The 57106-nt window shown below is 40.4% G+C and overlaps 4 protein-coding genes across 4 annotated transcripts in view; 3 read left to right on the forward strand and 1 right to left on the reverse strand.

Annotated features, from left to right (window-relative positions):
• Nucleotides 1-5608, forward strand: part of LOC310936561 (long-chain fatty acid transport protein 2) — a gene marked incomplete at both ends in the record, with an annotated part of 11597 nt that extends 5989 nt beyond the window's left edge. Inside the window, 6 exons of the mRNA XM_083900634.1 lie at nucleotides 1548-1742; nucleotides 3633-3723; nucleotides 3828-4026; nucleotides 4517-4614; nucleotides 4726-4856; nucleotides 5432-5608. Of these exons, the coding sequence (XP_083756760.1) occupies nucleotides 1548-1742; nucleotides 3633-3723; nucleotides 3828-4026; nucleotides 4517-4614; nucleotides 4726-4856; nucleotides 5432-5608 (891 nt within the window). The remainder of the gene's footprint in view (nucleotides 1-1547; nucleotides 1743-3632; nucleotides 3724-3827; nucleotides 4027-4516; nucleotides 4615-4725; nucleotides 4857-5431) is intronic.
• A 4491-nt stretch (nucleotides 5609-10099) lies between these two features.
• LOC310936562 (long-chain fatty acid transport protein 2-like) lies at nucleotides 10100-17140 on the forward strand (the record flags this gene model as incomplete). Its single annotated transcript, XM_083900635.1, has 10 exons — nucleotides 10100-10580; nucleotides 11576-11785; nucleotides 11874-12032; nucleotides 13511-13635; nucleotides 13732-13926; nucleotides 14760-14850; nucleotides 14950-15148; nucleotides 15585-15682; nucleotides 15782-15912; nucleotides 16967-17140. 10 exons carry the CDS (start codon nucleotides 10100-10102, stop codon nucleotides 17138-17140), a joined length of 1863 nt encoding a protein of 620 aa, XP_083756761.1.
• An 826-nt stretch (nucleotides 17141-17966) lies between these two features.
• hdc (histidine decarboxylase) lies at nucleotides 17967-24627 on the reverse strand (the record flags this gene model as incomplete). Its single annotated transcript, XM_083900797.1, has 13 exons — nucleotides 17967-18076; nucleotides 18245-18785; nucleotides 20157-20258; nucleotides 20372-20470; nucleotides 20569-20659; nucleotides 21650-21812; nucleotides 21893-21959; nucleotides 22737-22880; nucleotides 22981-23118; nucleotides 23438-23560; nucleotides 24099-24212; nucleotides 24322-24494; nucleotides 24600-24627. The coding sequence occupies 13 exons, from the start codon at nucleotides 24625-24627 to the stop codon at nucleotides 17982-17984; spliced, it is 1878 nt and encodes a 625-aa protein (XP_083756923.1). The 3' UTR covers nucleotides 17967-17981.
• A 4966-nt stretch (nucleotides 24628-29593) lies between these two features.
• usp8 (ubiquitin specific peptidase 8) lies at nucleotides 29594-42038 on the forward strand. Its single transcript, XM_083900962.1, has 19 exons — nucleotides 29594-29657; nucleotides 30785-30965; nucleotides 32288-32432; nucleotides 32562-32647; nucleotides 32751-32892; nucleotides 33153-33195; nucleotides 33292-33463; nucleotides 33596-33758; nucleotides 34148-34289; nucleotides 34638-34924; nucleotides 35022-35513; nucleotides 35910-35984; nucleotides 36107-36405; nucleotides 36691-36912; nucleotides 37960-38170; nucleotides 39138-39374; nucleotides 40029-40171; nucleotides 40727-40859; nucleotides 40997-42038. The coding sequence occupies exons 2-19, from the start codon at nucleotides 30862-30864 to the stop codon at nucleotides 41153-41155; spliced, it is 3255 nt and encodes a 1084-aa protein (XP_083757088.1). The 5' UTR covers nucleotides 29594-29657; nucleotides 30785-30861; the 3' UTR covers nucleotides 41156-42038.
• The last annotated feature ends 15068 nt before the right edge of the window (nucleotides 42039-57106 follow it).

Consider the following 57106-nt stretch of genomic DNA (forward strand, 5'->3'; position numbering starts at 1 on the left):
TTAAAATGTCCCTGTTAATTTAATCATAAACAGTGGTAGAGATTTCCATCGTTTCATTGCTCAGTGCATCTAAACAAGGTGGTGTTTGCCTCAGGTATTTCTTTTACCTGTCTGTTGGCAGGTATGTGATACTACAACACATCAGCTGTATTGTTATAATGAGATAAGGTGACTCTAATTATTATTATTTAATGTATTATTATGTTGATTTTTTTTTTTTTTACACATACCCTGGTATATGCAGTAGAACAGTATTTCTGATTTTTTTCCTCCAAGTACCACCAGAGGAAGGTATTTGACAACCGCGTTTACAGAGAACCAACAACGTTGTAAAAGTCAGACCCTGCTTCGTTGCAGCTGAGAGGCTAGTGTTGGAAAGCCAATGTTCGGTTTGTTTTAATGATATAGAGACATTGAGATATTGGAATTGAACCGGCCTATGGGGTCACACAGGGTGGCATGAGCACAGCGGTGAGATAACTGTGCCACTCCCCTGCTTATCAGGAAAGTCGTAAAACCAGCTGCACAGGAATCGAGAAACCGGCTGCAGCAAGCTCCCGTTCAGTCAGATCCAGTCAGAGATTCACTTCATGTGCATTCCCGTACAGATGCACAGCTGGCTTACCAAAAATAGAAGAAAATCTCCATGATCATATTCCAGCCCTCTCTGTGTTATTATAGGCTGTAAAGAGCGTGAAACGTTACGGATAATGCAGCACGTGTGAATCATCAATGTGAGCGGATCCATGTTTGTACTGACTGATTCTCTCCTTTGTGTTGTGTCTTCAAACTGTATCTCCTGAAGTTTGGAGTACTCCAAAGGTTTTGTGTACATGTATGGCCATTCAGAGTATCTGATGGCATCACATGAAGTGCTGTCTCAGTTTACAGTGGAGGCGGTTTGTCTGTATCTGGACACCTCTAGGAATAGATGCTGGCCTTTACTGAGGAAGACCATATCAAGTAACTTGGCAAGCAAATCATCCTGTACTAGTATGTGACTTTATGGACACATTCACAACAGTCAATGACATCATACACTACCGTTCAAAGTCTGGGCTCACCTTTTTGTTTGTGTTTTTCACAAGGACACACTTATCACCAAAAGAGTTGCAAAATGAATAGAAAATAATAGACAAGACATTGACAAGATTAGAAATAATGATTTTTATTCAAAATAATAATTTTGCACCAGCAAAACTGTTTTCAGCTGTACTAACATCATTGCACAAGGGTTTTCTTATCATCCAATAGTCTTCTAACATGATTAGCAAACACAATGTACCATTAGAACACTGGAAATAGGCCTCTATACACCTATGTACATATTACATTAAAAACCAGACCCACATGAACAATGTATAGAGTGTATTTCTGATTCATTTAATGTTATATTCATTGAAAAAAAAGTCCTAAGGACATTTCTAAGTGACCCCAAACTTTTGAACGGTAGTGTATATTATCTACGAGCATTTTGTATTTTGTAATGTGAAAGTGTGCAACAGTTATGTCATATTCTGTCCTTTTTTTTTTATGTGAAAATGCAGAGAGACAATGACAAGGACCACAAAGTGAGAGTGGCCATCGGTAACGGAATCCGAGCCGACATATGGAGAGAGTTTCTCACTCGCTTTGGGAACATCAAAGTCCAAGAGTTCTACGCCTCCACCGAGGGAAACGTGGGATTCCTCAACTATGCGGGAAAAATCGGGGCCATCGGGCGAGTCAACTTTTTTCACCGGGTAAGCAAAGCTACCGCCCACCGCTCAGCTCACACCTCCAGTTCTTTTCTTTGTCCTGTTCCTATCCTTTTTTGAGTCTGAGCTTTTAATGGCGTCTCGTGATGGAGCATGGAACAGCTGCTGAGTCCACCACAGAACCATAAAAAGTGACCGAAGGCTTTAAAAGGCAGAGAGTTTAGATCGTTACCGCACATTTGAGCCAACAATGAACTTCCATATATTTATTTGTGGCTTAAATAGCAGCTCAAAAAAGACATTTATATTTTTTATGCACAGTTATATTTCAGTCATTTCTCATTACAGTAAATCCTAGACCATTGGTGATATCTAGAATATTCAAAAAAACTATGGACTGGCGATCTGTCCATGGTGTGACTGCTGAGATTGGCACAGCATGTGGAGGATAAAGTGGTAGAACATGGATAGATGCAGAGAAATAGAGCTTTGTGATTACAGTAGCCCTCAGGACTTCAGCATGTGATTGAACGACCGTCCAATCACAGCGGACATTCACCAGCGTCTCACGTTTGAGACGTCATCTCCTCAGTACTCTGATTTCTAAACGGTTGAATAACTGCCAGATATTGAAAGTGAAAGTTAGAACGTTCTAATTTTAAAGTTATTCACTCATTGAATTAGTTTTTTGTTTTTTTTTACAATTCTACAGCCATAAAATAAATATAAATCTAGACAGCCTCATTATTATAATGGTCATAAGAGGGTTAATGGCTTCTGACACCAACTTATCTGTCAATAAAGTCCACGTCGAGTCGACAAGTGGTTTGATGACGTCGTCACACTGACACAGCGGAGGAAAACAGAAAAAACAAAACAAAACATAGGCTAACACCTTGAAATTTCTGGTAAATTTAAATGCACAAAGTGGGAAAAGTGTAAGACAAGGCGCACAGAAGCATTCCCAATTCCCAGAGCAGAAAACAAACAAATAACTAAGCAGCAGATAACTAGTTATCTTCAAGAGAGCTGTGACGTTACCACACAGAGGTCTGTAACAATCTGGAGACGAGAGACTCGAGGACCAGGACTTAAGTAGAGGCTTGATGATTAGATCAAGAGCAGGTGAGCTGCTGCTGCAGGTGAACTGATTGCAATGCTGAGGTGAATGCAGGACATGAAGAAGGCGTCAAAACAGAAGATAATGAATCAAGTGCATTTGTCCATGCGTGTCTGAACAGAACGTACATGTCACATTGAAGCAGAAGATTAATATGCAAATGCAGAATAAACTTACAAAAGTTTGGGGTCACTTAGAAATGTCCTTATTTTTTGAAGGAAAATTACTTTTTTTCAATGACTATAACATGAAATTTATCAGAAATACACTCTATACATTGTTAATGTGGTAAACGACTATTCGTCTGGTTTTTAATGTAATATGTACATAGGTGTATAGAGGCCCATTTCAGTGTTCTAATGGTACATTGTGTTTGATAATCGCGTTAGAAGGCTATTGGATGATTAGAAAACCCTTGTGCAATGATGTTAGCACAGCTGAAAACAGTTTTGCTGCTTCTTTGACGAAAGGGCAAAATGATTATTTTGAATAGAAATCATTATTTCTAATCTTATCAATGTCTAGACTATATTTTCTATTCATTTTGTAACTCTTTTGATGAGTTAAAGTGTGACTTTTAATGAAAAACACAAAAAAATTATATGGGTAACCCCACACTTTTGAGCGGTAGTGTAGTTCCCTGATCCATTTTTTCTGACGTTTGTTACATCTGCATTCTCACCATTCTTACACTCTGGACCCTGAAATAATCATTAGAATAAAATGTTTATTTTGTTGGACACAAATGAGTAAAATCACTATGCATGGGATAAACTTTTATTTTAAGACACTGATGTTTGTACCTCTTCCTGTAGATGCTGTTTCCTTACACTCTTATTAAGTACGACACAGAACGAGACGAACCGGTTCGAGACGCTAACGGCCTCTGTGTGGAATCGCCCAAAGGTACTGAAAGAGCTGTCAATATAAATCACTTTATTATCACGTACAGATTTCTAGGCTTTATCGTGGAGGACAAATCAGGACATGATGCTGTTTGTGTATTGGAGGTGAGACAGGGCTGCTGGTGTCGAGGATCACCAAAGTCGCTCCTTTCGTCGGCTACGCCCACAATCGAGAACAGACGGAGAGGAAGAAACTCCGCGACGTTCTCAAGAAAGGAGATCTCTACTTCAACAGTGGAGATCTGATGAGGATCGACGAGGACAACTTCATTTACTTTCAGGACCGCGTGGGCGACACGTTCAGGTACGAGCTTCCGCGCACCGTTATATTTCAGTTAGAATTAATCAAAATTAGAGCAGAATGAGGCGTCACAATTGTTTTTACTTTTAAAGTGAAAGTGAAAGCACAAATTAACAAAAATACTGTATTTAACCTTATAGAAAGTTCTCTTAGGTCAGTTTGGTACATATTCTTTTGCGTTTCCATTAGGAATAGTATCAAAATAACCAGCCCCTACTCTCTCGCTGTGGCTGTTTGGAGATTGTTTAGTTTCTTTGCTTTGTGATTTGATTTTCTTTCCTTATTTGCCCTGATTTGGCTCCTTCTGTCTCTGTCTTTGTGATTTTGATGCTCAACATCTCCTTCTCTGTTTTTGATGCAGTGTTACAGTGCCATACACAGGCCTGGCATGTGTACTACAGTCTTTTGGGCCATTTCATGAAATGATGCCGTGTTTATGGACTCATTTGTCATTTGCTGATGTTTAAACGGTAGTTTTTCTTTGAGTCCACAGGTGGAAAGGTGAGAATGTGGCTACGACCGAGGTGTCTGACATCCTGACGATCAGCGGCTGCGTCAAAGAAGCTAACGTCTACGGAGTCCAAGTGCCAGGTGATGTCAAATCCTCTGTGTGTTCATGACAGGGACACGTTGATGTATAAATAATGATTTAGTTATGACACAGAAATGTGCGTCTGTATCTGTGTTGGTCGACGGTTTCAGGGCACGAGGGGCGAGTAGGAATGGCAGCTGTTACTCTTATGGAAGACGCCCACTTTGACGGAAGCAAACTGTATCACCATGTGGTCAGTTACCTGCCTCCATATGCCCGCCCTCGCTTCATCAGGATACAGGTAATTAATACTCGATTCATGTCATACTCACCTGACTGCGTTTCACAAATACCTCTCACATTAAAGCTTCAGTGCTTCACGGTAACAGATTTATTTTTAAGCTAGTTGTTGATATTATTTTGTCTTTGTTTGGTCTTTCAATTCAATTCGGTCGTCTTTCAAGTGGAAGAGTGCAGGTTTGTGGAATTAGATTTGAACAAACAAACAAAAATTAAAATCACAAAATCAAAATACACAAATTGCAAATAAAACATTGATTTAATCATTCAAAAATATTGTATTTTATTTGTTTGAAAATACAATTTTTGTTTGCAATGATCGGAATTTTTCTGATTTTGTTCATTGCGCCGTTGTTGTTGTTTTTTTGTGTGACGATGGGCGGGCCTTAGGACGCTGCCTGCTGATTGGTTACTGAGTTTTGGAGTTTGCCAGATTATAAACCTTAGATTTATACAATTATTTGTATTTTTTTGTATTCCCAAACCCAAACTATTGACACAAATCTAATTCCATTAGATTGCGTGGTCAGAAATCCGATGACGATATTCACTTATCCTTTGCTTCTGTCCGTGCAGAACGCCGTGGAGGTGACGGCAACGTTCAAGCAGATGAAGGTGAGGTTGGTGGACGAGGGTTTCGACCCGGCTCGTGTCCGGGACACTCTTCAATTCCTGGATGACAAAGAGAAGTGCTACACACCACTGACCGCTCAGACGCACTCAGCCATCTTATCTGGGAACATTAAGCTATGAGGGAAAGGTCTTTCTCAGTGTTTTCAGACACGGTGGACTTTTCCAGCTCAGGGAACAAATCTCACCTTTTATTAAAAGCGGTGATGTCAGAGGCCGGGGGAAGAGAAAGTTTAATGTTAATTATACACAGTATTTAGTGGCAAATGACTATATATAATCAGCACGCTTGTAATGTATCTAATACTGTTGTTCTGCTTGAAATTCTGCTGGATGTTGCAAAGACGCCGCAGAAAAACAACACAGTTCAATGATATGATTATAGTTTGTCTTCATGGGGAACAAACCTGTAAGACACGGGAGAGAAAGTGGCTCTGGTGATTTTCCCTTGTGTATTTTTTTTTATGTATAATTATTCAAAGGTCCATGCATCCATTTTCAACCACAACTCCAAGGTTGGGGTTGAAGCTCAATCAGGGAGACCCAGACTTTGTCCTACTCTGATCCCCAGGCGCTCCAAGGCTAGTGAGGAGATGTAATCCTTGACCTGCCCTGAGGTCTCCTCTCGTCCACCCATTTCAAAGACAAGTCCATACGGAACCATACTTTCCAGTGTGGTTGGTGGTGCAGTCAAGGAACACAAGGATTATACAGAAGAGGGTGAACTCGTAGTGACTGATTCTTAAGTAAATGTCGTATGTGACACACTGGGGACCTTGAACAGAATACATGCAGACAGTATTCAGGGCTGGAGAACACTTTATTATATTTTTCCCTTTTTTTGTATTTTAACTTTTAAGGCATCACATGTACTAAGCTATAGAAGATACAGTATAAATACCATACTATCCTCTCTAATGTGGTGGCTAGGACCTCCTCCCTTTTGGCAAAGAGTCTGATGTCAGAAGGTAGTGACGACGCTACTCACTTGTGTTTCAGGCCAGATAGAAAAAAATCGATCTTTCTCATGAGTGATTTTTCAGTATCTGCTTGTGCAATATCCACCTACTACTACTTTGAATCAGTATTTCAGGACCAAATGTCAGGATTAATCCGACTCAGATTGTGAATGAGTGGCTCAGAGAAAGTGACTTTTTCACACACGAGTCGTCCGACTCCATTATTATTAAAGAAGGTTAAAGGCTTTTTTAAAAACTTATTTTAGACTATCTTGTTGGTTTACATCAGTGATTTTTATACCATTGTGTCTTGACTCGTACATTCTTTGACTAAACCTTTGAGTTTTTTTGCCTGAAACCTCTGTGTCTTGTGTCCTGCTTCGATTGTTTTCCTTTATATGTATATATAGATATATAGATATATATATTTGTGACACATTCTTCCTCAAATTCTTCTTCTGAATGAAGTCAAAGCTTTGTTGTTACCTCTGTTTGTCTGGTGAAATATTCAGGAAATATAGAATCAAACTGTTTTCTTAACGGCAAATACATGCAGGATACATAGAGGTCCCTTTGTGTAGTATCGTGTTTTAAGATTTGTAGAAAGGGATCAAGCAAAATCTGCATATGAGTGATCATGTCTTTATAACAATAATTTGTTATTCGCCATAAACAAAAAAAACAGAGATCTAGTACAAATTTTGAGTGCATTTACGTAGGGTGCAAATTGCCAAAATGGACGTCAAAATTAAAAATGGCCAACTTCCTGTTGAGTTGAGGCCATGGTTACGTTTGACTTTTTTGTTCGTCTTGGTCTGTAACCTCTTCCCACCAAGTTTCGTGAAATTTGGCGTTAATCAATTTTGCCTCTGTTTTCATCTTATGGGGTCACAGGGTCTGGGAACTACACCAATATTGCATTTTCGCCCCCAGGCCTGACCTCCATGCCAAGTTAGGGCGCTAACCACGAATGGCAGGGGCCGAAACAATTGTTGTCCACCAGGTGGAGACACATGCTATGAGAATCTCTCTGACCAGTGTGAAGTGAGCTGCCTGAGGTGAGATAAGAACGGTTTTACAGTCGTCTTATTGTTGTACACCAAACTGGAAAAAACTATTCTTCTGTTTCTAAACTAAAATAACAATGAAAAACAGCAGTGGGAGCAAAAATAATGGATGTATTAATTTTATTTTTTGAATAGAAGGCATAACCTTTAATGATTGTGTAAAAACGGGTGCAGACAGAGTTCACTCAGAGTAACAAAGTCCACACAAACGCATGCAGATCAAAGCAGGTACGTTCCAGTCAATGTGGGTCAGTTCTTATCAGTTATACCAAACCTGTTCAAATGTCACTTCAGTCAGATAATAAAATGAGTATATTATGTGGAGGAAGCATGTGTTATATACACTAACAATGGTGAATATTGTCCCACTGTAGATTCAGGGAAAGTAAATGAATAAAGAACAGCATTTTCAGAGCTGCAGTTTATCAAAAGTGTGTATATAAGTGTAAGTATAGCATGCAGAGTCATATATTTCGGCGATTAAACAATTGAATAATCGAATACTTGTGCCCCATCCCTAATTACGACTTAATTCATGTAATATTAGGACTTATTATTTTCCTCTTCAGTATTCATCCCTCATATGCTGGATCCATGGTTCTCAAAGTGTGGTACATATACCACCAGGGGGGTCATGGCGGTACTGCAGGTGGGCCATGGAGCTATGGCGTTTAAATTATTATTATTATGATTATTCATTAAATTTCTAGAGCGCTTTTCTAGACACCCAAATCACTTTACATATGACCCATTATTAATGAACACTGGTGGTGGTAAGCTACGTGTAGCCACAGCTGCTCTGGAGCAGACTGACGTAAGCGTGGCTGCCAGTGTGAGCCAAGCGGCCGCTCCCACCACCGCCGTCATTCATACACATTCGTCCATTGCATGTTTTTTCCGAACTGTGGGAGGAAGCTGGAGGAGCCGGAGAAAACCCACGCACAATATGCAAACTTCTTGCAGAAAGGTACTTGCTCCAAACGGGGCTCGAAGTTGTTCCAACCGGGGGTTTGAACCCTGGAACTCTGGTGTTCTCGCTGCATAGGTGAGAGTGCTGACCACTACACCAACCCCAAAAATAATGATGATAGATAGATAGATAGATAGATAGATAGATAGATAGATAGATAGATAGATAGATAGATAGATAGATAGCAATGTTTTCTCTTAGCTAGCAATGCCTTCTTTTTAGCTTACATATAGATAGATAGCAATGTCTTCTCTTAGCTAACTTTAAGCTAATAGATAGATAGATAGCAATGTTTTCTCTTAGCTAGCAACACCTTTTTTTTTAGCTAACATATAGATAGATAGCAATGTCTTCTCTAAGCTAACTTTAAGCTAATAGATAGATAGCAATGTTTTCTCTTAGCTAGCAATGCCTTCTTTTTAGCTAACTTTAAGCTAGCATATAGATAGCAATGTCTTCTCTTAGCTAACTTTAAGCTAATAGATAGATAGATAGATAGATAGATAGATAGATAGATAGATAGATAGATAGATAGATAGATAGATAGATAGATAGATAGATAGATAGATAGATAGCAATGTTTTCTCTTAGCTAGCAATGCCTTCTTTTTAGCTAGATAGATAGAAACAGATACCACCAAAAAAGTTACATGACTGCAGCTTTAAAAGTTGTGTATGTATGTATGAATATATTATAATACAGAACACACACACACACACATTCTTGTACTTGCTGCATACTGAGGACCAGCATTTCCACTTTATAAATCAACACAATTACAAATATCTACTTCATGAATGACATCTACAAAGAGCTACTGGTTGCAGTACAATAACATGTCTGCAGGTGGAGCCCAAGAGCAAAAAGGGCTGGAAAACTTTTATTTTTTTTATTAATATTATTTTTGGTCCAAAATTTGACAAAAACGGCATACTATACTATGTCGTCCAAAATTTGAAAAAAAAAATGTACCCAAAATTTGACAAAAACGTTGTACGATACTGTCATACAAAATTTGAATTTAAAAAAAAAAAAAATGTACCCAACATTTTTGGTCCAAAATTTGAAAAAAATGTTGGACAAAAAAAAAAAAAAAACAAATGGTCCAAAATTTGAAAACAAATGTTTGACAAAAAATTTGAAAAAAATGTTTGACAAAAAAATTGAAAAAAATGTTTGAAAAAAAAATGTGAAAACATTTTGAAAAAAATGTTTGAAAAAAAATGTGAAAACATTTTTTAAAAAATGTTTGACAAAAAAATGTTGGTCCAACATTTGACAAATCGTCCAAAATTTGATTTTTTTTTTACAAATTAAGTATAGCATGTTATAGCAACCTAAGGAAGTGATTTCAATGAAAACAAAGTGAGGACCGGTCAAAATGTCCTCACTCCGTAAAAATGACCTCACTTTGTTGGTTAAAAACCCTCACTGGTCCTCGGTATGCTGCAAGTACAAGAACACACACACACACACGTTGCTCCCACTGGGTAATAAAGTGGCTCAAAGGTCATGGGGCGGTTTTTTTTTTTTCTGATCACAGCCAGATGTTTGTAGTAAAACTCTCAGACTGAACCTCTGCAGACTCTCTCCACCACCTTCAACCTTCACCATCACCATGATCACGTTTGTCCTGTGTGCCTTTTTCACGCTGCTGGCGATTTTGCCCTTAGTGCTTTACGCCAGAAACCGCTACTTTGTCGACGACGTGAGACAAGCGATCACGATGCTCCGTATCGCCAAGAGCCTCATCACTTACAAGAGGCGGCGGCCCCTGTACACCGTCCTGGACCGTTTCCTGGACAGAGTCCAGCAGCATCCGCACAAGACGTTCATCGTGTTCGAGGGCCGCCGCTTCACGTACAGTGAGGCCGACAGAGAGAGCAACAGAGTGGCCCGGGCTCTGCAGACACACGGCGGCCTGAAGGAGGGAGACACCGTGGCCTTGTTCTTTGGGAACGAGCCGGACTTTGTGTGGACCTGGCTCGCGCTCTTCAAAGTGGGCTGCGTGGTGTCTCTGCTCAACAACAACATCAGAACCAAATCACTGCTGCACTGTTTCTCCTGCTGTGCGGCCAAAGTGCTGGTGGCTGCTGCAGGTAATTACATACATGTTTACCTCTCGCCTGTTGTTGTTGTTTTCTTCCTGTTTACAAGACAGGAGAACAGGCCTGAACAACAACAACAACAACTACTACTATTACAAAAAAGTACAATTTCAGTGCAAAAGAAAAACATGTTTGCAGCTACTTTCAAACATTAAAAACTACTAAGTAGTAGGAAGACAGACACATGTTCTTTCAAAATAAAGCTCGATAGATTGAGAATAATAATAATAATCATAACCCTATGTCACTTTCTACCGAGAAAAGGAAAAATAAGTTTGATGTTACTAAAATATTATAAAGGAGAAAATTCAGTAAAACCACAAGTTTTTCCTCTTAGTAGGAAGACAAACATGTGTTCTTTCAAAATAAAGGTCAATAGATTGAGAATAATAATAATCATAATCCTATGTCGCTGTCTACCAAGGACAAGAAAAAACACAGTTGTTGTTACTTTAAAATATTAAAAAGGTGAAAATTCAGTAAAACCACTATTTTTTCCTCTTAGTAGGAAGACAAACATGTGATCTTTCAAAATAAAGGTTGATAGATTGAGAATAATAATAATCATAATCCTATGTCACTGTCTACCAAGGACAAGAAAAAACATGTTTGTTGTTACTTTAAAATATTAAAAAGGTGAAAATTCAGTAAAACCACAAGTTTTTCCTCTTAGTAGGAAGACAAACACGTGTTCTTTCAAAATAAAGGTCGATAGATTGAGAATAATAATAATCATAATCCTATGTCACTGTCTACCAAGGACAAGAAAAAACATGTTTGTTGTTACATTAAAATATTAAAAACACTGTGTTTAAAAGACGGTGAGGTCGTGGGCCATGTTTTCATTATCACATGATATTAAGTGGGGGACCGCATGTGGCCCCCGGGCCGCCAGTTTGACACCCCTGCTTTAAAGCAACTGTCAAACCAAAAGAAGGTCAAACTGTTGACTAGTCACACTCTTTTTTTCCCCTTGTCTATCTCAGACTTACGAGCAGCCATAGAGGAGGTGTTGCCCACTCTGCAGGAACAGGGCGTCCGCGTCTTCATCTTCAGCGAGGACTGCGACGTGAAGGGCATCGAAAGTCTCTCTGATAAAATTCGTCAGGCCTCAGATCAGCCTCTGTCCCCTCAGCTGAGGGCCAACGCTACCATGAAGAGTCCTGCACTATACATTTATACCTCAGGAACCACAGGTTAATCTCGTCGTGACTCTCAATCTCCCATTTTTTAAAAATTTATTTTCAACTGACAATAAAAAACCTGCTTAACGTTGTCTTTTAGGGCTTCCCAAGGCAGCAACAATCAACCACGAGAGACTATGGCAAGCGAGTTTCATGCACGCCGTTTCTGGTGTACGCTCAGATGATATCATCTATCTATACCTGCCTCTTTACCACAGCTCGGGCATGTTAATGGGACTTTGTGGATCCATAAATGAAGGTAATATATGCGTCTTTCCTATAACTTAGGAGAAAACTATACAAAAGCATAGTATATGTAAATTATGCACAACATTTTAAGCATTGCATTGGTTCTCAAAGTAATGAATTACAGTAGATAGTTTTAATCCAGGAGCGACTAAGCTTGTTAAATGTTAGTTGGACATTACTGGATACAGACCAATAAGTTTAAACTGTAGAAACTGCAATTTGGTCATTAAAATTATTACAAATGGGATTTCTTTCTGGGTTTTTTTTTTCCTTTGGCGGCCCTCAGTCCAATGTTGGGTTCCTAAATTGACCCTCAGGTATCAAAACTTTGAGAACCCCTGATTTAAAGTATTTACTGCAATCCTACCTAAATGTCATCAACAGAGGCTCACACCAGTTCGTCTTTCTGTTAGCATGTTCCTCACACAGGTTAATTGGACGTTCTAAGTTTACTGTAGATGTGTCCTCATGTGGAGGATAAACCAGTTAGACCAGGGTTTCTCAAGTGCACCCATTGTCCGGCATGTAACCTAAACCCTAACCCTTTTAGAGGTTTACCTGCTCCAACACAGCTGATTCAAACGCAGAAGCCTGATAACAGGCCATTTATTTCAATCAGGTGTGTTGGGGGCAAGGAAACCTTGGCTAGGGCTAAGTTGTTAGCTTGTAGTTTTGTTTTCCTCCTCTTTTTGAGATGTTTTCGTGAAGAGTAGTGTGGCTTTTAAAGGGTTTGGTAATGTTCTGCATGGCACAACAGACCAAAACACCAGACCTAAACATAGTGTGCGGCCTGCAAATGCAAATTGAATTGTCCCTAAACAAAGGGAACAGTAGCAGGATGTTTAAGAATGAAGAATGTCACAGACACACATCCTCCTGCTTTCACTTGTGTGTATTGAGTGAGGAGGAAGAGCGCCACCTACCGGAGCCTTGAGGCATCACCGACAGCAGGTCAACAAACGTAGCTCAGACCCACGCGCATCAGCAACAGATACACAGTAATAATTCGAAACACAACAATTATGTGAGGTGTTATCAGTGAAGCCTGTATTTCATTCTCGTCATAATATTCCATCCACAATATATGAGCCTACATTTAGCCCCTTTAAATCTTGACTTTTCAAGCTAGATTTCGATGATGATGAAATTGAGTTTATTTGAAGTTCACTGGAAAGGTCGACGACTTTAGTGACAGAAAGTTTGGCTCTGATTTTTATTGTGTCTCAAAGTCCTGATGTTCATAGCTTTATAACATATATCCTAAACCACAGTTTCTCAATCCAGGTCCTGAAGTTTTTCTTACTCCAACACACCTGAGAGTTCACTAATGAGCTGACAATTTGAGCCAGGTGTGTTGGACCAGGGAAACTTGTCAAACATGCAGGACTGTGGATCCTCAGGATCAGTATTTGAGACACTCTGTCCTTTTAAGTTAACAGTAGTGAGATGTTGTGAAATGTAAAGTTCTGTGCCTCTCTGTTTTTCCAGGCCTCACTGTTATTTTAAGACGTAAATTCTCTGCCTCTAACTTCTGGAATGACTGCAGACAACACAACGTGACAGTCATTCAGTACATAGGAGAAATTATGCGCTACCTCTGTAACTCACCACAGGTAAACCCTGGTATAGTATGATATATTATCTGATTTTTTGTTGACAGGGTTATAAATAAACTAAAAGTACTCTCTTATCACTTTCTTCCCATCAAGCAAGACAATGACAAGGATCATAAAGTACGACTGGCTATCGGGAACGGGGTCAGAGCCGACACCTGGGCCGAGTTCCTGCATCGATTCGGGGAAATTAAAATCTGCGAATGCTACGGAGCGACTGAGGGAAACATCGGTTTTGTCAACTACATTGGGAAAATTGGAGCCATTGGGAAAGAGAATTTTCTGCATAAAGTAAGATGGGAAAAATGTGTTGAATAACATCAAAGGTCCACAAAGCCACATTCCTTTTTTTGTAAGAATATTTACTCAAATTAGGTCAATGGTTCATCACTAGTTACACTAAACCTCAACTAAAAAAACACTAAACTCAATACTGGCTCCTACAGCATGATAAAGACATCAGTCTTAATCACAGTGTAAAGATAACGTCTGTTACAGAGTCCTTTAAGTCACAGATTGTTTCTTTTATCTCTTGCACAAGATATTTTATGGAAACAAGGTGAACATGCCGCCATAGTAAAGCTCTTGTATGCCGTAGCTTGTCGGCTAAGGGCAAAGTTGTGTTTATAACATCATAAACAGTTGATTCCTGAGTTTATCGCTTTATTTCTCAGTTGTTTTTGTTTGAAACCCAAGGTGCAGATGAGGACACTGGCTATTTATTTCACACACATCAATACAAGAGGAAATAATAAAAAAAATTGCGTAAAAGTAGTAAAAAATAGCCCTGTGGTGGCTGATATGGAAGCCACACAGTGTACAAGTTAAAAACAGATGTTTAAAAATCATTCAGACATTAAGGAAATGAAAATAATGATAATATTAATGCACAAAGGACTAATTAGGGGATTAAGCAGTGTCATGTCTTAGTGTGTTGATTCCACAGGTATTTAGTCATGAAATGTCACATATATATTTATTTATATTTATAATTTATGTGGTAGGAAGCTACGTTATGCTGGAGAAAGATGTTCCCTCTCATATGATGAAACATTGTGTCTGTTTGGGAGGAAAAGTGATTAGAATCATTCATTTATTAAATTCTCCTGCTTCCCGTTTCACAGATGGGATTTTCGTACGCTCTCGTAAAGTACGACACGGAGAAAGAGGAGCCGGTCAGAGACTCCAGAGGATTTTGTATTAAAGTCCCCAGTGGTGAGCCCATCATTCCATCTCTTCCAAAAAGAAATGTGTCAGTGTCCTGACCTTGGACACTCACTCACTCACTCACTCACTGTTGTGTTTCCCCCGCAGGAGAGACGGGGTTACTCGTGGGGAAGATCGGAGAAAGAACACCTTTCACGGGTTACGCCAAGAACAAGCAGCAGACAGAGAAGAAGAAGCTGAGGGACGTGTTTGTGAAGGGAGATCTCTACTTTAACAGCGGTGACCTCCTCAAGATCGACAACGAAGGGTTTGTCTTCTTCCAGGATCGCATCGGTGACACTTTCAGGTGTGTTCATGCAAAATTAACAAATAATAATGGGCGCCGTCGTCCCATGATTCACCCTCTCCTTCTCCTGTGTGGACTCTGTTTGTGTTTCTTTCTCGACCTGGAATTGTTTTGTTGCACCAGTTTTGATAGGAGTTGTGTGTTTTACCCAGAATACCTGACTGTTTCCATAAGTCTCTTTAAAGACATAACTGAATACGATCCTCCCACATATCTATCATTTCCTCTGAGTCTCATTTTCTTTGTAAAATAACAAAAACACAAACCTCTTACACCAAACATTTGATCATGTTCTGAAAAGAGCAACCGTGGTAAAGCTGCTATTTAACTCTTAAATGATACAGTATATGTGTAAGAACTAAATGAAATATGTCATATAATGTTTGATAGCATAACCCACTTGTGTTATATGCTGGTTTGTATTGATGTCTCACAGGTGGAAAGGAGAAAACGTGGCAACCACAGAGGTGGCAGATCTTTTGCTCATGGTGGACTGTATTGAGGAGGCAAATGTCTATGGTGTGAAAGTGCCAGGTAAGAACTCCATTATTCTGTATTTTAAAACCACAGTATTGAGACACACAGCTGTTTATACGTCGGTGCTCATTTCTTCTGTGACCCTGACCCATCTAGGACACGAGGGGAAAATTGGAATGGCGTCAGTGACGCTGAAGGAAAACATGGACTTTGACGGCAAAGCCATATTACAACATGTCAAAAACTACCTGCCCAGCTACGCGAGACCACGCTTCATTCGCTTACAGGTAAACAAAAATGCTGCCAAGTATTGAATTCAGGTGTTTCAGTTAGGCTTTGGGCTCTAGGTCCCTTATCTCAAATGAAGGACGATCTTAAAGTGGACCTAGACCGGAAGTTCCAATTAACGCTGTTTTTTAGTGTGTATCTGCGTCATTACCTTGTTTATGAAGCCCTGAAGGTTCTAAACAAACAGTTCAGCCACTGCTGAGAACGCTGTGTTTTATTGTAATCTCGGGCTCAGTGAGATCTCTGAAAAAACCCGGTCCGGTTACATAAACAGCGGTTCTACTGAACAGCAGATCCTCCTGCTCCGGGCACTAGTCCGGGCACATCCGGTTGCGTACATTGAACCGCAGAAGAAGAATAACGTCCGTTGTGGAGGTGTTTCACGAGCAACAGTGTCTTCTGACTCTGGGTCTGACTCTGGGTCAAAGGTCGTCAAAGGGACTGCGGCGGGGAGTCGTGAAGAAGCTATTTTTAAACACTGTTAAAACAATGTTTTGATAATGAGGAGCAGTGCATCCACCGTTCCAGAGGGGGGAGCTGCGCTTCTGAGAGTGAGTGTGCTGAATATGTCACTTCCGGGTATTGGCCAATCACAAGACAGTTGGGAAGCCTCTACGCTGGCTGGCCAATCACAACACACTCTGTCTTCTGAGGGTGAGAGTTCAGTCTGAAATATCGCGGCTGAGGAACAGCGTCAGAAAAGACAGATTTCTATCGGCTCGTTTACAGCAACTAGGAGGTTTTTGACCATAAAAACAGGTTAATGTATGTAAGTAGACCTCCATAACTAACATATATGTGAGCTTTAACACTTGGACACAAGGACTATGAAGTCTATGAAGACAACTTCTCATCTTGACCTGACACAAATACACTTGAGGAAAGTCTGCCAAGAAGTGTGGAAGCTGTTAAAGCTGCAACATTCATGAACTCCATGTACTCCCAAGTATATGTATCTGAATATGTCCTTACAGTCCCTGTTGGTGTCCATATGTAATGTATGACATTAACATTCACTAATGTGTCATTTATTATGCTTTCATTTTCCGGCAGCACGATCTGGAAGTGACTGGGACCTTTAAGCAGATGAAGGGGAAGCTGACAGAGGAGGGATTCAACCCCGGCGCCATTCAGGACCCTTTGTTCTTCTTGGACGACAAAGAAGGCTACGTGCCCATGACTCAGGAGCGTTACGACTCCATCGCAGATGGAATCTTGAGACTGTAACGACGCAGGAATCACTGCACAATCCTCAGGAGAAAATCAGGATCATCTGGACCTGCAACATATTTGTGAGGAAAACTTTTGCCGATTCATTCCGTTGTTGCTGAATCTATACGGCAACAAATGTGATGGTCGTCATCTTGACATCTCCCAAGGTGCAGTGTGGAAATATAGCCAGAGGGTGGCAGCACCTTCACAATGAACATGATGGCAGCACAAACATGTCCATCATCCTTGCTGTTAAGTGTTAATGAATCAGCTCTTGCACAGGATATGGTCATTATTCAGGAAAACTATTCAGGACCGTTCAAAAGTTTGGGGTCACCTATACAATTTTTGGGTGTTTTCCATTAAAACGTACAATTTTATTCATCAAAAGAGTTGCAAAATGAATAGTCAAATCATCCAATAGTCTTCTAACATGATTAGAAAACACAATGTACCATTAGAACAGTGTAAATGTGCCTCTATACACCTATGTACATATTACATTAAAAACCAGACGTTTGCAGCTAGAATAGTCGTTTACCACATTAACAATGTATAGAGTGTATTTATGATTCATTTCATGTTATATTCATTGAAAAAATGTTTTCCTTGTGACCCCAAAATTTTGAATGGTGGAGTATGACGTGTAGGCTCAAACACATATTATTCCAGAGGATCTAAGCTTCATTTCTTAAATAAAAATAAAAAATACACATGAAAAAATACTCAATGTCAATGTTGTTTGAAAGAAATTTTAATAAAGTTTTTAAAAACACGATTCCAAACGAGTCATCTCATTAACTGCTCTTCCACTGGCTGCTTTAGCACCAACACAGGCAACGCGGCAGCAAACTGCTTAATAATGACCGACTGTACTGCTTTCATGTTCACTGCACAGGAGCTTGGGTGTAGAGGCACTTTCCGGCGGAGTAGAGGAGGGAGCTGCAGGGTCTATGGGAGGAGAAGACATACAGTTAATTCTTTTACAACTGGAGTGTTTCTGAGCTGCTTGTGAACCGTTCAGCGGGCAGCACAGCTGGGGCCAACCACACTGCACCATGTGGTTGCAGAAACTGGGCACGCTGTAAAACTTTGTCAACTTTTTCAGGACCCGTTTACCCGGAAGATCTGAAGACATTTCTGTAATCTGTAATTCAGCACTGGATTCAGTCGACGGCGGTGTGAGGGGAGCACCTTCAGCATCGAGATCAGGCCTCGTGTCAAAGTCATAGTCAGAGCCCGGCCCAGCGCGAGTGTAAGGCAGCGGCTCACAGCTGCAGCTAAGAGAGCGCGTGGTTTTCCTGGGTCGATTCCAAGCTTTGTCAATCCACAGATCCATCAGAACTTTGTCCAGCCTGGACGGAGTGTCCTCCTTCTCGTCTGAGCCAGAGTCCAAGTCTTGGTCTGCTCCGGCTCCTTTCGCCTCCTCCACCCCTGAGTTCAGTTGCTCTGCGTTCGTCAAACCCTGCGTCTCGGTCAGGAGAGCGTCGGCCATCTCGGAGATGATGCCCCAGTCCCTGAGGACGTCGTCTGCGGTCGTGAACTGCGACGTCACCACGAATCGGATGACGCGCTTGGTGTGAATGTCTGTGGGGATGAGGTACATGGTGCCCGACCTGGTCAGTCTCTTCAACAGCTCCTGGGTCAAAGCATTCCCTCCCTAGGGTGTGAACACGGTGTACAATGATTATTAAAGGCCCAGAAACTTAAAACAACAACAAAAACTAGATCATTTTCAGTGGCATCTGCAAAGGTTTCTGAAACTCTAGTCTTTTAGTTTTGGATTTATAACGGGTTATTTAGCCCATTTTACACCGAGCGTATCGCAGACAACATGTTTTCACAAGCGCACTCTGCGTTACACCGTAATTACACAGTGGTTTGTGCTATCGGAGACATGCCAACGGTTTCTGAAAGCTAAGAAGTTGCACGTCAAAGCCAAAGTGTGCTTATTACGTTAATGTCACTCGCACTGTTGCAGGAAGCCGGCGAATCAGCGTCTTTATCACCAGAGAGGAGAGAGTTGGAAAAACGCCTGTAGATAAGTTTCAAAGACAAAGACTCAAACAAATGTCAATTTTCAAATTTAACACACAGAATCTGCTACAGTGTTTTTTTCTAAATAAAACCTTTTGTTTTTCTTCATTTTAAATTGTTAATGCACTATTTCAGCATGCACTAAATTGTAAATAACGGCCAAATATTAAAAGATATTCTGGAAAACTGAGCAAAAGCACTTAACAGGACATTTTCTGCCTCTTTTATGGTTCAAATAAGCAAAGAAAAAAACTGCACAATCGAAATCTCGTTATTGTCATTACACGAGTACAACAAAACGAAAACGGTCTGTTAAAGGTGCATTATGTAATAAATGATAAAATCCTCCTAATATGTCACAGAGACTCAGGAATAATGTTCATATAACAAACTGAACTCACCAACAACAACAGTACAGACAAAATATTTGCATAAAAAAAAAAGTTTTGTGGACCGCAAATCATGTTTATGTTTTGAAATCATGTTTTGGCATGTGGCGCCACCTACCGCCGTCTACCAATCATTGCAGTCAGTAGAGTCCGGGTTGCCAGTTACGTCTGAGCTACAATGTTGGAGAGAACGAAACCTAAAAGACCTCAGTATTTTGAATTTGAGTGTAGTAACTGTTTTTGGCCACATTCTTACATATGGCACCTTTAAGTAAAAGTGGTTATTAAAAGTTAAAAACCATAAAGTATAAATAATGTACCACGACTTGCATGACAGAGTGTTCCGTCGAAGAAGTCAGAGAAGTATATTGCAGTAAGGTCAGTTAATTAAAGTATTCAGTGTAATAACAACCCTTATAACACATTACTATGATTTAGCAGTATTTAGGGTTCGGTAATTTGGGATTAAATATTAGTAAAATACTGCATTTGACTGTGACTTCACAGTTATGGCAAACCTGGCTGTCTCCATGACAACAGCAGTGTTCCTATTTTTGTTTTCTCTTCTATTTAGCTCTGAGATAGTTTGACAATGTGCTACATACTCTTAAACAGAAGACCACCAGTCCAAGATGTCTCTCAGCAGGAACCTCAAAGTGTGGGTGACTCCTGATGTGAGACTCAAAGAGCTTTGCCATTTCAATCCCCTGAAGAAAAAAAACATTTGGCAGTTATTCAAATACCCAAATATACATACAGAACGCGTAGTTCCAGAGTAATGTTTTAACAGTTTGCACGAGGAGAATTGAATGTTCCCTACGTGTCTGATGTGATCCTGGAGCTTCTTCAGTCCAAAGGAGCGCATGACGAACCAGAGTTTGAGTGAACGGAAACGACGGCTGAGGGGGATTTGCCAGTGCTGGACAACACGGAGCATAAAGTACGTTAATGTGATCCCTCAAACTAAAACTATGTGCTGTAATAGTTGAAGATTTCATTTGATGTAGATGTTGATACCATAAAGTCTGTGGCTGCCTGTGAGTTTTCATGCCTGAGGTAAACGGGATCGACACTGAAGGTTTGCTGTAGCTTGTATTTATCCTTAACCCTGAGAAAACACAAAGATTTATAGTTGATGTTCGTCTCCATAGACCATTTTCACATAGACCATAGTCTCAGTTTTCACATTCATTACATTGCTGCTTTCTTTTCAGAGTCAATCACTGTGTGTACATTTACAGTGAATGACTGTGTATTACTGTTTATGATGTTACGTCACAGTAGTCAAATTAAGCAGAATATAACTGTGATTAGACAGCATTTGTTAGTGTACCAATGGAAGTATTTCATATAAAGTTATATATGTAATATATAACTATAATTAATGTAATAATTACACTGATATGACATATATTTACCTTATGTCACTGTGATTTACCAGTATTTACCGTAAATCATTGTAACTTCTTGGTAGTAGTATATAACTGTGATTAGGCAGCATTCTTTAATGTACAAATGCATTTTTATGACTGTAACGTCACAGTTATACCATATATTTTTAGGAGTTTGCATCATTATCTTGGATAAATACAGTTTTTAAATTGTAATTATGCCATATAATACTGTGAATTAGCAGTATTTAGGGTAAAATACTAGTAAAATACTGTATTTTTACTGTAACTTCCCAGTTACGCCATATGTCACTCTGATTTGGCAGCATTTACCTGTGTAAATACTGCATTATGTTGCAATTCATGTTTTTCTTGGTGCCGTATATACTGTAAAATATTAGAGTTAGAGTTATGCCATATAGTTAGAGTAGGGCAGATATTTAGAGTGGAGCAATATGCAACTAATATTTTAAAAAAAAAAACTAAAAAAAAAACTATTGTATTAATTTTGTTTTCACATATAAACATTGATTACTAGATTACACTTGAAAAATCCCTCCAAGACATTCTGTAAAAGCCAGATCTATACTGTAGTAATGACATGTTTATATGGAGAATTGTCACAGCTAAGGTCTGTGAATTCATGTAAATACTTGTCTGTGTACTTTTACACATCAGAAGCATTTACACAGTATTTCATACATTACCAGAGAGCCGTGCAGTCAAAATGGACCAGCATCCACTTGGAAGGGTTAAAGACAAAAGAGTGAGCGTAGTCGATGCCGTCCAGTGACCAACGCAGCTCAGGACACAAATAGGCTGAGCCGGCGTAAGCGGCGTCAACGTGAAGCCACAGTCCTTCTTCACTACCTGTGAAAACAAACAAACACGTTCAACATAAGAGTAACAACACAATGTTTGATTAAATTTAAATGGCGTTAAAGACGTACACACTGGTCCCAGTTCTGACAACTTGTCAAAGGCACAAACTCCTGTCGTTCCCAACGTTGCACACAGCTGAACAGGAGACAAACATGAGGACATTTAAAAAAAAAGCTCTTTCTAATAAACACTTTGTGGAGCTTTGTCTTGAAGACGATTGAAGAAAGTGTTGTTTACTGTTAGATATTCATGCAGAGGTACACAAATACAGCAATGACTGTAACTTCTCAGTAATGTTATACACTATATTACCATGATTTATTAGTGTTTGCCTAAATAAATAAATAAATGCTCTATTATACTGTAACTTCACCAGTTATGTCAGTTAGTCATTTCTTTTTTTTTTAAATGAATGCATACATAGTATAACTTCCTAGTATTGTCATACAATGCATATTACTGTGATTTATCAGTTTTTCTCCTTTATGTTTACTGTATAATTATTATTATTATGTAGTTTCCCAGTAGTTATGTCACACAGACAGTATCAGTATTACTTTGATTAATCAGTCATTTCTTGCATTCTTGCAACGTCTTGGTATTGTCATACAATATATATATATATATATATATATGTATACATACATATACACACATATATATAATTTTTATGTAACTTGACAGTAATATCACATTGTTTATTACTGTGAATTTCAGTATTTTCTTGCCTTATTTCTCCATTTGACTGTTATTTGCCATTAATGTCACATTAATGTCATTATGACTATGATTTATCTGTATTTTCCTTGCATAAGTCACTTTTAAAACAAAAATATATTATATCACGTCGTCATTCATTGTGAAATGTATATCTTGAGTGTGTGAAATCCAGTGTTCAGTGTTAAGACGCACCATGAACGGCACCAGTCCCATCCTCCTGTCCTCTTGTATGGCTCGTTTTAAAGTGTCTCCTCTCAGAGACAGGTGATCATCAGTGGGCAGGAACCTGATCTTCATCAGCGAGATCAGTCCGGCCTTCTCCACTGAAGAGTGAGCCTGGAGAAACGCAGCCATTTTCATCAAACTATACTCAAATCAGTTAGTTAGTCACATTTTTTTTTTTTTTTTTTTTTAAACCAGAAGTCGTATGACTGACCTGATCTGAGGCGTAGGCCACCAGCCTGGCATTGAAGATGGAGTCGTCCATGTCCTGGTCCAGCTCAGCTCGCAGCTGAGAGATTTTGTCTTTCCTGGCCGCCAGTAGAGCAACAAGTGTACTCTCACTGACTGTGGTCTGACAGGAGAGACGGCAAACACTGTTAAGATCATTAACTCACAAAAGGTATTGCGTGCTGAATATCCCTCACCTCACCCTGTCCTTCCAAGTGTGTTGGAGAATCTATAGCTTTGAGATGTTTAATTATGGCCTGTCATGGTCCAAAAATCAACTATTATTATCTATATATTTTTTTTGATCTGCCAGTTATTGGTGTGCATGCACCTGGGGGATATCAGTGCTTGATTCTGCATTGTAGAAACTGGACTGTAGTGAGATTACAAGCTCCATGAAAGGGATTATACTCTAAAGGTGTTGTGTTCTGTGCGTCACAAACCTGCAGTATGCCGCCACCTATGCTGTCCGGATGGTGATGCAGGTAAAAGTGGGGAAGCCCGAGCGCTTTACACAACCAGTCCATCACATGTATTTCCAATTCTGTGCAGGCAGGACTGGAAGCCTGTGCAAAAGCAACATTTCATTTCATTATTAAAGGTGCATCTAAAGCAACTGTTCATATAACATACTGAACTCACCAACTACAACAATACAACCAAAATATTTGCATTAAAAAAATCTTTTGCAGGCCGCAAAATCATCTTTATGTTGTGAAATCATGTTGTGGCAACCGCCGTCTACCAATCATTGCAGTCAGTAGAACAGTCAAATTTTTTGGAGGATATAAGGATTTGGTGCCTTACTCAGGGGCACCCTGTTCTTGGCCCGCCCCTGGGATTTGAACCAGCAACCCTCTTGTTACAAGCCCAAGTTCCTTTTCCTCTTGGCTTTAAAAATGTGAAACTTGCCTGTCAGATTTAGTTGAGGCTCCTGTTTTGTATTTTGTATATTTTGAGAAACTTGAAACTTCATTTAATTTTACTTCGTTTTTCAGGTTTTCATGTATAATTTCTTTGTTATTATATGCAGTGTTTGCAGGGCAAAGCTTGCACTGTCTTAAATAAATGATGATGATGTTGATGATGACGATGTGTCCTTACCCATGTGAATCCGACACAGTTGATGGCATTAGCCAGCATGTCACCGAGCATGGAGGGCCATGAAGTTAGACAGGGGAAGTAAGCGTGCATATACGGGCTCTGCCAGTGAACCACCTGGGGGGGAAAGATGAGTATATTATACATATATATAAGTACATAATATTTGCTTTTTCCTCACCTTGTTTTATTTATTTCAAATGGCTGATAATGAAGGTGAACTTACTCCTGGCATTATGATTTTCTCAATGTCACTGAAGATACTCTCCCAGTCCTCGGGCTCTGCAGGCGCAGCGTCGGGCAGAAGCTCCTTCATGTAGCCTGGCTTCACATCAGGGATCACTCTCCTCTCTCTGATGGAGCTCAGGTACTGTGTGATGTAGTCCAGCAGTTCTTTACCTGAGCAGAACATTCCAAATGCAACATATTCCCCACGTTAATGATTTGCAGTGAAATTCAACATTAACAAGGACAAATAGTGCCAATTGGAAAAATCATAATTACCTCTGCGATTGTATTCCTCGGCCTGCATTATTATTATTATTATTATTATTATTATTATTATATATATTTTTTTGACAGATGAGAGCTCTTCGAGGGCGCTTGCGGCTGCAGTAATGCTTTGTGTACTCAGTAGCAGAGATCACAGGCCTTTATAGACCCCATTGTGAATAACACGCCCCAGGAATGGATGACGCATTTCAGCAAATGAAGAAGTGCCCATAGCATGTTCATCACAAAAACCTGTTTTACAAAATGTGTATACAGTGGTAACAACCTTTTGAAATGATATGTGAGTGAAATTAAAGTGGGTTTTTGGTTGACTCACATGTTTTGTTATGAAGTAAGTCAGTAAGTAAAAGGTGTATGAAGTTGTAAAAGCTTAAAGGTGCATTATGTAATAAATCTAAAGCAACTGGCCATAAAATCTAATATAATATAATAATATATAATATAATATGTCACAGAGACTCAGGAATAATGTTCATATAACAAACTGAACTCACCAACAACAACAGTACAGACAAAATATTTGCATTAAAAAAAATATTTTGCAGACTGCAAATCATGTTTATGTTTTGAAATCGTGTTGTGGCATGTGGCGCCACCTACCGCCGTCTACCAATCATTGCAGTCAGGAGAGTCTCAGCTGCCGAGCAACCACGGGTTGCCAGTTACGTCTGAGCTACAATGGCGGAGAGAACAAAACCTAAAAGACCTCTGTATTTTGAATCTGAGTGTAGTCACCGTTTTTGGCCACATTCTTACATATGGCAGCTTTAACATTTTCAATTGTTTTATTAATAGTGCACTTTTGATACACAGAGGCAGAATCAAGGTATTTAACTTCATGATAACACGGATAAAGATTGACAAAAAGAGGCAGATTAGAAGAAGGATGGAGTGTGGAGTGAAATAGCCTTCAGTAGCTAAAATAGCATGTAGCTGCATGAGTTGGGAGCTACAAAAAGTGTTCAAACTGGTAAAAAGAGTAAAACAAAATAAGTAATTCAAGATTTGAGTCTGAAAAAGGTCAAAGAAGGTAAGTATCCTTACTTACCTTCTTTGACCTTTTTCAGACTCAAATTCAGAAACTTTTAACGTAGCACCCAGGATTTTGACTAAAAAAACAGTACTGTATGTTTAATAGTGTTTTACATGTTTGATTATGGCATATCAGTTACAATTTTACATGATTCACTTTCTACTATTTACTTTTGTTGCCCTAAGGGTACAATAACATTTCGTTTCGGTGAGAATTCTGCTGTTTTCACACATTAACACATGTGAGCTGATGCTGAATGCTGATTAAATTCAGATGAATTGTGTCTCGATGCAAATTTCCATTTGGTGGGAGCTCTGGGAGTTACTTACCAGAACTCCCACACATCAGGTGTGTTGTAATATCTGTTGATGCTGCTATATCTGTGTGATGGAAATGTTGTATTTGTGAAGAGGGATGGAAGTCTTACTCAGGAATGTTCAAATGTAATTGTTTAACATGACCGACTTGTGACCTGAGATCATGGAGACTCTTTATATTGTGTTTACGACACAAATGATGGTGTCGTAAAACACTTCCTTATTTCCTCCTTTACCTGAAACTGGTGTGTTCACCGTGTATTTCTGATATATTACGTTGTTGTGAATTTATTTGAGTAGCAAAGGATCTGTTTTCTGGTTTTAGCTATAGTTGAACAGAAACGATTGAGTATCATGTTCTGTAACTATTGAGTTAGGAGTTGATGTTATAAAACAATTTAAAAGACAACATTTAATGATTTGGGACAATGACCCAAACACACATCACAGTGATACAGAGTCATACAATTGAGTAATGAGAAAAGGAAAAAAACAACAACAACAACAACATACAAATAAGATGAAAATAAACACAGAGACAAGAATCAATGGGTTTGCTTTCAACCATTTCTTAAAGCCTAACTTAAAGGTGGTGGGTGTGGAGCTTTGTCTAACACTAACATGATGCTATTCCACAGCCCTGATGTCAAAGGTCCAGATGTAACTGTCATACAGAATAAATGGAACTAAATGGAACCAAATATAATTTAAAATGAAGGTAACTACTCCGTAACATATTGTTAAATATCTATTTACCTATTACTTATTCAATTTCACTCGTTGCATGATGCATATACAATGATACAATGTGATCTGCGGGTTACTCAATCGCCATGCATTGTGGGAAATGTAGTTAATGGTCAACGCACGCCTTTAAGCAGCATAGACCTATTTTAACACAGATTTTAAGACCAATTAATCACTTGCAGGCCACATAAAATGAGGTGGAGGGACACATCTGTTCTAAAACCTGTGAATATCTCAACCACCAGAGCTATTCTTCCATGTTAAGAAGGTCACTGAGTGGTTTAAACCTATATCTGCCATCCCTGAACTAAAATTAGTTTTAGATTCCAGCAGAATTAAATCGTGAAAAGGGTTGCTAAAGGTAAACATAGGTTAACTTTTAATTCTCATTGATATTTAATTTCACTTTTGGAACCCTCTGCTATCCCAAATTTTAAAAACAATTTAGAAATAAAATTTCATTAGCCATTGACATTTTGTCTTTATCGATTTGTGATTCGTAATTTTTCATAATTGATGTTAAAAAGCCACTTTTTACTCGAGACTTGTGCGTTCTCTCTGCCAATGAGGCGTGACTCAGATATCCTTCCTGGATATGAAACAGAAGATAACGCTTTAGGACAAACTGACACTGGTTATGAACAAATAGAAAGTCATCAGGATCGGAACAAACAGCAAAAGGTAATATGTTGATGAGGGCAAACACATTTTTATCACAGCCTTTTTAACATGGGACAAAAGCTGGAGCAGCACCTGGTCTGTTCACACCAGACCCTTCACTGTTCATTGTGTTTGACGTGTGTTTACATCTGGTTCTCTGGGGGAAGCCAATGAATGCACTGAGAAAGTCTTACCGTGATTCAAACACTTAAAAGCAAACATCAGTGGTATAGACCATGGAGACAGTGATGAGAGGCGAGCAATTCATTCTCTTGAGTCAGCAAGATGACTGATGAAGCACAACCGGATGTTTATCTGAGGCTTTTGAAACGCATATATTCATCAATATTAAAGCTGTAAATGTACATGTTATTTTACAGGAAGCTAAATGGTAGACAAGGTATTTGCATTATTTATCAACGCAGCACACAGAGGTCATTTGTCAAACTTTCAAATCCTGTTTTTTAATCATTCTTCCTGGTGCATTTTGTGCAGCGAAAAACCCATTTCGTACATTTATTCACCACATGCACTCACTACTTATTGACGTCAACGTCAAAGAAGATTTTCTGTTACGACAGACAATAACGTTTTTCTGACTCTCATTCTGAAAAGACACCCAGTCAACAGCAGGTCTGTGACAAAAATGTCCCAAAGATGTCCACGATTTACATCTTACTGGTTATTATTGAAGTGATCTCAAACAGGGATTATGACTCGTCAGCGTTAAAGGAAGATATCTCAAACATAATAAGCCAACTTTTATTATGTTTGAGATAGCTTCCTTTAACGCTGACGAGACATTTTAATGTTTTATTAAAATGTCATGTAAAATTGTAACTGCTATGTCAATGGAAGCAAGATAAAAAAAATGTAAATCAAGTATTTAACATGCAGTACTCGCTTTTATAGTTTGTTTTGTTTTAAACTACCAAATGTAGCTGACACCTGCTTCAACAAAATGTCCAGGTTTTTTAATTTCAAACACGTCAACTGATCATAATTCAGTTTACGGTTGAATTACAGAGTCTGCGTCTGTCGTGACAAACTCCACACAGTTTAAAGGAAACCGTGAAATCGTATATATTGTATGTCCTGTGAAGCGTTAAGCTGAGGGTCTTCACTATTCTATTCCTGCAAACATACTAGCACGGTTGCCACAGTAACCCTCAAACACATCAACGGAAAGTGAGGCCATCTGAACGGATGCATCCAGATGCTATAGTGGGAACACAAAATGTTATTTTATTTTGAATGTTTTACTATAATTCTTCAAAATTCATCATAATTCATCGGATCGTCCTTAAACTTGGTCAGATCCTCCTCCTCGGGGCCTCGCAAATGTGCTCAAAGAGTAAGTTAAAGAAACTATGAATAAATGATGAATAAAAAGTTCTTTATCACAGATCTCATCATAGCGCGTTCTTCAACTCAGCCCATAGTTCTCCACCCAACTCTCGTCTCTTGAGTTTCTTCGTCACAGTTAGATCTTCTCCATCATCCTCATCCTCTCACCTCCTCAATTCTCATCCTTTCCCTCAACGCAGCCCCTTGTCTATTGTGCTCCCTCTGAGCCTTTATGTCAGGAGGATGAAAGCAGGAGATTCAATCATAATTGTGCAGTTGATGCGTATAGACACTGCACTGTGACATCAAAGTCAAAGTGCCCCACTGTTCTGTTTGCTTTTATTTCAATACGCTGAAAAATATCGACGTTAGATCACAAAGAAAACCTTGGAAATAAAAAGAGCTTTTGGCCACTTTGATTGACGTAAATGGAAGCGAAAATGACGCACAAATGAGTCGGCTGTCTGTGAATCAAGGTGAAAAAGACAGGAACTAAGCTTGAGTTCAGAAATGGTGACGGTGTCGTTCTTGTCATCATCTCTCTTAAAATTCACATCACTTTCCACTGCCAATCTGGGTGTTGACAGGGTAAGAATAGTTAGTTACTCTCATTACCAAAACTGAGGTGCCCTTGAGCAAGGCCCTTTAGATTCTTACATGCACAAGCAGTTGAAAGGGTGTACCTAATAAAGTGGACAGTGAGTGCATGTTCCGGAACATGTTCACAGTTCAGTCTGAGGACCATCAGCACTGGTGTGTGCAGTTTAAAACAGGGAGACTAAAATGTAGTCCGGCAGGTGGCAGTGCTGACACAATAGAGATGCGAGCTGCAGTCAAAAGTCATAAAAGAAGAAAAAGGAGACGGGGGAGGCGGAGACAGAGAGAGAAACAAGGAACAAGCTGTCAAAAAAAAGTGGCTAAGTGTAAGCAACGGAGCTGTTAGAGGTATTTTGATTTAACTGACGTCGTCATATAACAACTTTATTCTTCGGTACACACACGAATCTAAATCATTTCTGGAGCATATCGCTCTTGATTAACGCGATTATAACCTTGTCTAACGGCTCTGCAGTGAAATAGCCTTCAGGAGCTAAAATGACATGTAACTGCGTGAGCTGAGAGCCTAGCATGCTAACTACCCTAGCTAGGTAGCTACGACGCTAAGTTAGTACACTTTGTACCATAATAACGCCGTCGTCTGGCTTTTTAGTCGCCCGTTATCTGACCAGAATATTTACACTCAGGACTCGTGCAAGCCAGATAATAATGTTAATGTGTTAAACGGAATTCTGGTTTAAATATCCAGCGCCGGCTAACTACAATCACAAGCTAACTATTTCTGGCTGTTGCACTGATAACATTGAGAGCATTTAATTTGACCTGTTTTCATCTCCGCGTGTAATAATTCTGCTTATTGTAATTGCTGCATGACTGGTAACGTTAAGTGTATACAGACACTCTATCATAATATCGAAAGTAAAAAGGGAAAGTCACGTTAAATGCTGTTTGTTATTTAGTGGTGGTGATAAATGGCTGTTGGCATCCAGAATGTTGCAATCATGCACGATGCTAATGTTTTGTAATAGGTTGACCGATGGATAAATAATCGATAAACAGTTGTAGCCCTGTCTGGCACCACTTTCAGGATGTCCAAACGTGTACTAACAAATTATAGCAATATTATATTTGGAAAATAAAATATAAATGTAGATCTGAGAATGCCATATAAATCTGGTAATATAAAATACACTCACTGGCCACTTTATTGGGTAAACAAAGCATACAAAAGGTGATACCTGGGGTTAGGGCTGCAGTTTAATATTATTTTTTCTAATCATTTAATCTGTTGATTCAATTAATCTTGTGAAACTTGTTTGGGCTGTAAAATATCAGAAAATGTTGTTGAAATTTTTTTTTGTCCACAAACCTTCTTAGATAGAGGTTAAGGAGTAAAATATTTGAATGAAACCGTATAATCCAACCAGGTAGTCCAATTGAAATTAGATAGGGATAAGGACAATTTGTTTGCGGTCTATAGCGCACATTTGTTTACATTATTTTGCTGTCAACAGATATTTTTCTCGAGATGTGCAAAGCTTGTGTGCACCACTGACTGGTTGTCTGCCTGTGACTGAACACACCTGCCAAGATGCCTGCAGTGTCCACCGGGGTCAAAGACCTCTATCTGTCCACATCTCTGGGAGAGCTGAACAAAAAGGCTGAAATCAAGCCAGAAAAGACGAGCACTAGAAGGTAACGTTCATGTTTATTGCTGAACCTTGAAATGTGTTAATGTTAAAACATCATGAAATATTGCCCCCACTATCTCTTTTGTACATTTTGACCTGACAACAGGTCAAAACCTAAAAGATCCTCAGTTTATTGCAGTTATTGCCACATTAGAGGAGCTGGAATCCAAAAAGTTTGGCAGTTTCACTATCAGTTGTTTTTCAAATAGTTACTTTTTATTACATTCACAATTGTGTTTTTGAGCAGCATAATTAAAGGCCCAAGTAAGACATTATTTGATTTTGGTGGTGATGTGGTGGTTCCTGTAACAATTGGCCATGTTAATGGGATTGAAGTTTGTGAGTGTGTTGACGCTGTAGAGTCTGAGCAGCCTTTGGCAGAGGAGCCGTCTCTAGTTTAGTCTGTAAACTGTCATTAAAGTTATTGTGCGTGACCTTTGGTTATGTTTTGTTTGGTCTATGTGAACAAAAAATGATATGACATTATTTGTATGCCGCATCCTCCATTTGAAAGCAGGCACTGTCAAGCACATACTGTGCACATACTGGCTGTTTTTCTCAAAAAGACGTCAAGCTTTGTTTGAGAATAGACTGCAGGCGCTGTAGAAACACCGGTCGCAAGGGACTGACGCTTTTGTGTTGCCCGTTCAGCTGACTATTGTAGGTCTAGCTCCACCTGTACCGTACTGTACCATTACTCTGGTACCCCAAGGGAAGGGCACATAAAAATGGAACAGTTGAGGCCAGTTATTTTGGTACTGTTCATAATGGAAACTAATGGAAAAATATGTTCCACTTGGTGGAAACACGCCAGTTTTACAGTCATACCTGTTTATGACTGTCTCACTCTGCTCTCACAGTGTTGCTGTTGCTTCCGAATCACTTTATGTGTGCGTTGTGGAAATGTCACAATACAGCACGAGAAACATAGACACTCATGTGGAGCTGGTAGACATAATCAGCATTGTGTGACCTAATTTGACAATGGTTTGAATGTTGGTGACATTTGTTTGTATTTAAAAGTGGGCTCTGCAGCTTTAAATATGCTTTTAGACAATTTTAAAATGACATTTTTTGAGTAAGCTGACGTGAGAACACATGTGAGTGTTCTGCCCTCTATATACTCAAAGCAGGTACCACAACTCGTCTGGATGCTCTGGACATTTTCCTGCTGTTGTGAACATGTCTTATCGCAGACATTCTCCTTTGCTGTTGTCATATGTGAATGCCAACACCTGTAGAATTGCTGGACCCATATTTTCATGCAACCCTGTCAAATTTGAGTCCAGAACGAAGGAATCCAATTAAGGTTTTTCTTTGTTGCAGTTATGTTCAGAGTGCCTGCAAAATCTACAAGGCGGCAGAGGAGTCCCGTCTGGACAGAGACGAGGAGAGAGCTTATGTGCTGTACATGAAGTTTTTAACAGTGTATAACATCATCAAGAAAAGACCAGACTTCAAGGACCAACTGGTAAAGCTTATAATTATAGCTTCTTTATGAGTAGTGTTATTGATACACTTCAGTGTTTCTCATGTAAACACTTGTTGATTAGTATAACTTATCTAACACTAATGAAATTGTTTATTCCAATGCACTAAGGATTATTACATGACAGTGCTTGGGCCATCCAGCGTCAAGAAATCTGTTGAAGAAGCCGAGAAGCTTTCTGAAAGTCTAAAACTCAGGTCAGTGGCTTTGGCTGGTTTTGATTTACAAAGCCTTTTAAATACATGCGTTGCAGAGATCAGAATTGGGCTTTACAAATCTAATCCTGATACGTCTATACAGATATGAGGAGGTTGAAGTTCGAAAAAGACTTGAAGAGAAAGAGAGACGAGAGGAAAAGAAAAGACGAGAGGAAACGAAGGAGAAAGATGGTGGTCGAGACTCTGCGAAAGCATCAGCAGCAAACAAAATGGAGAGCAAAAAGGTAGAAATCGTGCAATTTTTCCCAGAAAATAACTGACCCCTAATTGAAGATGGATTAGAAGTGCGTTCATTGATTTGTGTGCCTTTTGAAACAAAGAAAACAAACACTAAAATATATCTTCAAACTACACAATATGAGCATTTGTATTTGTTTATTTGTATCAAAAAGAAATAAATGAAAAATGAACTGAGGATATTAATATTGTCGTATTTAAAAGATTATTATTTCAGCATCTCTGTGTTTCTGTGTCTGCACGTCAGGTAAAAGGAGAACAGAATCAACAGAAGACTGTTGCCTCAAAGGGTAAGCTGAAAAACAAACAAACAAGTATAAGAGAACTTTCCTCATTCCCAAAAGTGGAGGTGAAAATTGTTGTTTGTTGATTTTATTTATTTATAGTTGCTGTACCAGCAGGCGGGATCACAGCTGAGAAACTTTTCCTCATGATGAAGGACCAGACGATAACAACGATTGTTATAGATGCTCGTAGCCATAGCGACTTTGAGGAGTCCCACATTCAGGTCCCAGCCCAGAGCTGCATCAGTGTGCCTGAAGAGGCCATTAGTCCAGGGTGAGTAAAGACTTCATGTCTGAATGTTTAATCCGATATTGAACTTGCCATTTCCAATCTGGTCTGATACAGTATAAATCAGTATATATGATCTCTTTTCCTTTCTTCTCGTTTTTCCTCATCACTTTTCAGAATCACTGTGAATCAGATAGAGACTAAGCTACCAGAGGTGTCCAAAGGGCACTGGAGGCAGCGGGGATACGTGGATTACATAGTCTTGCTGGACTGGTTCAGCTCTGTCTCTGACCTTAGACTTGGCACCACCTTGCAGAGCCTCAAAGATGCACTCTACAAGGTAACATCCTGTGGGTTGGTGTTGGTGCAGTCTCTTTTATGTGTGACTCTCAAGGCCCAGACTCTCCTTTACCTTTCCCTAGTGTATCAGTATCAGTTTGTCCTTTCAGGCTGCTGCAGTTTACATGTTATTGTTTATTTTAAGGTGTATGGTCATTCATTCATATGGTATATGATTTTTAGTCACCCCTTGTCGCTGTGTACACCTCTCCCTTGCAGCGCCACAATGCATCAGCAAGAAAATGCAGTTTTTACTTGACTTGACAGAGTTCTGTGTACGTCTGCATGTAATGCACGGCCTATGCACAAGGCCTCCATACATACAATATCACTGCAAAAAGTTCCATACTGTCTTTGTGAAGTAAAATTATTTGTTTGCACAATTCTCAGTGGGACAGCATGACCATTCTGCGTAGTGAGCCACTGGTGCTGGAGGGAGGCTACGAGAACTGGCTGTTGTTTTACCCCATGTACACAACCAACGCTAAAGTCCGGCCTCCAAGACAAAACATGATCAACACTCTCCCTCAGTGTGAGTGTCTCTAATCCCACCTGTGTGCCCATCTGTTGTTAGTAGTTCCTGCTCAGCAGCGGGAGCACAGCTTCATTTAAGAAATCTTTATTATAGAAATGTAATACGTTTGCCTGATAATTAAAGGTAATTAATTAACAGGCAAAGGGATTTACTGGGTTTTTAGATTAGATTGCACTCATGCTGTCTAGGTGAGCTCTGTTATCTGCATTTACTGGCATATTTCTGTAGGACATGGACTTTGACAGATACTTGTTTGCCTTAAATACCTTTTAGATTAAATATTCCTAATTTTTATTATTATTATATTTCCTTTGATTTATTTCTATTTTTTTTTTAATTAAACAGTGAACTTTAGTTACCCGTCCCTGGAGGAGCTAAAGCCTCCGCCTCCACCTCAACCAGACCCCGATGTCACATCTAAGCCTCAGGAAGCCTCGCTTCCTGTGCTGGTCAATGGGATGACACCAGCAGACCCTCCCACATCTAAGAGTTCCATGGTTACTGACAGTCTGTCAGACACTGTTGATTCGCCAGTAACATTGCCCACAAATTCTGGTGCAGACCTTGGTAAAAAGGATGCAGCAGCTGGCTCATCCAGCCAGTCACCTGCAACCACCAAGGCCCTTCCACAGGTATTGATATCTGTTAAATATGTTGTGTACTTATCATCTTCAAGTGTGGGTGAAAATCACTTATTTCATGTTTTACCCTCTTGTTCCTCTCTACAAGTTCGACCGTGCTAAGAAACCTGCTATGTGGGTGTCCGATGAGCCAAAGCCAAATCAGAACGGTTCAGCAAAGGACTTTATCCAGAATGGTCCAGCTGCCCCTGACCGCTCAGTCAAACCATCCCTGCCACCAAACGCCTCTTTGTCTAAAGAAGAACAAAGTAGGATACACTCTGAGGCAGCGGCAGTGATGGAGAAGGCAAAGCAAGAGCAAGAAAGACGCATGCAGGCGCGTCGTTTGGAGGAGGAGAGGGAACTGAAAGAAAAGCTTGAAAGGGAAGAAGTTGAGAAGAGAAAGAATGAAGAGGAGGATGTGAAACATCAAGACAAGAAGAGGCTGGAAAGGCAGAAGGCAGAAGATGAAGAAGAACACAAAGAGAACAGGGTGTGGGATGAGAAGGAGAGGAGGGGAAAAGATCAGAACTCTGACACACCCTCCAAGAGTATGTCTCTGGATTCACCTGCACCTAACCACATTGTTAGTGAAATTAAGGTGAGTCTTGGTTTCTGTCAAAACCTCTTCAACCCTCAAGCAACCCTTCAAGCTGCTTACAGATACAGATTATGCCATCACTCAACAAACATCATGTGAAATCCTTTGGTTCTTTAAATTTGTCTTGTGGTTAACCTCGCGAAATCCTTTTAAATCACCTCAAGACAAAGACCTGTTTAACCCGTGTCAGTGTGGGGAGTCATGTAAATAGATAATCTGCGACCAAACCTTGTCAAAGCCCTTCTTCATCCACATACCATATTTTTGAGCTATGTCATGCTTAGACATTGCTTTAGCTCTGTACACAATCATTCCCACAGCTTCACTCCACATATAGAATAACGAAGATGCTGTAAATGTAACTCCCCCCTAAAATGATATCCCCCATCTCCACAGCGGGAGCCCCTGACCAGAGCAAGGAGTGAGGAAATGGGTCGGAGTATACCGGGTCTTCCAGACGGTTGGATGAAGGTATCAGATGTTTACACCTTAGTTGAGTTATTCAAGAGTCCCTGAAGATGGAGATTCCTCTCTTATTTCTGACAGTACGTTTTTGCCCACTGATGCATTTCTTGCCTTACTTTTTTTAATAGTTCCTTGACACAGTGACGGGGACCTACCGATACTACCATTCTCCAACCAACCGCGTCCACCTGTACCCTCCCGAGGTCACTGTTCCACAGACGCCACCCTCTACTCCGCCAACGGTTAAACAGAAACCGTCCCGACCAGCTGAGCCAGATACCAAATGTGAACAAGAGCGGGAACAGTCTAAGCTGAAACGCTCCTACTCCTCCCCCGACATCAGCCAGGACCTGAGAGAGGAGGCCCAGAAGAAGGCCACCGCCCCAGCCGCTGCTGCTGTCATACCCACCATCAACAGAGAGACTAAGTAAGGAAAAAAAAAACTATTAAAATGGTATTCAAATCAGAGTTCTACTAATGCAAATCAGGCTTACACTCCTTTGCCTGTGTTGTTACCAAAGCATTCAACATACATAGGTTTTATAATGTGTGGAAATCAAATTGATCACTTGTAGTTAACAGTGTGGACAGTGAGGACAAGTAAGGATTTTCCTGCTGTCTGAACTCAACCTTAGACTCGTTGCATTTGCTTTTCTCTTTCCTCAGCATATACTAGTCTGGTTTAATATCATTGTGCTCCTGTGTCCTCTAGACCTGCCAATGCTAAAGTCCACTCCAAAGTGGAGATTGTGCGGCCGTCGGCTGCTAAACTCCGCAGCCTAAATCCTACCTTTGGAGGTCTGGGCACATCACTGACTGGCCTTCGTAACCTTGGAAACACGTGCTACATGAACTCCATCTTGCAGTGCCTGTGTAACACTCCAGCCATGGCTGATTACTTCAACAAAAACTTCTACATGGATGATATTAACAGGTCAGTGCTTTGCATGGATTTGGTAAATCTAGCACATGTACTCACCAGCCACTTTATTAGGTACATGTGACACCTAAATAAAGAGGCAGAAGTGGCGTCCGATGTGATCTTCTGTTGCTGTAGCCCATCTGTCTCCAGTTATGTGTGTTTAGAGATGTCCTCTTCATAATTAATTTGTAACCGGCAGTTGTTTGTGTTTGTGTTACTGTTTCCTCTCTATCATTCTCCTCTTACATCAAGGTATTTTCATGCATATACTGTCACTTGCTGGATACTTACTTAATACAATTTAGGAGTAAGTAAGTTCTGACGGATATTTCAATTGTGATTTCATTAGATACGTTGTTTTGAGTCAGCGTTCAGTTCAATATTCTCTGTATAATGTAATGGGGCATTACCACGTGCCACCATAAAAACATTAACTGTTCTGTTGCAAGAATGAGAACTTTAAGATATGAACAGGTTCTAAAATAAAAATAGAAAAATGGAAGTGTAGCCCTTGCCGTTTGCTAATTCTTAGGGATGAGCATTTCGAGTAAAAATTCAATTTCAATATTCAATGGTGGAATTCCTCAATTATTTGAATGTTCTAAAGTGTAAATGCAGGGTTCACAGCATGTTGAGGTAACAGAAGCAGCTAACAACATGCATTCATACAGTCATAGTGAACTAAAATCTAATTTCTTCCTTATTCTGACGCTCAGTTTGAACTTCAGCAGCTCCATCTCTTCAGCTTCACTATGTCTACATGCCAGAATGCATGTAGTCTTCTGCCATGTGATTGACTGATTAGATATTTACGTCACCAAGCGTGGTGGCAGGAATGTTTGGATGAGGTCAAAGGTTACCATAGGCAGAGCTCAGTTTGGATAAATGCAGATGATGAATGTGTTAAATGTGTTAAATGTTGAAATGTGTTTTTGTAGTAAGACATTCTTTTCCAGTAACTATTAGGTCTCGTGCAAATGGGTCAACAAGCGGTTTGAACAAGTGTACCTAATAAAGTTGGTGGTTGAGTATGCCTCTCTTTGTCGATGTCTCTGCCAGATACAACATCCTTGGTCACAAAGGGGAGGTGGCGGAGGAGTTTGGTGTGATCATGAAAGCTCTCTGGGCCGGTCTGTACAAGTGCATCAGTCCACGGGACTTCAAGATCACCATAGGCAAGATCAACGACCAGTTTTCTGGCTATGACCAGCAAGACTCTCAGGAGCTGCTGCTGTTCCTCATGGACGGGCTTCACGAGGATCTTAACAAGGTAAGTGTGCACACGCTTGTTTCATAAATGGTTGTGTTCAAGTATTCATAGCACATCCAGCTATGCTAACTCTGTATTAGATACTGAGTAGTGATGGAAGTAGTAAGTACTTTGGCTTCTAATTCCCCTGTATGTTATTGTATCTTTGCCTTGTAACAATAAATATAGTTTTTTTTTTTATCATTTTCCTTCTTTCTGTTTTGTTTTTCACTGGGTTACATTTTGATGGCAAATTAGAGAGTAAGTAAGTAGCTGTGTGTGTCCTTGGTCCTCCTGCAGCAGTGTGAGTGTGGTGTGTGTCTGCATCTGTGTGCTCTGATGCTCCGTCAGAACCTCTGTGCATGTGGACCACAAAACATGCCTCATTGCCTGTTCTGACTGATTCTTACTGGCTTCATGTGCTTTTGAATGAGGGGGGAAGGCGTTGTAATATGGTTAGGAAAAAAAAATGATGCCCTTGTTTTTTTAAACTTGCTCAAAAGTTTAATACGGTTCTCTGAAGAACAAGCAGCATGGACATACTTTGATCACTGTCGCCACCTGGGGTTGAGCTGAAGTTATACATCCATCCCATTTTTAATAAACAAGACTATTCAGTCTTTTAAAATATGATGACGTTTCATTCTTCATGACACACTTTCCATCTCATTCCGTTCCTTCTGTGTGGTGTTCAGACGCGTCTGCCATCAGACTGTTCCTGCTCTGTCCTCGTTCACTTTGTCCTCTATGAGTTCTAATTCCCTCAGACTAATTAACGAGGTATTTATTAGTAAGCGTATCTTCCTGTTCATTATGCTGAGAGTAAACTGGCTGGACTGCATGTTAATGTAGTCGAAAAACATAGGGATTTAAAATGCAAGGATCTAGTTTTTTTTCTCTGCAAAATTTCCAAATATGATAGATTTTATTTTTTTTAGTACAGTTGTTACAGATGTCTTTTTTTTTTTTTTGCCGTGTCTGGCATCAGGCGGACAACAGGAAGCGGTACAAGGAGGAGGAGAACGACCACCTGGACGATCCGATGGCAGCCGAGCTGGCCTGGAGCAAACACAAGCTGCTGAACGAGTCCATCATTGTCGCGCTGTTCCAGGGTCAGTTCAAGTCCACCGTGCAATGTCTGACCTGTCATCGCAAGTCACGCACATTTGAGACCTTCATGTACCTGTCGCTGCCTCTGGCCTCCACTAACAAGTGCTCCCTGCAGGTCAGTTGTCGGACGTTAAATCCTCGCATTTGCAAATGTATTCATGTGAGCATATGCATACAGTTGTCTTATTTTCTTACAGTATTACAGTTTAGTTTAAAGGCCCACTCTTCGCTCTTGCATTCCAATTGTGTTGGAGAACATATTATGTAGCCTTTGATTAACATAAAAACTCAAAAGATATTTAGTTTATGTGTTGTGCGCTTTTGTAAAAACTTGTTATTCCAAACCTGACCCAGCTTCTGATATCAACATTCTGGGGTAATAAAATTAGGCCTCCAACTAACGATTATTTTCATAATCGATTTAATCCGTCAGTTATTTTCTAAATAGTCACTTCTTTGGTCTGAAAATGTCAGAAAATGCTCAGAAAACAAACTTTAATCAGTGTTTACCAAACCCGTAAATGATAATGTTCTCAAATGTTTTGTCCACAAACCAAATTGATTTGGTTTGTTTTTTGTTATATGAAGCAAATAAACCAGAAAAAAATCAGATTTAAGAAGCTGAACAATTAGAAAATCCACACTCAAACTTATTATTCTATTATAAAAATAATTTTAACTAAGCTTTACACACTGGACCTTTAATCCATATAGCCACTTTTTTTTTTTTCTTTGTCATACTGAAACCGTTGCTGTTGCTTGTTGGCAGGATTGTCTGCGGCTCTTCTCCAAGGAGGAGAAACTCACCGACAACAACAAGGTGTTCTGCAGACACTGCAAGGCCCACAGAGACTCCACCAAGAAACTGGAGATCTGGAAAGTCCCACCCATTGTGCTGGTGCACTTGAAACGGTCTGTATCACTCAGTAAACTCAAATGAAATCAATACATGCGGTACTTGCTTTCAGTTTGGAATATTCTTTTAATATGACTGTGAACGATTTGCAACCTCTGCCGAGCAGAAATCATGAAGCGGATGTTTTGCCGGATAAATGATATGATGACTTGTTGAACTGAATTTTGATCCATGTCTGGACCTTAACTTCTCCATCTCCCAATGTCTCAAATCCAACGTAAACCTGGATCAAACTGAACAACTGGGACACCTTTGCTTTCAATTGAGCTATCAAGACAAAAATGGAAGCTTCTCAGCTATCTCATTCAGAAAAAAAACAGCCTATAGGTGTCCTTAATATCCTACACAGACTATAATATAATAATACTATACTAATACTATAATGTATAGATAATAATTGATCAAAATTAGCTCTCAACTCTTTTGAGTCATGCTGCTCATAAACTACAGGCAGACAAAACGCGACAAACGATGTAACCTCCTTGCCCAAAGTAATATTTTTTTAAATTTGAGTAATATTAGTGATCTCCTTGTTGGTTGTGTTTCTGCAGATTCTCTTATGAGGGCAGGTGGAAGCAGAAGCTGCAGACATCTGTAGACTTTCCTCTGGACAGTCTGGACCTGTCCCAGTACGTCATTGGACCCAAACAGACCCCCAAGAGATACGGCCTTTATGCAGTGTCTGTAAGTTGCAGTGAAATTAAATAGCTTTAAATGGATGGGTTTAACTAATTAACAGTACATTGTCCATGATCCAAAATGTAACTTTTTAAAAAACATATTTATGATGAAGACTTAACCTCCTTCTTTTCCTCTCCCAGAACCACTACGGGGGTTTGGATGGCGGCCATTACACTGGATACTGTAAGAACGTCCAAAAACAGCGCTGGTACAAGTTTGACGATCACGAGGTGTCAGAAATCTCCACCTCCTCTGTCAAGTCGTCCGCGGCCTACATCCTGTTTTACTCGACCCTGTGATGCAGCTGTCGGACACGGAAGAGAAAACACTAAACCCAGATCGGCGACGCTCAAGCTTCCAGGTTGTTTTCTTTTGTTTTTTTTCTCTTTTGAAATCACAGCTCTGTCTGAGGACCTGATGCACGTAGCTGCGGGTTCATTAGTCGTGCGTGCGTGTGCACTCGAAGGTGTTCTGGAGTGAGCGGCTGTGAGATCCTGTCTGTCGCTCAGACCGGAGAATGATACAGAGACCCTGTGCAATGCTTCAGCGACTCGAGGACTCTATAGCTGTTAAATCATGCCGTCTGTTCAGATTACTGATCGTGTAGAGACTGAGCTGAGGCTCAGTTTGCTCTGACTTGGTCCGGTCGTCGTCATAGCGCTGACGTCCGGTTTAGACGCTCTTCACCTCCATTTGCATAGCGCTCAGTGTGAACGGCCGGACCACAGAGCTGATCCTCGGCTTCTCGTGTACTGTGGGTTAGATGGCATGTACATATACTTAACAATGCTAATGTTGCACATTTAAACATGTAAATATGTCAAGGGCCAGGTGAATATCTGTTAAGTGACCAAATGATTATAGTTTTTTTCTTTGTTTCTGTGAAAGTAGCAGCCATTATAGTATCCCCATGTTCATGAGGACAAAACGATGTATTTTAGGGGTTTTAACTCTATAGCCTTGTGATTTTAACGTGAACTTAAAGGGGACGGAAGAGACTGTGAGTGTTGAATTCTTCCTAAAGACGGGGGGGGATTTAAGATTGTTGCTTGTTCATGTTATCCATCTTATTGCACTTCCATAATATGCAATCACTTTAAGTTGATTATGTAGACCGTGTCCTAGAGCAGGCAACATTAATACCTGACGCAGAATGCTTTAACTCAAACACTGAGATTTTGTCTGTCGTGCTCAGTCCAGCGGGTAACGAGGGCAGGGGGGGGGGGGGGGGGGAGCTTCCTGCTCATAAAGGTTGAATTTATTCTCTTTAACATAACTCTTTGCATAACTATATTCAAACACAACAACTATATACAGGACATATTACTGGGATAATTTGGCACCTTCCTTGGATTGTAGTGGAAGAATCACTTTTATAGAAGGATTGTTGTTTGATTTTAATCTCATTAATGTGTCTGTGTTTAGTACAGACTCCGGGGGAGAATATGAAGACGTGAGAAATTGACCTAATTCACTTGTTCAAGTGTGTCGGCGTCAACGTTTGCTGTTTGATTCACTGTCTGACCCAAGCAAGCACAGAGTATTGTTTCTTTTTCTTTCTCATTGGACCGAAAAAGTTTGTCAGCATTGTACTCTCTTCTTTGAGAGGACTGTTTTCTTAGCATGAGATCATAATAGGGTTTTATTTTCACATGTACGTGTTTGTTTGAGTTCAAATTGCTCGAAAGAAGATTTCTTTCAGATATAACGATTATATTAATCCCAAACTTACTCATATGACTATTTATTAAAAGTGCTTCAAATCAGTGTTTGTGTGTGTGTTGATGGACTTCTTGACTACTCAAAGCTGCCCGTACACCTCAGAAAGAAAGATGCACACAAGTGAATGATACATCTACTTTATTTGATGAAGTCAGCAGGAGCGTGTGCAGCAGAGATGATGCCCGAGTGAGTGTGTAATGACGAGGAGCAGACGGATTAGATCTCCAGTAAAAATCCTGTACTGGGTTTGTGTGTTTGGTTGTAGAAAGAGCTCAGAGTCCAAAGATCTTTGGATGTTTGAACGGTTTGCGGCTGTAGAAGAGCAGGTATGCGTTTGGAGACTGCACGTAGCTGTCCTGTACCTCTCTGACCGCAGAGTCGTCAAAGCAGTGCCAGGTCCGGGTCAGCGTGTTGTGGCACAGAGCTGTGTAATGACCCATGTTGAGGTGGCCTGCATGGTTCTGGAAAAGAAGTGGGTCAATGTGAGTTGGAAAAAACTTCTTAAAACTACATCGCTTTGCATGTAAACATGTCAGTTTGTCTATAGGGATTTGTGTATACAGTATCTTCAGAAGCCACTTTATTAGGCACAGGGAAAACCTAATAAAGTGGGAACAGTGTCACCTGGTGTCGTGTTCTGCTGCTGCAGCCAACCTGTCATGGCAACAAATGTCTGACCAAAGGGTTCGGGTGTGTGGATTCACTCACCACGACTGCATAGAGGCGGTAAGAGGAACATGACGTGTTCTGTGCCGAGCTGGAGAGGAACTGGTTGACGTCGAGCTTCATTGAGAAGATGACGTTAGTCCTCAGTTTCACGTGGTTCTTCCCTTTAAATCCAAACCTACATGACATTGATTTTTGGTTACGGTTCTTCTATAAAATCCTGAAATGCATATTTCATGATACCCTAATCATCATATGACTGAATGGTGATCCATGAATCTTAACATTTTAGCATAATGGGCTTTAATATCCATTAAAAGAAATGGAAACTTAATCATGTGACCTGATGGAAAGTCTCAGTGCAGTGTCAGATTAAGATTTTTTTTTTTAAAATTACAATAACCAAAGCTCCCTCTACTAAACAAATAGCCTGATAGTGGCGATGGTGTCACACGTCTGATTACCTTTTCAGGTGCAACATCAGGACTTCAGGTGCTTTGTCCAAACAGGTCAGAACAGCAGTTTCTCTCCTCAGGCCACACACCGAGCACAGCATCTTCTCTCCACCGCTCAGGATCGTCTGCTCGAAGAACAGTGACAGACAGTCCTGCTCGACACGGAGAGAAAGTGGACACGGTGTTACCATGCATTTACATACAGTCTGGGTTCTAGTGCTGCATTGGAAATATTGCAAACTCCTGGAAAAAGGGCACCTGGATGGAGCACTTGATAACGTCAGAAGGAATGGCCAAAGACAGCACGGTGAAGGTCTGCGTGCTGTTTGCCTGGTGACTGCAGTGCGTGCAGAGGGTGGTGTAGCTCAACTGACCCTCGAACAGATGTGAGACGATGGTGGAGTCTCCAGCTGCTGCTGCGGCACAGTTTCTGCCGTGGTCTTTTTTAAGCTGACGCATCTGACGCCTCACCACCTTGTGAACACACACATGTAGATTTGTTTTAGCTGCATTGATTTTAATCACAGAGGAAGTGAAGGTGCAGATGAGGCGGATGGTCCAGTCCCAGTGTTCATCCTCACAGACTCAAGAGACGTTGAGGTGCTTTCATGGTCAGTCGGTGAGGGCTTAGGTACAGGGGTCTGCAACCTGCGGCTCTAGAGCCACATGTGGCTCTTCAGCCACTCTGCAGTGGCTCCTTGTAGCTTTAGAGATCAAGGCGACAAATAAAAGTGTTTTAATATCTTGTGCAACATTCAATGTCGACGTAAAATGCAATATTCAGTACATGTTTGGATGCGTCCTGTCCATCTTTGGATCCACATACCGTTTTTCTTGTGCACGAACAACATACAATCCAAATATTTGCTTCATTTATTTCAAATTGGGTTTCACTTTTATTTCTTTAATTTGCCACAAACAATAAAACAATGGAAGAACCAGGTCTAAAGGGTCTAAAGGTTGGATATAAACTGAACATGTTGTAGTTCTTAAATGTCATAAATGAAAGAGACTATTACTATTGTACATAGTTTGTCTGTATAAAAACCTTTATACGTGTTATTATCTTCATCTTGTGGGTTTTTTTGCGGCTCCAAATGAATTTTTGGGTGGAGAGACGACAAAAATGGCTCTTTTCATCCTAAAGGTTACAGACCCCTGGACTAGGACCTTATACTACATAGAAACACAACGTATGACAGTAAGAAACATAACATACAAACTTATAGACAGTATGAAGAAAATACAAACATTAAAAGAAAGACAGAGGGGAAAAATAAATGCACACAACACAAATTATATTTTTTAAAAATCCATAAAAATCACATTCAATCTATGTCCTAATCTTTGTGTACATTTTCTGTTATTATTAATTTTGTTAGAAATGAGATGAATAACTGCTTGTTATTTTCATTAATATTAATTTTATCAGAACAAAAGGGTAAAATAAAGGCAATGCAAAAGCAAATCGATTGAGTAAGAGGGAGATATAATATTACAATATCATAAAACAAAAAGTGAATATATGAATAGCCAGACATGGCTAGCTTATCGTTTGCTTGCTGATGTCGATAGTTAGCATAAACGGTAGCTAATATGTGAAAGTTGTGTGTAAACATAATAATAATAATAATCAGATTTCTTTCTTCATCAGTCTACAAAGTCACTATTTTAAAGAGCAACAGCTCATTATTCAAACACTTGATTGTGCAAACAGTGACGTGCACCTGCTAGCATGCTAGCTAATGATGCTTTTCCCAGAAAGCTAGGTTTGCCTCGTCATAACTTGTACCAACGTGACAAAACAAGAAGAAGAAGAAGTAAAGAGAGAGAAGAGATAAGTAAACATGAGTGACCAACACTGATGTTAATATTAAAAGTGTCTGTTAAAACCCTCAGGAGTGAAGATAAAGGTGAGGAGCCTTTTCTCAAGAGGCTATTTTAAGATGCTTTAGCAGCTAAACACACACACACACACACACACACGCACAGGTGTTAATCATCACATTAATTAGGGCTCTGTTGAGTCAGGACTGTGTGTGACAGAGAACCAGCATCTGAACTGAGGAACCTTAAATGAAGCTCAACCACCACTAATTCACGTTATTTCTTTTTTCAATGTATATACTCTTTTTCTCATTTTTCTCTACTTTGACCTGACAAAATGGCTGCTGTTCAAAGAGCTGAAGTCCAGAGGTCTGTTCATTCAGCGTCTACATCCCTGAGGCTTCACCAGGAAAGTTTCCATGTCGTCAAAGCAAAGTAAGAAATGATGCTATAGTGACTTTTGCTGCTAATGTTCTTAGTTTGTCTCTGTTTGGACTTTATGAGCAGAAACAATGGAACATTGTTCATATGCTGTGTTGAGGGTGTGAGTGGAGACAAGAAGCTTTAGTTCTGTCAAACTGCTAAATGTCTTCTGACACTTTTTGTGGACACATCTTTTGTTTCCTTCACTTTACAAACACAATGTTGCTGTTGCCTTGACATGAAACAAATCACTTCCTGTGTGCAGCGCAGGAATGTTGTCAGGTGCCTATCAGTTGCTTATTTTTCTATTATATTTTTTACACATTGCTGCCATTTCAAAAACAATCCCATATCTATCTCTAACATAAAGGTTGTACTCATACTGTATTCAATGTGAGGCTCTCACTGTCTCTCAGCAGATCATAGCGTTAAAGGGACACTGTGTAGTATTTATGGGTTTATTTAACCCAAAATCCACTTTTTTCTACATATTATGTGCTCCTGCATTGTCTAGTCGCTGTATAATAGTTTTTGTTTCATTTTCGTAGTGTTTCAAAAAGTCATGTAAAATAACACGGTCGCGGGCCGCGGTTGCATAGCCACTGTTAGCAGAGAGACGCCATGTTTCTACAGGAGCCTGTAAGGACAAACGCGAGAGAACAAATCAAGCGTCTCTTTACTTGTAGCTGAAGTCCCGCCTCCTCTCTCTCCGCTTCGTCTGCTACGGCCGCGGTAGCTCCGCCCTCTCCCTCACCTCACGTACCTCATCTGCTGACACGGAGAAAGACGACGAGGACGACATTTGACCAGCTGAGGACACCGTAGCGCTCAGGGAAGGGAGGGGGTGAGCAGAGGAGCAGTTCTTTGTTGTAAATGTCAGCCTCTCCTCTAGATGGCACTATAAACTACTTACTTCACCTTTAAAGTCTGTGACGGCTCAGGGCTGTAAGGGTTTAGGAGAGATTTTGTGATTTGACCCGATGTGACTGCACCTTTTTGAGGTTGTCATGAAGAGCGTTGAGGAGGAAGAGCAGCAGTTCCTGGGCGTCCTGCTGCGAGTAGTTGTTGAACTGTGGGAGGATGGAGCACAGCACAGATCTGGCCTCCACTGGGGCACAACGAGTGCTTCTCCCCAGCCACATCTGCTCCAGCAGGCGCACAAACACCTCAGCCATCCGGCACTTAGACCTGCAGGAAAAAGAGGTTAAACCAGTGGAAGGAAATGTATTATCACTGTATCATTTAGGAGGTTGTGGTGGTGGTCAATCTTCACCTTGCCAGCTCTTTGCGAGTGTCCTGATTAAGGAGGTGCTCGACGAGCGGCACGGTGGAACACAGACACTGTAACACAGCGTTGAGGTAGCAGGAGTTTCCAAAGTTGTCCAGGCCGCACACTCCGGGTGTGTTCCACAGCTGCAGCCGCACTGCTGAGCTGCAGCGTCGTCTCTCATTTTCCTTCACCTGTCCACAGCCCACAGTGTTTACCCTGTGACAACAGTGACACACGGTAAAAAATAACCTCACTGTGCAGCCTGTCACAGTGTATGAGGGTCTGAATCAGGGCTGTCAAACTCATTTTCACTGAGGGTCACATCAGCATAATGGTTACCCCCTAAAAGGTCCAGATGTAACTGTCATACAGAATAAATGTAACTAAATGTAAACAAATATAATGTAAAATTAAGGAAACTACTACGTAACATATTGCTAAATAACTTTCTGTATTTATTACTTATTCAATTTCACTCTTCGTATGATGCATATACCATGATACACTGCGATCTAGTGGCGGTGCCGTCACTTTGCGTGTAACACAATTGCCGTGCATTGTGGGAAATGTAGTTTATGGTCAACGCATGCCTTAAAGCAGCATAAAACTATTTTAACACAGATTTTTAAGACCAATTAATCACTCGCGGGCAACATAAAATGATGTGGTGGGCCACATCTGGCCCCCGGGCCTTGAGTTTGACACATGTGGTGTAAATAAAGTCACTACACACTATATTTTACTCCACTGTAAGATTTAAATTATATTGTTTTTCCTTACCCCATGCCCAAACAGTTAAGATGTTTAGTTCATTAACAGAAGATAACAAAAGTTTTTGCAAATGAAACCATTAACCAATTCATTGTTTTTTTAAGTGAAAACTCATGTGTGATTTTCCCTCTTTTGCGCAGATTGTGACAAAATTTGCTGAAACATTATTTACCAAAAGAGAACGTGCTCAAATTGTGCAAACCTCTGGCAAGGACACTCCACATATTTCCCATAGTGTCACTAAATTCAAAATGTGCAACTTCTAATTTCTAATCATAAAATTCTTGGGCCATAACCTCATCATCAAATTTAAATCCTTAACATTTTGACTTACCATCAGGGAAGTGTGTAGGCCTTTGTGTACCAGAAAATATCATGTTCTTTTAGTTTAAATAATAAGCTTCTGATAGAAAATACAAACCACATGTCCTGGCTATAGTTTGTCCTTAAATGCTGCTGTAGAAACATGATGGCTAAGATGTTGGCCTCTGTAAAATAAGGAACTTACCTAAAAGTAAATGACTCACTTTTTTAAAGCAACTGCATTATAGACATGGTTTAGGGCGATTTGGTTAAACATACTTGACCTTTTTAAATGATAAAATGAAGAAGCTGTAAAATGCACTTTAACTGAAACCTTCTGCAACACACTGATACTAACCTTTGCTTAGAGAGATTAGTTAAACTTTCCTCCTGGTGTGAACTGCTGTTTAGCTGCGGCAACACGGGCACCGTGACGCTGCTGTCGGCGGACATCTGAGAGGCCAGAGTCCTGGTGAAGTCTTTCAGGGTTACACTCTCGCCTGATTCCTGGCTCTGCAGTGTGTGGAGCACAAACGTGTTGATGCAGATTGTGTGCAGCATCACCCAGAAGCCTGGCAGAAACACATCCACGGCCGAACCTTTGAGGTCTGACGCAGGAAGCAGAGCAGGTCCGGTCCAGCCCTGCAGGTGGGCTACAAGTTGAGACAGTGAGTCTTTGCATGCTTGTTCCCGCTCTTGTGCAATGACGGGCGTCGATTGTGGCGATGTCCTTTGAACCTTTGGAACAAAATTAATGTTGACGCCAAAGCCTGAGAAGATGTCTGTGACTCTGCCTGACATCCAGGCTGAGCTGTCTATCTGAACCAGGCGTCTGTGGTTGCAGAAAGGTCTCAGCAGACGTTCAACCACCTGCTCAATCACAGGTTTTCTACTCTGCCTCTGGAGCTGCTCTGGACAGTACAGATACATGTTACAGATAAACCCTGAGCCCACGTCACAGAGAAGGGCAACATGGAGAGGACAGGTTCCCGGCTGGTAGGAAAGCTGGTACTTCTTCACAACCAGGTTCTGACCTGGTGTGTATAAGACCTGGTAGCGTCCGGATAAGAGGCCACAGAAAGTAGAGAGGGTTTCCATCTTTTCTTCATCCTCCAGTCTGCTCAATGACAGGAGGTTGTTCTGGAAGCTGTTTCTCTTCAGCACACCCTGCCATCCATCCAGCTTAAGGCCAAGCTCAGAGTCTAAAGTGTGGTCATCTCCTACAGACAGGCCGCTCTGCAGGACTACAGAGAACCAGGTCAACACCTCAGTGTAATCCTCCTCCTCAGAGAGTTCTGTGCTCTGCTCTCTGCTCTGGCTGTGCAATGGACGATTGGCTGCTGCCTTCACTCCAGCAGCTCTTCTGATCAGCTCCCTCACAGTTCCCCTGTCCAGCAGCTCCAGTAGCAACTCTCTGGCAGTGTAGTAAAAAGGATAAGTCGGGCCGCTGTGACTCCTGGAGAGCGGCTTCACCTTTTTAGACTTGAAGATGTTTGGTAAGCAAAGGCCCTCCTTGTTGGTGTCTCTGTGCAGCTTATCTACAAGGTGACACTCCTCTGACATCCAGGTGCACTCCTGCACTGAGAGAGCCTTCACCTTCATCTTGTGCCGTCCAAGAAAAAGGTCGTTTCAATGCGATGGCGACAGACGTCTGGTCTGCGACTGTGTGACACGAACAATACTGAGCATCTGAATTTCCTCCCTGTGTGTACTTGGGTGTTTCTGCGTATGTGTGTGTCCCCACAGGCTGTCCTAAGTGTGTGTGTACTATTCATGTACATTATGCATATGTCTGTGTGATGTTCTCTCAGGTGATTTGCTCACGAGAGTCTGCTGCAGCCCGACAACAGTGTCTTGGCAACCTGATGTAGAAGCACAACACTTTTGACCCAGTGCAGCTCTTGTGACATGTTTCGTCTCTTGGGTGTCTTGACATTTTAAGCTTGACGTTAACTGTAGCGTGTGTCGTCAAGGTTAACACCACTAATAATGTCGCTTCATTTCACACATCAGTCAATTATTTAAGCCAGTGTTTCTCAAACTGTTTATGCCAAATATCACCTGAGAATATACTGAGCTCATGAAGTCACGACATTATCACCAACGTTAAAATACAGTGGCGTAAATAGACCGAGCAGAGTCAGCTACGGACTTTTCACAGGAGGCAGATTTATTCCCAATAAGATCATTTACTCTCACTCATCATCCTCCTCTTCCTCACATATACTTCACACACTGGTATAGTGACATTAGATTAAGATGGAGCGAGAGATAAGGTGACTCTAATTATTATTATTCGATTCATTTTCTTTGCACTCTGGTCAAACTTCCTCAGCTCCACTCCGATCACATACCCTGATGTAGAACAATATTTCTGATTTTCTTCCTCTGGTGGTTACACGCACCACAGTTTCAGAACCATTTCAGTCAAAGATTGACATGGTCGAGCACGAGTCCACCACGTTCGGTCACTCCCAGTTTCGACTTCCAAGTTTCTTAAGTAAATGGAACAGAGCACTAAAGTCCTGGTGCAGTAGTTTGCACTAAGAATGCCTTTTCACACACCTTTAAAGACTCATCTCTTCTCTCTGGCCTTCCAGAAAAGGTTTTATCCAGATAGATCTTACTAGCTTTTTACACTGTACAATATTGCCATTTTGCTATATCTAAAATGATTAGTGTAGTTTATCACTATTTACTGTCTTTTATGTACTTGTCATAAAGCACTTTAGGCAACCCTGGTTGTTTTTTGGTCAAAAAAAAAATCAGAAAATGTTGAAATGTTTTGATTGGTGTTTCCCAAACCTCAAAATGATGATGTTCTCAAATGTCTTGCTTTGGCCTCAAACCAAAATGACTTTGTTGTAATATAAAGCGAATAAACCAGAAAATATTCACATTTTAGCAGATGAAAAATCAGTAAAGTTGTTTTGATTACAAACCCCGCCTCCCAAATGGATTAATCAATGCTGACCTACTTTGATTTCCCACAGAATGGCACACATCCAGTGATCTACAGTGTTACTTCTTTCGACCAGTAGGTGGAGCAGTGACCTACTGTCTGGGACTGCAGGTCCAGAGATGCAAACGTCAACCTGTGAGTTTGAATTTTCTGTTATTCATTAATTGCTTGGACAAAATATGTGTTTGCTTTGTGAGCAGAAATATCCATTAAGTGAAATGACTCTGGCAAAGAAGTCGAGGCAGACAAATGAATTGCTTGTGCTGACTAAAACATTTTTTTAAATCATCATGATGAAAGGGCCAGTGTCATATTTTGGAGGGTTTATTGACAGAAATTGTACTTCTTGTATGTTTATAAGAGATGTATTCACTTTAAATTACAAATTGATAGGGTTAGAGAATAAGCCCATCATAAGTACTTTAAGTGACGGTCTTGCTTTACAGAGGCTGCCATTTTGTGCCATGTATGTGTGGGACATGGGTTTCAAGAGTCCTCAATTTGTTACAATCTGCAATCTTAACACATTTTTGTTCTCAGAAACTTGAACACTAAATACTGCTCCGTGCACTAAAACTAGTTTAACTGTTTCATATATTTAATATTTAGTTTATGTGCACTGCAGACACCAAATGCTGATTGGAGACACAGGCAATACGTGTTAAATAAAATTAAGCAATGTTGTTTTATCATTTGTTCTTCATAAACTGTTATACTTTATCAAATGGGGAAAAAAGAAAACCGTTTCACACCCAAAAAATGGGAAGAGTAACAGTCATACAATATAAATGAAAATAAAACAATGTAAATAACGTACGATTCGTCTAAAGCTCAACCGGCTTTTTACCTCTAACTCCGAAAAGTAAGTTCTTGTGAGAAAAAAGCTTTGTATTCCTGTCACAGCAAATAAAATAATAATATGCCAGTGTTGTTTTGGGTGAATATAGACTGTAGTATCAGTGTGTCGTGATAAAACTCAATCATTGTGGGTGGGGGAAAAATCACACAATAACCTGAAGGGCTCTGCATGAATAAAATCCACTTTCACGCCCAGAATATGTCAATTGATTAAAAATCAAAGGATGTGGTCTCTCCTCCAGTACATGACCTTTGAGCTTTTCTGTGGTTTCTCTTATAAAAACCCCATTCATTTACTCTCAGAGAACATGATCCAGAGGCCTGTTCATTGTGAGGGGAGGCTCTTCACGGTAAAGTGGCCTCTTCCTGGCGCCCACACGGTGTCTAAAGGGTAACGACACTCAAATTGTCTTCTGAAAAGATTATTCATGAGCTGCGTTATACTGTTTGTCTCTTGGTTTGCGAGACTTGCTCGTTACTGATGACGGAGGAAACACGGGATCTGTCGTCACTTTTTCTGTGAAATACAAAATGGTCTCTGGACACAAAGCAGAATAAAATAAAATATAAGAGATATTTATCAGCAATAAGAAACCTGTTATGTTATGTGACATGTTTAGTGTTACTAACATTTAGAGCTGCAACTAACGATTATTTTCGTAATCGATTAATCTGTCGATTATTTTCACGATTAATCGATGAATCGTTTGGTCATAAAAATGTCAGAAAATGTTAAAAAAACGTTGATCGGTGTTTGTCAAAGCTGGAAATGACGATGTTCTTGAACGTCTTTGTTTTGTTCACAAACCAAAATTCACTTTTAATGATTTCTTTGTTTATATGGCGCAAAGAAACCAAGAAAATATTCACATTTAAGAAGCTAAAACAGTCAGAAATCTTGTTTTAATCATGAAAAAAGCTTCAAACCGATAATCGTTTATCAAAATAGTTGGCGATTAATTTAGTAATCGATTTCATCGTTTCAGCTCTACTAACATTAGCTTGCATGCTAGCTAACAGCCGCTTGTGATGCTAACTAGTGCAGTTACTTGTCGTCACTTTCTGCTCTGTACCAGAAACCTGAATTCTTCCATGCATGTGCAAAAGTATATCTACTCGGGAGATTATGAAAACACAGCTAAACGATAATAACGCAACTTTTAAAATCGCTGAATGTTATTGGATTTTACATTTTTGACAAGCACCACATTCCAGCCTTGTGTAATTGATCCCACATGAGGTCAAATGACTTGCTCTAAATCTGTACTTGTGTTAGTTAACCTTTATCTAACACATATCAGATGACCCTGCTGCTGAGGAGGATCTTGTGTTTTCATTTAGCTCCACATTGTATAGTGTTTCAATGCAAGTCAGAATAAAACAAATGAAGATCTCTCCATTTGAGGTTGTCTTTCGCCATTTTAACAGCACAAAATCATTTTAATCTGTGGCCATTTTATCCTGTTAATGTTGTTTGTGCTATTTTGCTGGTGAATTAGGTAAAACTCATGTGTTTTATTAAACTATTAGTCAATATATATACTTTATAGTTGTACACACAAACAACATTATTGTGCCTTTTATAAGGAATATTGGTGATGTGATTATTTGTGGACCATTTTTAAGAATAATGGATTTAAGGTGCTTCAACCATAAATGCTCCTTTTTTCCTCAGTTGTTGTATTTATATAGAGGAATAGTAAAGAATTGTATTGTATAAAGTCCCTTAATGGTATTTGGAAGAATGTGGAACTAAAAACCTTAGTAAATATTCTAACATGTCTCTAGAAAATGAAGGTAGTTTCATAGGAACAGCTGTCGCAGCTTTTGTTGGACTATACTCTACATACTGTACATGTATGGGGTTTTCATACGAAAAGACTCTCCATAAGACCACTCTTTAACTGGGGACAGAGGAGAACTCCCTCCTCCAGGATGCACAGATGTGTAGTAGTTGCCTTGTGTACAGAGCTGAGTCTTCACGTTGGGATGCAAGTGTGGTTTTGGAGCAGAAAATATGACCTTATCTTACCTGAAGTTCCTCTAAAGCTGCTGTCAAACGAATGCCTGCAGAGACTCTGTGCCATCAAGGTGTGCACACAGTCAGCTGGTGTTGAATTTGTGGCTCTGATGTGAAAAGTATGTGTTGCTTGGTTGGACTACAACATGATTCAGTGTAGGGATGTCAACGGTCAGGACACTCTGTAACTCTGGCAGAAGGTAAACCTACCAATGTGCAGCTCCCTGAGACCTTATGTCTATTTATAAAAGCACTTTGTGTCCTCACTTTAGTTTCCAGTCCTCGACCCAACTCTGGTCTGAATATGGACTCGCATTCTGACACTGAGGAGCCATAATGAGCTGCCTCCGGTTACAACAGGTAACGAGTGGCGTCGTACGCTTTGTCTCCACATGGATGGAACGGCACTGCAAGAACTCTGCCGAGCAGGACATCACAGTTATATCACAGTCTTATTTCTGTACTTTCCATTGACTTTCCAAACTCTGTTTCCCTTTGTGCATTTGTAATATATTTGAATCTTATGTGTTTGTAAGGATGGACAATAGGTGTGGGTTGTTCCTCGTTTAGTTTTTATCCTGTGAATCCACTATGAGCTTGACTGCTTTGTATAAATAAATAAGTTCTGATTGATTGAGTGAAGATGGCAGATCCAGAAGTTGACTTGGCCACAAGGGTGGAATAAATGTGGGGAAAACGTTGAGTGAAGTGCCCTTGGTTGGAGGAAAATCAGAAATACTTTCCTACTGTTTACCAGGGTATGTGATTGGAGTGGAGCTGAGGAATTTTGACCAGAGTGTAGACAATCAAACGAATAACATAAATATTAGAGTCACCTTACCTCTCAAAATCTAATGTCTAATGTCACTGGTTTTAGCGTTGCCACATTTTCGAGGAGTAAATGACACAAACATGAATGATGCGATATGTAAATCTCGCTGCAGGAAAAACGCTCCAGTATCTGTCACACTTCTGCCAATATCTCTTGAATGTCAAAGTCAGCACTGCACACACTGGTGTCGTTATTTAGTGACCTGCTAAGTGTGAAGTCTGTCAGGTGACCTGTTCTACAAACTGTAACAAAACATCACCATGTATGAACAGCCACTGTCAGTAAACAGTCACTCTGTGTTTGTTATCACGTTGTGGCTTCTTATCATTCTGCGGTGACTCAAATGTTCCACTATCTATCGCTTATCTCCCAGTATTTGCTCAACAGCAGTGGATGGAAAAACACATTTCCATCCACTGTTGTGCATTTTCCATTTTCACATTTTTTGGAAATTCAGTTAAAACATGTGATGCAAAAAAGCCATGGAAACCAGGCTATTGTGGGCTATTGTTGTTCTCCTATTAGATCTGAGACCTTCATTCTTGATAAACATGGTCCCAATCCAATATTTTTGTTCGTCTTGGGCTGTGACATGTTTCCACAAAGTTTTTGTAAATTTAGTGCAACTTATGGGCTTTGTTCTACCAACTTCCACCTTAGGGGGTGCTACTGAGCCCTCTGCCCCACTTTTACGTCTTCCGTTTATCTTGATCACTTATCACATCAGTCTGGCAAAGCAATTCAAATTGGTCCTGAGTGAAGGGCCAGACAAAGAGCGCTTCACTCCTCCTTGAACTGCCACCTGATGGTGGTGGAGGAGTTTTATGCCCAAAAGATCCTGTGAGGAGCTATGTTGTTTTGCTCCCTGGAAGGGTCTCCCATGGCATGTTGGTCCTAAGTGAAAGGCCTGACAAAGAGCAGTTCAGAAGACCCCTCATGGAAAGTAAATCAAAAAGCCAATGTACCCGGACCAGAGGGTTACTGGGGTCCCGTCCTGGAGCCTGAATCGGCTACGTGGCCCCTGTGTCCCCCTGTGGACCCACCACCTGCACTTGAAGGGTCCATTGTTATGTGGATATAGGGTGTCAGACCATGAATTTCCTTCGCAGGGTTGTCGGACTAAAGGATCGATAGGATAAGGAGCTTGGACGTCCAGGAGAGGCTCAGATTAGAGACGCTGCTTCTCCACGTCGAGAGGAGCCAGCTGAGGTGGTTCGGGCCCCTGGGAAGGTATTTTGGGCATGTCCTTCCAGGAGGAGATCTTGGGACCAACCCAGGACACGCTGGAGGGATCGTATCTCTTGGCCTGGGAACACCTTGGGGTCCCCGGAGGTGCTGGCAGAAGTGGCTGAGGAGAGGGAGGTCTGGGATTCCTTGCTCAGGCTGCTGACCTCGTGACCCGGCCGCTTATTTTCTAACATTTTTTGCCAGTTCTGATTTACGAGAAGAAAAATAATAATCTCAACAGGAACAATAGGCTCCTCACACTCCTGAATGGTTCGTTGAGCCATTCAGCCCTGGGGACTTTCGTGCTTGGGCCCGAATGAAACAATCAATTGCATAAATAATAGTTAAGGGATTAAAAAGCAAGTCTCAAATAGTGAGTGAAGTGTTTGAAACTCATCAGCCAGTGTGGTGTTGATGTGCCGACATCTAAAGTGAAGATGTGTCAATTAAAAGCAGCTCATCCTTCTGTCATCACAGAGGGAACGAGGAAGCTGCTGAAAAGAAAGAAGACAAGCCAGCAGAAGGCGGATGAAGACACGGGCGTAACATTTTCTCTTTGACTGTTTGACCTACATGACACCGACACACATCAGACACCTGAGCTTTCATGGAAGTTTTCCAGCAGGGTTCAATCACTGGGGCCTGAAGATTATGTTGTTGCCAAGAGAGCAGAACAAAACAAAACACAGAGCTGGCCTCATTTCTCCCAGCAGGAAATACCTGCAGTGGGGAGAAGAAAAGCGCAGCTGGAGCTGGTTACAGTGAGAAAGGCTTTGTAACCACAGCTTTTCTCTTCCTCTAAGGTTTGATTTGTTTAAAATGTCAGCAGAGCCGATCGTCTGCTCACACACAGTTACACACACATTCATTTAGACAAACTATAAATGTATTTATCCTGGAGGAAAAATGCAGAC

Source organism: Microchirus variegatus, assembly GCF_963457635.1.
Source record: "Microchirus variegatus genome assembly, chromosome: 14".
Classification (NCBI taxonomy): Eukaryota; Metazoa; Chordata; class Actinopteri; order Pleuronectiformes; family Soleidae; genus Microchirus; species Microchirus variegatus.

Coding starts and splice junctions, on each gene's coding strand:
- usp8 (XM_083900962.1), top strand. CDS start 30,862: ATGCCTGCAGTGTCCACCGGGGTCAAAGACCTCTATCTGTCCACATCT. Junction 39,375..40,028: donor CTAACAAGTGCTCCCTGCAG/GTCAGTTGTCGG, acceptor GCTTGTTGGCAG/GATTGTCTGCGGCTCTTCTC. Junction 40,172..40,726: donor GTGCTGGTGCACTTGAAACG/GTCTGTATCACT, acceptor GTGTTTCTGCAG/ATTCTCTTATGAGGGCAGGT.